Here is a 72,089-nt window from a genome sequence, read left to right on the forward strand (position 1 = left end):
TTTCCTGGCAAGAAACCAGTTCCTCCCTCAACCTACAGGAAGCATCAGAAGAGCCTCAAGACAGAAATGTTCTAAAGAACAGCCAGAGACAAACAGGAGAGAGGAGACTACCATCCCCAGCCCTGGAAACTCTTCTCTATAACTTAGCCAAAGGAGATATCAAATCAGAGTAGCTGTTCAGTAGTACCATACTATAGAAGGTATGTTCCACAGATCCTCCTCATATGAATCCTTAACCAGCCTTCACACAATATTTGGATATCCACAAAAGGACCTCTCTCATTCATGACAAGCAGTACTCTGATCATTTACTAGAGCTGAGACAAACCTGGGCTTAAGGCAGCATTGAGTGCCAAAAAGAAGGTGACAACCTGGCAGAAAAATAAAAACGAATTCAAAAGGTAAATTACAAAGACTCTCTAAGCAAATATATTTGATAAAAACCTAAACAATCTGGACAGAGAACACCTGTAATCCCAGCACTTCGGGAGGCCAAGGCAGGCGGATCACAAGGTCAGGAGATCGAGACAATCCTGGCTAACACAGTGAAACCCCGTCTCTACTAAAAATACAAAAAATTAGCCGGGTGTGGTGGCAGGTGCCTGTGGTCCCAGCTACTCGGGAGGCTGAGGCAGGAGAATGACATGAACCTGGGAGGCGGAGCTGGCAGAAAGCTGAGATTGTGCCACTGCTCTAGCCTGGGCAACAGAGGGAGACTCTGTCTCAAAAAAAAAAAAAAAAAAAAATCTGGACAGAGAAGACTGGAATAAATAACTCATCATTCAATGCAATGATATAAACATATGTTCACAAGAAACAACAACAAATAGGGAACCACAACTTCCCCAGACAGACAAATAGAGAACCAATGGCTGGCCTTGAGATAGTGATAGGTGAGCTCTCGGATCAAGATTTTAAAATAGCAGTTTTAAGAAAACTCAGTGATATCCAAGACAACACAGAAAACCAATTCAGAAATTTATTGGAGGAACTTAACGAAGAGACTGAAATGATTTAAAAAATCAAACAGAAATCTTGGACCTAAGAAATACATTTGCTGTTGGCCAGGCACGGTGGCTCATGCCTGTAATCCCAGCACTTTGGGAGGCTGAGGCAGGTGGAATCATCTGAGGTTAGGAGTTCGAGACCAGCCTGGCCAACATGGCGAAATCTCCGTCTCTACTAAAAATACAAAAATTAGACAGACATGGTGGCACGTGCCTGTAATCCCAGATACTAGGGGACGCTGAGGCAGGAGGATCACTTGAACCTGAGAGGCAGAGATGCAGTCAGTTGAGATTGTGCCACTGCTCTACAGCCTGGGCAACAGTGCAAGACTCTGTCTCAAAGAAAAAAAAAAAAAAAAGAAAGAAATATATTTGTTAAACTAAAAAAAGTGTTAATTGTTCTCCATAGCAGAAAGCATGGAGCAGAGTAAACCAGAGAACTTAGAGACAATTTGAAAATACACTGTGTCAGAGGAGAAAAAAAAATACAAAAAAAAGAAGGTACAAGATCATCTACAAGATATAGAAAATTACCTCCAAAGACCACACCTAAGAATTATTGGGGTTCAAGAGGGTGTTGAGCAAGAACAAGAGGTAGAAAGTTTATTCAAAGAAATAATAACAGAAACATGCCAAAACTTTAGAGATAAATATTTAGGTGCAGGAAGGTCAGAGAACACTGAACAGATTTGAACCCAAATAAAACTGCCCAAGGCATATAATAATCAAAATTTCAAAGGTCAAGGACCAAGAGAGGATTCTGAAAGCAACAAGAAAAAAGAAGCAAATAATATAAAGGAACTCTAATTCATCTGGCAACAGACTTCTCAATGGAAACAATACAGGCCAGGAAGGAATGAGATGACATATTCAAAGTGCTGAAAGAAATAAACTGTCATCCAAGAACACCGTAACTAGAAAAGCTATTCTTTAAATATGAAGGATACATAAAGTCTTTCCCAGACATATAAAAGCTGAGAAAATTCACTGCCATCAGACTTTCTTACAAGAAACATTAAAGAGAGTTCTTTAATCTGAAAGAAAAGAAAGTCCCCCTAATGTGCAAAAAAGAAAACACTTGAAGGTATAAAACCCACTGGTAAAAGTAAATACACAGACAAACCCGGAATATTCTAACATTGCAACTGTGGTATGACTCCAGTATGAGGTGTACCAGACAAAGCCATAAAAAACAGTAAAAGCTACAGAAAACTGTCAAGAGATAGGTAATTTAAAGATATATAAATTGAGATAACAAAAAGTCAAAATGCAGGAAGAACAAAGTTAAAGTGTAGGTGATTTTTTTTCATTTTTTCTTTGTTTATATTATTTTATTTTTAACTTATGGTAAGTGATCATCACTTATAAATAACTTGTAATATCTGTAAGATGTTTTGTCTCATTGTAACCACAATGCAAAAATCTATACTAGATTCACTAAAAATAAAAAGCAATAAATGAAAACATACTACCAGAGAAAATCACAAAGAAATATAATAAAAAAGGAAGAAAGGAAGAGAAGAGTTATAAAACAACAAGAAAATAAGCAAGATAATGGCATTGCTCAGTCCTTACTAATCGATAACAATAAATGTAAATAGACTGAATTTGGTAATAAAAAGACTGGAAGGATGAATGGACAAAAATAATACCCTGTTGTATCCTGCCTATAAGAAACTGACTTCACCTATAAAAACACATAGACTGAAATGGATGAAGAAAGAGATTTAATGCAACTGGCAACCGAAAAAGAGCAAAAGTAGCTATAATTGTATTAGACCGTAAAAGGAGACAAAGGAAGGTTACTACATAATGATAAATGGGTAAATTCAGCAAGAGGACTTAACAATGATAAATATATATGCACCCTACACCAAGCCACCCAAGTATTTACAGCAAAATTAATTGATCTAAAGGGATAGAAAGACTGCAATACAATCATACTAGGGACTTCCACACCCTGCTCTCAGTAGTGGACAGATCATTCAGATGATCAACAAAGAAACATCCAAGTTAAACTATTAATACACACTAGACCAATCAGGCCTAACTGATATTTACAGAACATTTCACCCAACTGCTGCAGAATACACATTATTTTCATCAGTACATGGAACATTCTCCAACATAGACCATACGTTAAACCACAAAACGAGTCTCAAAAAATTCAAAAAGTAGACATTATATCAAATATCTTATCTTACCAAAATGGAATAAAATTAGAAATAAAACTAGAAAGAAGAACCTTGGAAACTATGCAAACACATGGAAATTAAACAACATTCTCCTGAATGACCAATGGGTCAATGAAGAAATTAAGAAGGAAATTTAAAAATTTCTTAAAACAAATGAAAATGGAAATGCAACATATTAAAATTTATGCAATACAACAAAAGCAACAGTAAGACAGAAGTTTGTAGCAATAAATTCCCACATTAAAAAATTGAAATATGTTAATTAAACAACCTAATAACGCACCTCAAGAAATGAGGTCAGCAAAAACCGAAGAAACCAAAAATTAGTAGAAGAAAAAATACATTATACTAAAGATCAGAACAGAAGTAAATAAAATTGAGACCAAAAATCTATACAGAAGAGCAACATAATTACAAGTTGGTTTTTAAAAAGATAAACAAAATTGACAAGCCATTAGCTATACTTAGAAAAAGAGAGAGAGGACCCAGACAAAATCAGAAATGAAAAATGAGACATAACAAATGAGACCATAGAAACACATGAAATCTGGGCTGGGTGCAGTGGCTCACACCTGTAATCCCAGCACTCTGGGAGGCCAAGATGGGTGGATAACAAGGTCAGGAGATTGAGATCATCCTAGCCAACATGGTGAAACCCCATCTCTACGAAAAATACAAAAATTAGCTGGGTGTGGTGGCACATGCCTGTAATCCCAGCTACTAGGGAGTCTGAGGCAGAAGAATGGCTTGAGCCTGGGAGGCAGAGATTGCAATGAGCCAAGATCATACCACTGCACTCCAGCCTGGCAACAGAGTGAGACTCCATCTCAAAAAAAAAAAAAAAAAAAAAAAAAAACAAGAAATCTTTAGAGACTGTTATGAACAGCTACATGCCAACAAATTGGAAAATCTAGAAGAAACTGATAAATTCATAGACACACAAAAACTACCTACATTGAAGTATGAGGAAATAGATAATCTGGACAAACCGATAATGAGTAATGAAACTAAAAATGTAATAAATATTTTCTCTACTTCTGTAGGTTGTCTGTTTTGCTCTGTTGATAGTACTTCCTGTGTGTCATAAAATGTTTGCCAAGGCTGATATCTGGAAGAGTACTTGGTAGGTTTTCTTCTATGACTTTTATAGGTTGAGAAGAAAATATTTGCAAATTATGCACTAAACAAAGTTCTGATATGCAGATTCTATAAGGAATTCTAAAAAATCAACAAGCAAAGGTCAAATAACTCCATGAAAATGAGAGCAAAGAAAATGGGCAGAGGCTTCTCAAAAGAAGACATATAAGTGGTCAAAAACATTTGAAAAATTAATCACATCATTAATTATCAGAGAAATGCAAATCACAACCACAATAAGATATTATCTCACACCAGTCAGAATGGCTGTTATCAAAAAGTCAGGAAATAGATGTTGGTGAGGCAGCAGAGAAAGGGAATATGTCTACATTGTTGGTGGGAATGTAAACTAATTCAGCTACTGTGGAAAGCAGTTTGGAGATTTCACAAAAAACTAATAGAATTACCATTCAACTCAGCAATCCCATTAATGCATATACACCCAAAGGAAAATAAATCATTCTACCAAAACTACACATGCATTGATTTATTCACTGCAGCACTATTCACAATAGCAAAGACACAGAATCAACCTAAGTACCCATTAATGGTGAATTGAATAATGAATATAAGGTACATTATGATAGGGAGGCAACAGAGGAATGACCCCTGCTGGCTGATGACTGCAAATTTGGCAAGGCTCATCTGAATCCATGCATCCCTTGAGACACCTTTTTGTCCCAAACTCAATTCCAAACTTTGGGTTGCAGCCCTAGAAAGGAAAAAAAAACACATCTGAGAGATCCAAAGCCATGATCCTCTAGGTGACTTTAGCACTTGTTAACTGTTAGATTTGGACTGAACAGGGCTATCTCGCATGTGAGAGCAGGGCAGTCTGTTTTGAGGGTCCCCCTGTCTGTTGGCCTCTTCCAGGGTCCTTGCCATGCCACACCCACCTGCAGTACAGGCTTAGATGCCCAGCTGGAGAGCTTCCCAGTGTACATCACCATAGTTCTTTTACCAGCAAATCCCACCTAACTGTTAGAGAGCTTTTGCAGATGAGACTCCACCAATCTGCAGCCACCCAAAGCCTCCTCGCACCACTTTGCTAGCGTGCACTCAACCACAGTCTCCTCCAACCACTTTGTAAGTGTGAACAAATCCTGCTGTCCCACCACCACCCTGTTGCCACTGGAACATATGCACGAGTACAGAACCTGCTGACACTGCCCCAATGAAGTGCTTTTGTCAGCACCCCAGTCAAAGTGTTGCCAGCAGACCAGGAACACCTTGGTTCCTCCAGCACAGCACTGCTTGAGGTAAAGGGGCTAGAGAAGAAAGTCATAGGCCTAATCTCAGGCACCCAGCATTAGAGGAAGCAACACAGGAGTGCTGAGCTGAGCCTTGGCCCCTGAAATCATTCAGAAAGGAAGCCAATTGACTATATCCAACTTATACCACAGTGAAAACCTCAGGACCATCAAACAATATAAAAGCAAAGAGCCCCATAAAAAGGACAGCAACTTTAAAGATTAAAGGAAAATATCAGCCTATACAGAAGAGAAAGAACTACTGCAAGAATTCTGGCAACTCTAAAAGCCAAAGTGTCTTTCTACCTCCAAATGACTGCAGTGACTTTCCAGAATGATTCTTAATCAGGCTGAAATGGCTAAAATGACAGACATTGTACTCAGAATCTAGATGGCAACAAAGATTGAGTTTCAGAAGAACATTAAGAACCCAATCCGAGGAATCCAGTAAAACAATTCAAGAGCTGAGAGATTAAATAGTCACGTTAAGACTATGAACACCATTTACGTTCAGAGGTAATATTGATTTGTATGGATTTGATCCTGACAGCATGTTGTTAATTGGATGTTATGTAGATTTGACTGTGAGGTTGCTTTAGTGCCAGTGGTCTATGTATTTAAGTGTGTTTTTGTGGTGGCTGGTAACAACCTTTCATTTCCACTTTTAGCGTGCCCTTGAGGACCTCCTGTAAGGCTGTTCTGGTGGTTATAAATTCCCTTAGTATTTGCTTCTAAATGCTGCATTTAAAAGATGCAGCATGGCAAATTGGATAAACATGCAACTCCCAACTATATGCTGTCGTCAAGAAACCCGTCTCACATGCAATGTCATCCACAGGCTCAAAGTAAAGGAATGGAGAAAGAGCTATCAAGCAAACAGAAAACACAAAAGAGTAGAGGTTGCTATTCTTATTTCAGACAAAACAGCCTTTAAAGCAATGATCAAAAAGGACAAAAAAGGCAATACATAATGATAAATGTATTAGTTCAACAAGCAGATTGCAACAAAAACAAAAATTGATAAACAGGACCCAATTAAATGAAAAAGTTTCTTTACAGCAAAATAAGTCATCAACAGATTAAACACAAAACCTACAGAATGGGAGAAAATATTTGTAAACTCTGCATTCAATGAGTTCTAATATCCATAATCTATGGGAAACAAATTAACAAGCAAAAAACAAACAGCCTCACTAAAAAATGAGCAAAGGACATGAACAGACACTTCTCAAAAGAAGACATACAAATGGCCAACAAGCATATGAAAAAATGCTAAACATCACTAATCATTAAACATCAAAATCCATAATTTGAGCAAGGAGCTCAAAGTCTTTGTTGCTATGTCTTCAGCAGCTTAATATAGATCTGGCACTTAGTTAATATCATTTGAATGGAATTAAATTAACTATAATAAATTGATTTATTAAAATGTTTAAGTGTAATTAGCCCCTTAATGGGTCACTTCACGTATAATTTTATACCTTGAAGGGCCCACTACAACTCCTATAGCTCTGCAGGAGTTGAAGAAGGTGACTTTGCCCAAAACCTGATACTAATTTTCAAAGGAATGTATGCAGCAAAGTCTGCAAGTGGCATGGGCAAACTGTATAACTGGAAACTCTCCAAATGACCTTAAATGTATAACAAAATGTTTATTAAAGGACAGCATTAAAGGATAACAAATATGCAAATTTGACAAAAATGTGTGTGTATGTGTATGTACTGTGTGCTTATACATACACAACAACTAAAATTGTTTAGAATTGAGGCCCAGAACATTTTTTGGAGGAAAGACTATCTTATTCTTACCAAGAGAAGTGCACATCAAAACCACAGTGAGATACCATCTCATGCCAGTTAGAATGGCAATCATTAAAAAGTCAGGAAACAACAGATGCTGGAGAGGATGTGGAGAAATAGGAACACTTTTACACTGCTGGTGGGAGTGTAAATTAGTTCAACCATTGTGGAAGACAGTGTGGTGATTCCTCAAGGATCTAGAACTAGAAATACCATTTGACCCAGCAATCCCATTACTGGTTATATACCCAAAGTATTATAAATCATTCTACTATAAACGCACAGGCACATGTATATTCATTGTAGCACTATTCGCACTAGCAAAGACTTGGAACTAACCAAAATGCCCATCAATGATAGACTGGATAAAGAAAATGTGGCACTTATACACTATGGAATACTGCGCAACCATAAGAAAGGATGAGTTCATGTCATTTGCAGGTACATGGGTGAAGCTGGAAACCATCATTCTAAGCAAACTAACACAAAAACAGAAAACCAAACCCTGCATGTTCTCATTTATAAGTGGGAGTTGAAAAATGAGAACACATGGACACAGGGAAGGGAACATTACACACCATGGCCTGTTGGGGTGTGGGGGACATGGGGAGGGATAGCATTAGGAGAAATACCTAATACAGATGATGGGTTGATAGGTACAGCAAAACACCATGGCACATGTATAACTATGTAACAGACCTGCACATTCTGCACATGTGCCCCAGAACTTAAAGTATATATAAAAAAGATAGGCTTACAGTGACAGAAAACTGACCAATCTTCATCAGTTTAATTGTTATTGTCTTCACGTTTGAATTATTGCCTGCACCCTGGAAGGGTCACTCCTACTGCCCTGACCTTGGATCACTACAAGTCTAAGCCTTTCTGTACATACTATTTTTACTACCTAGCAATATTACTGGTGAGTTATTGAGGACCTGAATACAACACTTTAAGTGACATTTGGGAAATAAGTGTACTCATTTCTCTCTGATATGTTTACAAAACTGATATATCCCAAAGTTATCTGTGGCATCATTTCAGAGCTAAGGACAGATGTGCAAATCTGTAGCTTAAGAATGGAATCATGTATGCTTGTATCGAAATATCACATGTAACCTCAAAAATGTATAACTATTATGTATCCACAACAATTAAAAATAATACAATTGAATCTACATAACTGTATGTGGAACAATAAGAAAATAGGTGAGTAAACATAAAAAACCCTACTTAAATAGAAAGTGATGTAAAACAACAGCAATTTGTTGAAAAGATGTCAGAATGAGAAAGCAAGCAGTTAGAAAGAAGAATTTCTTTATCAATCTAACAAATCACCATATCATAGGACTCTAGGTAAAATAAAGAATAATAATTGAATGGTTAAATCATGGGCAAAGACATAATTCTTTATTTTTGTCTATTGTTACTGAAAAATGGCAGTAGTACTAAATTTTTAAAATAGTAACCGTTTCTAAGAAAATAGCATTTCTTTGAAACTTTTCTTTGTAGTGTCTAGAATACTGTTTGGGATGTCATTGGTGTTTAAAAATTTATAGACTGATAAAAATAACACTGAAAATATCCTTGCTTGGATATTTCACATGGAAAAACAAAGCTAGCCATAAGTAAGTGAAATGGCACTAGCAGAAAATAGACAGGTATCACTTATTTTGTGAAACAGAATGCTTCTTGAAATTCTCTGTATAAAAACAAATATGTAAGCAAATGTTTTGGCTTCTCAGTTTAATTTTGACATCCACATTCATTGTAGAGATGATTTGCTTTATCTTAATTTCTTATTACTGTTGATTGCCAGACACACTTTAGTATTTACATAATGGAAAATTTCTCCACTGCCCTCTCTTAGAGTTTCTTATTAGTTAATAATTATGTCATTAAAATTTCTATTTTAAAAAATTATTAATCTGATTTCTGTAAGAGTTTCTCAGAGGTGTGTATGAAATATTTAATTACATTTCTTATCACAATTTCTGTCAATTGGTATGTGTTTGGAGTCCATTTCTAGGAAAGCATATGTTCTTAATTATCATTCTTACATATTTATATTCCTTCACTCATGTATAAAATCTTAATTTGTCACTTAATGCTTATTTTATCATTTATCACAATTTTAATCTTTTTTCTACAATTTACAATATAATTTCCTTTCCAAACTGATATTTTTAAACTTTCTGTACTATTTTTATTTAAATTGGTTTCTCATAGAAAATGTACTGTGATATTTTTGGTTTTGTTTTGTTTTTCATCCAATATTAATCTATCATTTTCTGAGTAAGGTAAATGAAAGCACCCCACTATGTTCTGGCATTTTCTATTTCTTCTAGAATACTAGAAATGTCTGCTTTATGTATTTTAGGTTATGTAGTTTGCTTACAAAATTCATCATGAATTTGATCTTGTTTTTGTTATCACTGCTTTTTTTCCTTTTTGTCCTACGTTTATAGAATTCCTGATAATATCAAGGGACCTCAGGAAAGTCAGTCCCTTTTTCACTTGCAAAATAAAAACAAATAACCATTAACATTTTTCTGTATCTGTTAGAATCCTCTGGAGAGTATTACTTCCTTTTCATAATATTTTGAGTTATAAATAAACTAAGATTTGAAGTCCAACTGAGCATTGGTTTAAGAACAATCTAAAATGGGGTAGCATTTTGCAGTATTCGTCAATATTAAGTAGTGCATTAAATATTTGGACTATCATTCTACTTCAAGGAACCTCTCTTCAGAGACAAATACATATGTACACCATTTGCAAATGTCATAATAATTAGGGATAACATGATATCTCTTAACAGAAGACTGGATATATAAAAATTACATACTCAAAGCAAGAACAAAATAAAGCCATTAAAAATAGAGTAACAAACCTAGATACATTCACAGGAAAGATAAATCAGAAATTGTGCTAAATAAAAAGAAAAGTTTCAAAATGTAATATTTTTATAAAAAAGTAAACAGTTTTGAGTATTTTAAGTATGATAGATGCATATAAATGAATATATACAGGTCTCGAAGAATGCATATCTTATTAATGGCATTTTATTATTGTTTCTGTGGAAAGTAAACAGAATGACATAGAATGAAGAACTTTCATACTGTATGAATTTTTGTGTTCTCTGACTTACTTAACAAAAATAATGTTTTAAATTTTATAAGTATATAAAAAGAAGGCAAGAAAGGGGAAAAGGAAATTTTTGTTTAAGAAAAAAAAACTCTCTTAAAAGATATTTTTAGCAAAGAATGAAAGAAAAAGAGAGAAGGAAAAAAAAATACAACATACTCTGGTGCTAGATCCAGAGAAGAAATGTAAGAAATATTTAAATTTTACACAGCTGGAAATGTATAAAGGACATGGTAACTCAGGCAGCCATAACAAAATAATATAGACTGGTGGCTTAAACAAAAGAAATTTACATTCTCTATACTGAAAGCTGTTAAGTTAAAGTCAAGCTTCCAGCAGAGTCCACTTTTTGATGAGGGCCACCCTCCTGGCTTGCACGTGGCTTGTTTTGTCCTCAAGCAACCCTTCTTTTAAGTATTCTCAGACAGATAGGTCTCTGAAGTCTCTTCTTATAAGGACAATTGACCTTTCCAATTAGGATCCCACCTATATGATCTCCTTTATTACTTCCACAGAGGCCCTATCTGCAAATAAAATCACATTGAGGGTAAAGGCTTTAACATATGAGCATTAGGGGGACACAAAAAATCAGTCCATAACAAATAATGACAGATGAATTACTGCCACTACTTTAAGGTCAATCTTTGTTACTACTAACATGTTTACCAGTTGGAAACCAAAAAAATTGTCTATGGACATTTCATATAGGAATCCACAAATACTGGCTGGGCCTAGTCTTAACCTGGGCCAAGGTAGGGTTTGGATAATAAATATTGATACCACATTAAAGATGGTCTTAATTCAATGCTTTAGTTTGCACATTGGTTCTAATTGTCAGTTGAATAAGGGAAGATACAGAGCATTGTTATATTAAGCAATAAGAAAGTCAGCTATTACAAATAGAGGTATATTCTATTTTTTTTTCTTTCATAGATAGATTCTTGCTCTGTCACCCAGGCTGGGGATGGAGTGCAATGACAGGATCATAACTCACTACAGCCTTGAACTCCTGGACTCTAATGATCCTCTAACCTCAACCTCCCAAGGAGCTGGGACTAGAGGAGCACACCAGCACACTAAGCTGATTTTTTTTTAAATTTTTATTTTGTACTGATGGGGTCTCACTATGTTGCCCAAGCTGATCATGAACTGCTGGTCTCAAGCAATCCTCCCACATTAGCCTTCCAAATTGCTGAGATGACAGTCATGAGCCAATGAAGTTGGCCAAGAGGTATATTCTTAACACCTCTCTGATGCTGTACTGTATGAACAGAAGATTGGCCTTGACTCATACCAAAAGTGACCGCTATTGCAGAAGAGTCAGAAGTGTAAAAAAGGCATGGGTGTTTTTTGTTTTGTGTTTTTATTTCCCCAAGATTGCAGATTAGATGCTTTCAGCATGCCTCAGCCATTTGGAAATAGCAAAATATATAAAGTTCAACTCTGTGAGCTTTAATTCAAGAAGGAAATTGGGAATCAACTGGAATCATTAAGGACACACTAGATCCCAGAGAGGAGAACATCACCAAACAGTCTCCATGATGGTGACCAGCTGATGAAAAGGAGTGAAGCCCTAATATATAAGAGAAACAGAGAGCCTCCTGCTGTGAATCACCTTTTCAATGTGGACCCAAGCAACCCAGGCTGATAGAGAGAACACTGTTTCTCTCAAACCCGGAAGCTAACTAGGGGAAAGGCTTGGAGAAGCCATGTGGGAAAAACACTGGAAAAACTGCACACACTTTCCCAGAGCTGGGACTGAGAGCAGAACACCATTTTTATTCCTGCACATACAAAGCCACCTTCATTGGTGACTGAGCTGCATGGATGTGCAGGCATTTTAGCCTCAAGCCAGAGATGAGCACCTGTTCTGGATCAAGATAGGGGCCTCTACAGACAGAGAACTGTGGAAAGTGCTTCAGCAGTTGGCACTGGAATTGTGCTCTTCTGCATCACATACCTGGAGCAGGAGGAGAGCTACTACAGCTGCAGTTTCTCCTGGGCAGTGAGACTTGCAGCCAAAGCCAGCTTGTTGACCTGGAACTAATTTTCATGTGCCATTGTTGTGTGCCCTACCCTGCTCCTCTGAGACTGCAATGAAGTGAGTCTATCTCTGCTCCACCACCAGGCAGAAATCCAGGCATTCAGAGACCTGGTTCAGCAGCCTGAGGTGTGCTACCCTTCCTGGACATAGATCATGGTTCAGTAGGGCCTTCTCTGCTTCATACCCAGGCAGATCTCCAGGCATTCAGAACATCAGTTCACCTGGCTCAGCAGCTAGAGCTGCAATGGCCTTCCTGGACATAGATGGTGGTGCAGTAAGGTTCTCTCTACCCCACACCCAGGCAGATCTCCAGGCATTCAAAATACCTTCTCATCTGGTTCATCAGCCTGAGCCACCCCATTTTTCCTTGACATAGATCATGATGGAGGGAGGCCCTCTTTGCTCCATGACCAGACATCTGCAGCACCCACTTTCCTGGATTAGGAGTTTAGTCTAACTCCCATCTCTGTGCAAAGAATTTGGGGTCAAGGAGGTTTTCCATCTCCATGCCTGAGCACACCTCTACAAGGATTATGGCTGCCCACTGGATTCTCCCTTGGTGCTGGGTTTTATACCTGCCATCAGGGGACCTGCAGGTAGAACTTGTCATTCCAGCCCTGCCCTTTGTGGCTGCCACCCCTCAAGGACCGAGGAAAAAGCTCAGACCACTGTGTATTTCACAAATCAGCCCATTGCCTGAGGCAACAGGGAGCTTCTACCAGTAATCAAGGATCAAGTATATACACAACCATGTTGGCTGCAGCCAGCTCCTATCTATAAGGGCCATTTATGGGCTTGTAGGTCAAACTGCACAGCCCAATACAAAACCTACCAAAAGAAGTTTATGAGGCTATAGAAACAAAGCCAAAAACTCAACACAGCATTCTCTACAGTCACACTCCCTAGAGAGGGGAAAAAATTGAAAGATAAATTTCAAAAAATTGAAAGAGAAAAATAATACTAATGATAATATTGGGAATAAAGAAAAAAATCCTATCCACTCAAAAATATTTTAAAAAACAAGAAGTGCTGTTGTCTCCAGATGAGAAGGAACCAGCACAGGAACTACGGCACTATGAAAAATCTGAATGTAATGACACAACCATAAGATCACCCTAGCTCTCCAGGAATGGTTCCTAACAAAAATGAAAACTCAGAAATTACAGACAAAGTATTGAAAGCATGGATTGAAAAGAAGTTCAATGAGATTTAAGACAAGATTGAGAATAAATACAAATAAACTTCTGAAGAATCCAGGAAATTAAAGAAGGATTAACATCTGAAAAAAAATCAATCAGGACTCCTGGCATTGAAAAATCTTGCTTAAGGAATTTAAAAATACAATTGAAAGTTTTATCAATAGACTGGATCAAGTAGAAGAAAAAATTTCAGAGCTTAAAGACAGGTCTTTCAAACTAAGCCAGTACAACAAAAATAAAGAAAAGAAGAAATTTTAAAAATGAACAAAGTATTTGAGAAGTATGGAATTATGTAAAGCAACCAAACCTATGATTTATTGGCATTGCTGAGAAAGAAGGAGAAAAAATTATCAATCTGGGAAATATATTTGAAGAAACAATTCAAGAAAATTTCCCAAATCTTGCTAGAAAGGTAGACATCTAGATATAAAAAAATCCAGAAAACATATGCAACATACTCTGCAAAGTGAACATCACTGATATGGTTTGGCTGTGCCTCACCCAAATCTTATCTTGAATTATAGCTTCCACAATTCCCACGTCATGGGAGGGACCCAGTAGAAGGTAATTGAATCATGAGGGTGGGTCTTTCCCATGCTGTTCTTGTGATAGTGAATAAGTCTCATGAGATCTGATGGTTTTATAAGGGGGAGTTTCCCTGTACAAGTTCTCTCTTCCTTGCTGCCATGTAAGACTTGCGTTTTGCTTTTTGCCATAATTGTGAGGCCTCTCCAGCTATGTGGAACTGTGAGTTAACTAAACCCTTTTTTCTTTATAAATTACCCAGTCTCAGGTATGTTCTTACTAGCAGCGTGAAAATGGACTAATATAGTAAATTGGTACTGGTAGAGTGGGGTGCTGCTGTAAAGATACCCAAAAACATGGAGGCAACTTTGGAACTGGTTAACAGGCAGAGGCTGGAACAGTTTGGAGGGCTCAGAAGAAGACATAAAAATGTGGGAAAGTTTGGAACTTCCTTTGAATGGCTTTGAACAAAATGCTCATAGTGATATGGACAATGAAGTCCAGGATGAGGTGGTCTCAGATGGAGAGGAGGAACTTGTTGGGAGCTGGAGTAAAGGTGACTCTTGCTATGTTTTAGCAAACAGACTTGCAGCATTTTGCCTCTGCACTAGAGATTTTTGGAACTTTGAACTTGAGGGAGATGATTTAGGGTATCTGGCAAAAGAAATTTCTAAGTAGGAAGTGTTAAAGAGGTGACTTGGGCGTTGTTGAAAGCATTGAGTTTTAAAAGGGAAACAGCATAAGAGTTCAGAAAATTTGCAGCCTGACAATGCAATAGAAAAGAAAAACCCATTTTCTAAGAAGAATTTCAAGCCAGCTGAAGAAATTTGTCTAAGTAATGAGAAGCCAAATGTTAATCACCAAGACAATGGAGAAAATGTTTTCAGGGCATGTCAGAGACACTTGCTGCAGTCCCTCCCATCACAGGCCCAGAGACCTAGGAGAAAAAAATGTTTTCATGGGCTGGGCCCAGGGCCACTCTGCTATGTGCAGTCTAAGGATTTAGTGTCTTGCATCCCAGATGCTCTAGCCATGGCTAAAAGGGGCCAAGGTGCAGCTCAGGCCATGGCTTCAGAGAGTGTAAGCCCAAATCCTTGTCAGATTCCACATGGTTTTGAGCCTGTGGGTGCACAGAAGTCAAGAACTGAGGTTTGGGAACCTCTGCCTACATTTCAGAGGACATATGGAAATGTCGGGATGTCCAGGCAGACATTTGCTGCAGGGGCAGGGTTCTCATGGAGAACCTCTGCTAGGGCAGTGCAGAAGGCAAATATAGGGTTGAAGCCCACACACAGAGTCCCCACTGGGGCACTGCCTAGTGGAGCTGTGAGAAGAGGGCCACCATCCTTCAGACCGCAGAATGGTAGATCCACTGACGGCTTGCACAGCACACCTGGAAATGCTGCTGACACTCAATGCCAGTCCATGAAAGCAGCCAGGAGGGGGACTACATCCTGCAAAGCCACAGGGGCAGAGCTGCCCAAGACCATGGGAACCTACCTCCTGCATCAGCATGACCTAAATGTGAGACATGAAGTCAAAGGAGATCATTTTGGTAAGATTTGACTGACCCACCAGATTTCAGACTTGCTTGGGGCCTGTAACCCCTTTATTCTGGCCAACTTCTCCTCTTTGCAATGGCTGTATTTACCCAGTGCCTGTACTCCCATTGTATCTAGGAAGTACCTAATTTGCTTTTGATTTTATAGGCTCGTATGCAGAAGGGACTTGCCTTGTCTCAGATGAAACATTGGAATGTAGACTTTTGAGTTAATGCTGAAATGAGTTAAGACTTTGGGAGACTGTTTGGAAGTCATGATTAGTTTTGAAATGTGAGAACATGAGATTTAGGAGGGGCAAGGGCAGAATGATATGGTTTGGCTGTGTCCCCACCCAAATCCTATCATTAATTTAGCTCCCACAGTTCCTACATGTCATGGGAGGGACCCAGTGGGTGGTAATTGAATCACGGAGGTGGGTCTTTCCTGTGCTGTTATTTTGATACTGAATAAGTCTTATGAGATCTGATGGTTTTATAAGGGGGAGTTTCCCTGCACAAGTTCTCTCTTCCCTGCCACCATGTAAGATGTGTCTTTTGCCTTCTGCCATGATTGTGAGGACTCACCGGCTCCAGGAAACTGAGTCCATTAAAACTTTTTTTCTTTATAAATAACCCAGTCTCTGATATGTTTTACTCAGCAGCATGAAAACAGACTAATACAATCACCAAACCACACAGTCACCTGAATGTTCAAAGTCAATGCTGGAGAAAAAAATCTTAAAGGCACCTAGACAAACAGGGTAGACCACATACAAGGGGAAACCCATCAGACTGACAGTAGACTTCTCAGCAGAAACCTTAAAAGCTAAGAGAAATTAGGAACCTACCTCCAGCATTCTTAAAAGAAATTCAAACCAATAATTTTATATCCCTCCAAAGTAAGCTTTACAAATGAAGAAGAAATAAAACTTTTCCCAGACAAGCAGGCACTAAGGGAATTCATACCACTAGTCCAGTCTTACAAGAGATTATTAAGAAAGTTCTAAACATGGAAACAAAATAACAAGGTCTGCTATTAACAAAACACATATATGTACATACTCCACAGACCCTACAAAAGAATCACACAATAAAAACTACAAAGCAAACAGCTAACAATTTTACAATAGGATCAAAACCTCACACAGCAATATTAACATTGAATGTATATGGTGTAAACACTCTACTTAAAAGGTACACAGTGGCAAGATGGGTTTTTAAAAAAGACTTATTTTTCTGCTGTCTTCAAGAGACTCATCTCATATGTAATGGCACCCATAGGCTCAACAAAATGTGTTGGAGAAAGATCTACCACACAAATGGAAAACAAAAAAGAGCAGGGTCACAATTCTTATGTCAGAGAAAACAAACTTCAAAGTAACAGTAAGAAAGGACAAAAAAGGGCATTGCATAATGATACAGGGCTCAGCTCAAGACTTAATTATGCCAAATGCATTAGCACCCAACTTTGGATCACCCTTCACAAAACAAGTACTTTTAGACCTACTAAAAGACTTAGACAGCCACACAATAATAAGTGGGGGATTTCAACAGCTCACTAACAGCATTAGACAGATGATCGGGGTAGAACACTAACACAGAAATTCTGAACTTAAACTTGATATTTGAGCAATTGGACCTAATAGACATCTACAGAATACTTGACCCATCAATTGCAGAATATGCATTCTTATCATCTGAACATGGAGCTCAATCCTCATCCATAAAATAAGTCTAAATAAATTCAAAACAATTAAAATCACACAAACCATACTCTCAGAACACAGTGGAATAAGAATAGAAATTAATACCAAGAAGACTTCTAAAAGCCACACAGTTAAACAGAAGTTAACTTGCTCCTGAATGACTTTGAGTACGCAGTGAAATACAGGAAGAATTTTTAAAAGTCTTTGAAACAAATGAAAACAGAGGCATGACAAACCAAAATCTCTGGGATGCAGCAAAAGTAGTTTTAAGAGGAAAGTTTATAGCACTAAACACCTATCTCAAAGAAGTTACAAAGATCTCTAATTAACAATATAATTTTCCACCTAGAAGAATTAGAAAAACAAGAGGAAATTAACCCCAAAACTAGTGAAGAAAAGAAATAACTATCATGAGAGCAAAACTGAATAAAATGGGGAAACAAAACCCATATAAAGAATTGATGAACCCAAAAGTTGGTTCTTTTTTGTTGTTTGTTTGTTTGTTTGAGATGGAGTCTCACTCTGTCGCCAGGCTGGAGTGCAGTGATGCAATCTCGGCTCACTGCAACCTCCACCTCCTGGATTCAAGCGATTCTCCTGCCTCAGCCTCCTGAGTAGCTGGTACACAGGCACACGCCACCACACCCAGCTAATTTTTGTATTTTTAGTAGAGACAGGGTTTCACCATGTTGGTCAGGATGGTCTCTATCTCTTCACCTCGTGATCTGCCTGCCCTGGCCTTCAAAAGTGCTTGGATCACAGACATGAGACACTGCGCCCGGCCAAAGTTGGTTCTTTGAAAGGATAAACTATGAGGTGTCAGTCGGCCCAATTGGGAGGTGTCTCCCAGTTAGGCTACACGGGGGTCAGCGACCCACTTGAGGAAGCAGTCTGTCCATTCTCTGAGCTCAAACACCATGCTGGGAGAACAACTGCTCTCTTCAGAGCTGTCAGACAGGGATGCTTAAGTCTGCAGAAGTTTCTTCTGCCTTCTGTTCAGCTATGCCTGCCCCCAGAGGTGGAGTCTACAGAGGAAATAGGCCTTACTGAGCTGCAGTGGGTTCCTCCCCATTGGAGCTTCCTCAGCTGCTTTGTTTACATACTCAAGCCTCAGCTGTAGCAGGACAAGCCCCAGACAAAACTCCTCAGACACCAGATTAAAGAATGAAGAGGTTTTTATTCGGCTGGGAGAGTTGGCAGAGTCGCATCTTAAGAGCCGAGCTTTCCGAAAAAGAAATTCCTAGCCCTTTTAAGGGCTTACAACTCTAAGGGGTCCACGTGAAAGGGTCATAATAGATCAAGCAAGCATGAGGAACGTGACTGGGGGCTACATGCATCACCTAACAGAACAAAAAGTTTTACAGTGCTTTCTCATACAATGTCTGGAATTTACAGATAAAACAAGTAATTTTGGTCAGGGGTTAATATTATTATTATTATTATTATTTTAACCACCAGGGCCAGGTGGTGGCGCCAAGGTCATCTAGCTATTTATCTTACTTCTGTTTCTTTCCAACTTTTTGCTTTCTCCCTTTTCTCCTGTCTTATAAACTAGGGAAAAGAGGAGGTAGGGGAGAAGCTGGGAAGGACAACAGGAGAAGTGGTAGTCTCATTCCATAAGCAATGGCAGACACCCCTCCCCCTGCCAGGCTGCTGCCTCACAGGTCAATCTCAGACTGCTGCTTTAGCAGTGAGCAAGGCTCCGTGGGCATGGGACCCGCGGGATGTAATCTCCTGGTGTGCCATTTGCTAAGACCATTGGAAAAGCGCAGTATTTGCGTGGGAGTGTCCCGTTTTTCCAGGTACCGTCTGTCACGGCTTCCCTTGCCTAGGAGAGGGAAATCCTCCGACCGCTTGCACTTCCCAGGTGGGGCGATGCCCCGCCCTTCTTTGGCTCACCCTCTGTGGGCTGCATCCACTGTCCAACTAGTCCAAGGATGTAGAACTAGAAATAACATTTGACCAGTGATCCCATTACTGGGTATATACCCAAAGGATTATAAATCATGCTACTATAAAGACACATGCACACATATGTTTATTGTGGCACTATTCACAATAGCAAAGACTTGGAACCAACCCAAATGTCCATCAATGACAGACTGGATTAAGAAAATGTGGTACATATAAACCATGGAATACTATGCAGCCATAAAAAGCATGAGTTCATGTCCTTTGCAGGGACATGCAGCTGGAAACCATCATTCTGAGCAAACTATCACAAGGACAGAAAACCAAGCACGGCATGTTTTCACTCAAAGGTGGGAATTGAACAATGAGAGCACTTGGACACAAGGCAGGGAACATCACATCCCGGGGCCTGTCATGGGGTGGGGGGCAGGGGGAGGGATAGCATTAGGAGAAATACCTAATGTAAATGATGAGTTAATGGGTGTGGCAAATCAACATGGCATAGGTATACCTACTTAACAAACCTGCATGTTGTGCACATGTACCCTAGAACTTAAAGTATAATTTAAAAAAATAAAAAAGAAAGGATAAACTAAATCAGTAGACCACTAGCTAGACTAAACAAGGAAAAAAAAAAGATACAAATAAGCACAATCAGAAATGATAAAGGCAATATTACAATCAATCTCAGAGTAAAACCAAAGCTCCTCAGAGACTATTATGAACATTTCTAGGCACACAAACTAGAAAACGAAGAGGAAATGGATAAATTTCTGGAAACACACAACCTTCCCAGATTGAATCAAGAAAAAAAATAAAACACTAAACAGATCAATACAGAGTTCTGAAATTGAATTTGTAAATTGACAACCTAATAAATGGGACAAAATATTGACAACTGTGCATCTGCTATGGGCTCATATCCAGAATCTATAAGGAACTTAAACAATTTGACAAGCAGAAAACAACTCCATTACAAAATGGGAAAATGACATGAATATACACTTCCTAAAAGAAGACATACAAGTGGCCAAGAAACATAAGGAAAAATGTTCACCGTCACTAATCATCAGTGAAATCCAAGTCAAAATCACAGTGAGATAATCTTTCACACCAGTCAGAATAGCTATTACTAAAAAGTAAAAAAAAACAACAGATGTTGGTGAGGCTCCAAGGAAGAGGGAATGCTTATACCCTGTTGTTGGAATTGTAAATTAGTTCAGTCACTGTGGAAAGAAGTTTGTAGATTTCTCAAAGAATTTAGAGATTTATCATTGGACCCAGAAATCCCATTACTGTGTATTTGTGTGTGTGTGTGTGTGTGTGTATATGTGTGTGTGTGTGTGTATCTTCTTGTGAATAACTGTAGAATAATTTATCTTCTTGTGAAGATAAATTATATCTTCAATACACATGCACGTGTGTGTGTAGATAGATAGATAGACAGACAGATAGATAGATAATGCTGCATGTCCATTGCAGCATTATTCACAACAGCAAAGACATGGAATCAACCTAGGTGCCTAGGTGCCCATCAATGGTGGATCGTATAGAGCAAATGTTGTACACGTACACCATGCAATACTATGCCTCTATAAAAATAAACAAAATCATGCCATTTGCAGCAATATAGATGCAGCTCAAGGCCACTGTCATACGTGAATTAACTCATGAACAGAAACTAAATACCAGAATCTCACTTATAAGTGAGAGCTGAACTTTGAGTATGCATAAACATAAAGATGGCAATAGACCTTGGGGACTACTAGAGGAGGGGTATAGGGGAGTAAGTGTTAAAAAGTTAACCTTTGGGTGCTCTGATTGGCACCTGTGTGATGGGATCATTAATAGTGCCAACTTCAGCATCACACAACATATCCAGGTAACAAAACTGCACATATATACTGTGAATCTAAAATAAAAGTTGAAGAAAGAATACATTTTTAAAAAGAAAGCATGAAAGCTGGGTCTAATTTGGTTATTTACCAGTTCATTTGTTTTGTATAAAAAACACCACTATCCTAATTTTTGTTCTGAAAACAGCAATTGAGGATTGACAGTGATGTGCTGTTGACAGACAATGCACTTGTCCTTAAAAGCACCATCTGATCCATGGCAGAAAAAGTTACCTTTTAGTACAATTCATGGTAGATGGTGCCACACACCACCATCTACCAGAAACTCTCCCTCCAAAGTCTCAGTGTTGAAAATTACCTGTAGTGTGTCGTTGAAGGTAATTTTTAAATAAATAAATAAAATTTTTATTATTTTTTAAAGGGAAGTAGAGTATTGATTCAAAATTAAGATGTTAGTGAATACTATTTTCAAAAGCACTTTGAGAATATTTCGAGTGGGACAATTTGACTTCCTTTTTTCCTAACTGAATACCCTTTATTTCCTTCTCCTGCCTAATTGTCCTGGCTAGAACTTCCAACACTATGTTGAATAGGAGTGGTGAGAGAAGGCATCCCTGTCTTGTGCCAGTTCTCAAAGGGAATGCTTCCAGTTTTTGCCCATACAGTATGATATTGGCTGTGGCTTTGTCATAGATAGCTCTTATTATTTTGAGATACGTCCCATCAATACCTAATTTATTGAGAGTTTTTAGCATGAAGGGTTGTTGAATTTTGTCAAAGGCCTTTTCTGCATTTATTGAGATAATCATGTGGTTTTTGTCTTTGGTTCTGTTTATATGCTGGATTACATTTATTGATTTGTGTATGTTGAACCAGCCTTGCATCCCAGGGATGAAGCCCACTTGATCATGGTGGATAAGCTTTTTGATGTGCTGCTGGATTCGGTTTGCCAGTATATTATTGAGGATTTTTGCATCAATGTTCACCAAGGATATTGGTCTAAAATTCTCTTTTTTTGTTGTGTCTCTGCCCGGCTTTGGTATCAGGATGATGCTGGCCTCATAAAATGAGTTAGGGAGGATTCCCTCTTTTTCTATTGATTGGAATAGTTTCAGAAGGAATGGTACCAGTTCCTCCTTGTACCTCTGGTAGAATTCGGCTGTGAATCCATCTGGTCCTGGACTCTTTTTGGTTGGTAAGCTATTGATTATTGCCACAATTTCAGAGCCTCTTATTGGTCTATTCAGAGATTCAACTTCTTCCTGGTTTAGTTTTGGGAGGGTGTATGTGTCGAGGAATTTATCCATTTCTTCTAGATTTTCTAGTTTATTTGCGTAGAGGTGTTTGTAGTATTCTCTGATAGTAGTTTGTATTTCTGTGGGATCGGTGGTGATATCCCCTTTATCATTTTTTATTCCGTCTATTTGATTCTTCTCTCTTTTCTTCTTTATTAGTCTTGCTAGCGGTCTATCAATTTTGTTGATCCTTTCAAAAAACCAGCTCCTGGATTCATTAATTGTCCCTGTTTGCAGATGACATGATTGTATATCTAGAAAACCCCATTGTCTCAGCCCAAAATCTCCTCAAGCTGATAAGCAACTTCAGCAAAGTCTCAGAAAACAAAATCAATGTATAAAAATCACAAGCATTCTTATACACCAATAACAGACAAACAGAGAGCCAAATCATGAGTGAACTCCCATTCACAATTGCTTCAAAGAGAATAAAATACCTAGGAATCCACCTTACAAGGGATGTGAAGGACCTCTTCAAGGAAAACTACAAACCACTGCTCAAGGAAATAAAAGAGGATACAAACAAATGGAAGAACATTCCATGCTCATGGGTAGGAAGAATCAATATCGTGAAAATGGCCATACTGCCATACTGCCCAAGGTAATTTATAGATTCAATGCCATCCCCATCAAGCTACCAATGACTTTCTTCACAGAATTGGAAAAAACTACTTTAAAGTTCATATGGAACCAAAAAAGAGCCCGCATCGCCAAGTCAATCCTAAGCCAAACGAACAAAGCTGGAGGCATCACACTACCTGACTTCAAACTATACTACAAGGCTACAGTAACCAAAACAGCATGGTACTCGTACCAAAACAGAGATATAGATCAATGGAACAGAACAGAGCCCTCAGAAATAATGCCGCATATCTACAACTATCTGATCTTTGACAAACCTGACAAAAACAAGAAATGGGGAAAGGATTCCCTATTTAATAAATGGTGCTGGGAAAGCTGGTTAGCCATAAGTAGAAAGCTGAAACTGGATCCCTTCCTTATACCTTATACAAAAATTAATTCAAGATGGATTAAAGACTTAAACGTTAGACTTAAAACCATAAAAACCCTAGAAGAAAACCTAGGCATTACCATTCAGGACATAGGCATGGGCAAGGACTTCATGTCTAAAACACCAAAAGCAATGGCAGCAAAAGCCAAAATTGACAAATGGGATCTAATTAAACTAAAGAGCTTCTGCACAGCAAAAGAAACTACCATCAGAGTGAACAGGCAACCTACAAAATGGGAGAAAATTTTCACAACCTACTCATCTGACAAAGGGCTAATATCCAGAATCTTCAATAAACTCAAACAAATTGACAAGAAAAAAACAAACAACCCCATCAAAAAGTGGGCGAAGGACATGAACAGACACTTCTCAAAAGGAGACATTTATGCAGCCAAAAAACACATGAAAAAATGCTCACCATCACTGGCCATCAGAGAAATGCAAATCAAAACCACAATGAGATACCATCTCACACCAGTTAGAATGGCAATCATTAAATGTCAGGAAACAACAGGTGCTGGAGAGGATGTGGAGAAATAGGAACACTTTTACACTGTTGGTGGGACTGTAAAGTAGTTCAGCCATTGTGGAAGTCAGTGTGGCGATTCCTCAGGGATCTAGAACTAGAAATACCATTTGACCCAGCCATCCCATTACTGGGTATATACCCAAAGGACTATAAATCATGCTGCTATAAAGACACATGCACAGGTATGTTTATTGCAGCATTATTCACAATAGCAAAGACTTGGAACCAACCCAAATGTCCAACAATGACAGACTGGATTAAGAAAATGTGGCACATATACACCATGGAATACTATGCAGCCATAAAAAATGATGAGTTCATGTCCTTTGTAGGGACATGGATGAAATTGGAAATCATCATTCTCAGTAAAATATCGCAAGGACAAAAAACCAAACACTGCATGTTCTCACTCACAGGTGGGAATTGAACAATGTGAACACATGGACACAGGAAGGGGAACATCACACTCTGGGGACTGTTTTGGGGTGGAGGGAGGGAGTAGGGATAGCATTAGGTGATATACCTAATGCTAAATGACGAGTTAATGGGTGCAGCACACCAGCATGGCACATGTATACATATGTAACTAACCTGCACATTGTGCACATGTACCCTAAAACTTAAAGTATAATAATAATAAAATTAAAAAAAAGAAAATATTTTGAGTGGTCTCTGCATATATGCCTTGTGCTTCATCTTTACTAGCTAAAATACTTCTGATTTTGTGTAGACTATATGATAATTTCCTGAGAGTATGTTTTGACTTGAAAAGATACATACTATCATAGCTAAAATTTAATTTAAAATTTCATAATTATTTAGAATTTAAATAATGTGGTAAATAACTGTACATTTTAAAACATAATTGAATGCAGGCATTATGAATTATGGTTGAAGCCATACATTAAGGAATCTGAGAGAAAATTATGAAAGGACAGGTGCAGAGGGACAATGTTGACACAGTAAATCAATTAAGAAAATGTATATTTTTGTGATTCATAAGTATAATGAGGGAGTTTTCATATTCATGTGTGTGATGTGCCCCCCTCAAACCTCTTTATGATGTCAGCACATTGCTCATGTGACATAAAAAAATTACAAAAAAAATATAGAGAATAAATAATATAGAGGAACACATCACTTTAGCTGTTTTATATGTAGCCACAGTCACAAGATAAGTTAGTCAAATCAACAAAAAATCTATTAAGATAGTGCACAGTAATAATTGTTATATCTATTTTTATGAATACCTTATTTTTAGAGCAGTTTCAGGTTCACACCAATATTGAGAGAACGGTCCAGAGATTTCTCATATACCCCCTTTCCCCAAATATGTGAATCCTCCCCCATTATTGACATCTCCCATCAGATTGATACATTTGTTACACTTGAAGTACCAACATTGAAACATCATAATAACCCCAAGTCCATAGTTTACATTAGAGTTCACTCTTGGTGTTGCACATTCTATGAATTTGGATAAGTGAATAATGACATGCATCCACCATCAGAGTATCATATAGAGTAGTTTCACTGCCCTAAAAGTCCTGTGTTCTCTGCCTATTCATCCTCCTCCTCCCAATCCTAACCTTCACTGTCTCCATAGTTTTATCTTTTACAAAATTTTATATAGTTGAAATAGTAACATATGCAGCCTTTTCAAAATGGCTTGTTTCACTTATTAATAAGCATTTAAATTTTCTCCATTTATTTCCATGGCTTAATAACTCATTCTTTTTTTTTTTTTTTTTTTTTGAGACAGAGTCTTGCTTTGTCACCCAGGCTGGAATGCAGTGGCACAATCTCAGCTCACTGCAACCTCTGCCTCCCGAGTTCAAGCCATTCTCCTGTCTCAGCCTCCCAAGCAGCTGGGATTACAGACACACACCACCACACCCAGCTAATTTTTGTATTTTTAGTAGATACAAGGTTTCACCATGTTGGCCAGGCTGGTCTTGAACTTCTGACCTCGTGATCCACCCTCCGTGGCTTCTCCAAGTGCTAGGATTACAGGCGTGAGCCACCGTGCCCGGCCTAATAACTCATTCTGTTAAGCACAGAGTAATATCCCATTCTCTGGATGTACCACAGTTTATTTATTCATTTACATACTGAAGGAAATCTTGGTTGCTTCCAAGTCTTGACAATTATGAATAAAGCTGCTATAAACATCTGAGTGCAGGTTTTTGCACTGATGTAAGTTTTAAATCATTTGCGTAAGTATTAAGAAGCGTGACTACTGGATCATTTGGTAAGAGTATGTTTATTCTGGAAAGAAACTGCCAAACTGCCTTCCAAAGTGACTGTGCAATTTTGCAGTCCCAACCGAAATTAATGAAAGTTCCTCTTGTTCCACATCCTCACCAGCTTTAGGTATTGACAGTGCTCTGGATTTTGCCCATTCTAGTAGGTATGTAGTGGGATCTTATATTAGTTCATTCTCACATTGCTATGAAGAAGTAGCTGAAACTGGGTAATTTTCAAATAAAAGAGGTTTAATTGGCTCATGGTTCTGCAGGCTGTACAGGAAGCATAGTGGCTTCTGGGAAGGCCTCAGGAACTTTCATTCATGGCAGAAAGATAAAGGGGAAGCAGGCATGTCTTACAAGACTGAAGTAGGAGGAAGGGAGAGGGGAGTGCCACAAACTTTTAAACAATCAGATCTCATGAGAACTCTACCATGAGAACAGTAGCAGGGGGGTGGTACTAAACCATTAGAAACCATCTCCATGACCCAATCACCTCTTACCAGGCCCCACCTCAAACACTGAGGATTATAATTGAACATAAGATTTGGGTGGGGACACATATCCAAAACATATCATGTCCCCATCCCCCGGCCCCTTTAAATCTCATATCCTTCTCACATTGCAAATTACAATCATGTTGTCCCAATAGTCCCTCAAAGTCTTAACTCATTCCAGCATTAACTCAAAAGTCCAAAGTTGAAATTCTCATCTGACTTTGAACTTTGATGAGACTTTGATTCTCAGGAAAACAAGTTAGTTATTTCCTAGATACAATGGAGGTATAAGCATTGCATAAATATTCCTGTTGCAAAAGGGAGAAATTGGCCAAAAGAAAGGGACTATAGGCCCCACCACAAGTCTGAAACCCAGCAGGGCAGTCGTTAAATCTTAAAGCTCCAAAGTAACCTCTTTTAACTTCATGCCTCATATCCAGGGAACATTGATGCAAGAGGTAGCCTCCCAAGGCTTTGGACAGCTCTGCCCTGAGGATTTGCAAGGCACAAGGCCTGCATCTGCTTTCACAGGCTAGTGTGGAGCACCTCTGACTTTTCCAGGTGTGGATTGCAAGCTGTTGATGGATCTACAATTCTGTAAGATAGTGACCCTCTTCTCACAGCTCCACTAGGCAGTGCTCCAGTGGGGACCCTGTGTGGAGGCTCCAACCCCACATTTCCCCTTCATACTTCTTGAGTAGAGGTCCTTCATGAGGGCTTCACCCCTGTAATAGGCTTCTGCCTGGACATTCAGGTTTTTCCTTACATACTCTGAAATCTAGGTGGAGGCTCCCAAGCCTCAACTCTTGCACTCTGTACACTCACAGGCTTAACACCACATGGAAGCAGCCAAGGCTTATGACTTGCACCCTCAGAAGCGGAGGCACGAGCTGTTTCTGGGGCCATTTTAGCCATGGCTGGAGATAGAGCGTCTAGGACTAAGATGCAGGGATCAGTGTCCCCAGGTTGTGCAGGGTGGTGGGGCCCTGGACCTGGCCCACAAAACCATTCTTTCCTTCTAGGCCTCTGGGCTTGTGATGGGAGTGGCTGCAGCAGAGGTCTCTGAAATGCTTTTGAGGCTTTTTTCTGGTTTTGACTATCAGAATTTGCCTTCCTTTTAGTTACGCAAATTTGTGCAGCCCACTTGAAGTCCTCCCCCAAAAAAGGGCTTTTCTTTTATACCACAAAACTAGGCTGCAAATTTTCTAAACATTTGTGCTCTGCTTTCCTTTTAAATATAAATTCCAATTTCAAGTTATTTCTTTTTCATGCCTATGAGCATAGGCTTTCAAAAGCACACAGGTGAACTCCTGAACACTTTGCCACTCAGAAATTTCTTCCATCAGATTCTCTAAATCATTACTTACAAGTTCAATGTTCCACATATTCCTACAGCAGGGATACAATGCAGTCAGTCTCTTTGCTAACACATAACAAAAGTGACCTTTACTCTAGCTTCCAATAAGGTCCTTATTTCCCCATATGAGACCTAATCAGCCCGTACTTTATTGTCCATATCACAATCAGCATTTTAGTGACAACTATTTAAGCAGTCTAGGGGGTTCCAAAGTTTTCTCATCCTCCTGTCTTACTCTGAGTGTTCCATACTCTTTTAATCTCTGCCCATTAAACGTTCCTAAGTTGCTTTTGCATTTTCAAGTATCTTTCTAGCAATGTCCCACTCTTCGGTACCAATTTTCTGTATTATTCCATTCTTGCATTGCTACAAAGAAATACCTGAGACTGAGTAATTTATAAAAAATAAAAGGTTTAATTGGCTTGCAGTTCTGCAGGCTATGCAGGAAGCATAGCAGCTTCTGGGGGTCATCAGTAAACTCTGAAGCATGGCGGAAGACAAAGGGGAAGCACCCATGTCTTACATGACTGGAGCAGGAGGAAGAGTTGGGAGGGGCTGCCACACACTTAAATAATCATATCTCACGAGAACTGTATTATGAGAACAGCACTAGGATAATGATACTAGACTATTAAAAGCCACCCCTATGATCCCATCACCTTCCACCAGGCCCCACTTCCAACACTGAACATGAAATTTGGTTGGAGACACAGATCGAAACCATATCATATCTCATTGTTTTAATTTACATTTTGCTGATGACATAGGTTCACTTTTCATATGCCTATATGTCATCTGTATGTTTTCTTAATGAAGTGTATGTTAAGGTTTTAGGTCGAATTTTCATTAGGATTTTTGTTTTCATATTGTTGAGGTGTTACTAGTTTTGGTACTTTTTGGATAACAGTTTTTTATCAGATGTGTCCTTTGGAAATATTTTCTCCCATTCTGTGGCTTGTCTTTTCATTCTCTTAGCATTGTTTACCATAGAGCATGAGTTTGCTTTTAAATTCTTAATAAAGTTCAGGTTATCTATTATTTCTTTCATAGATCATGCCCTTGGTGTTGTATCTAAAATGTCATCACTATATCCAAGGTTATCTAGATTTTCTCCAATAATTTTCTTAGAGTGGTACAACTTGTGTTTTACACTTAGGCCTATGATCCATTTTGAATTAAGTTTTGTGGAAGATATCAGGTCTGTGTCTAGATTTTTTTTTTTTTGGCTTGTGGATTTCCAATTGTTTTAGAGCCATGTCTTGAAAAGGTTATCTTTGTTTCATTGTATTAACTTTGTTCCTTTGTCAACTATCAGTGACTGTATTTATGTAGGTTTTTCTCTGGGCTCTCTATTCTCCTCCATTTTTTTTTTCCCATTCTTCACCAATATCACACTATCTCAACTACTGTAGCTTCATCATAAGTGTTGAAATTTGGTAGTCTTACTCCTTCAACTTTGTTCTTCAATAATGAGTTCACTATTCCAGGTCTTTGGTTTCTCCATATAACCTGTAAAATCAATTTGTTGATATCTACAAAATAACTTCCTGGTATTTTGAGTGGCATTGCATTGAATCTACAGATCAAGTTGTGAAGAATTGACAACTTATCAATATTGAGTCTTCCTATTCATGAATATAAAATACTTCTCCATTTATTTAGTTTTTAAATTTATTTCATCAGAGTTTTATAGTTTTTTATATATAATTTATATGTATTTTGCTAGATTTATACCTAATTATTTCATTTTTGTGGTGCTAATATAAATGATATATATTTTTAATTTCAATTCCTATTTGTTCATCTGGTTGTGGTGGTCAATTATATGTGTCAATCTTACTAGGTCAAAGGATGTTCAGATAGCTGCTAAAACAGGTGTTTCTGTAATGGTGTTTTCAGAATAAATTAGCACTTGAGTCAGTAACTACATTATGAAGATCCACCCTCACCAATGTGGGCAGGTATCACACGATCTGTTGAAGGCCTGGATATAACAAAAAGTGAGAGGAAGAGTGAAATCTCTTTCTCATTCTCTTTGAGCTGAGACATTCATCTTCTCCTGTCCTTGGGCAATAACACTCTTCATTCTCAGACCTTTCAACTCCAGGGCTTACACCAGTGCCCCTCTGGTTCTCAGGCCTTTGGTCTTGGACTGGGAACTACACCACTGGGCTCCCCTGGTTCTCAGTCCCTTTGGTTCAGAAAGAATTACAACCCTGGCTTTCCTGGCTAGCCAGTTTACCAATGGTATATTGTAGGATTTCTCAGTCTTCATAATCATGCAAGCTAATTCCCATTATAAGTCTCCTCTTCACCTCTTCATGTATATTTATATCTATCTCTCTTTCTCTCTGTATGTGTGTGTGTGCATGTGTGTGTGTGTGTGTGTGTATGTGTATCTTCTGTTGCATCTGTTTCTCTGGAGGACCCTATTACAATGATATAAAGTGATTAAATTGTGTATATTAACTTTGTATTCTTCAACCTTGCTATAATCACTTATCAGTTCCAAGAGTCTTTTTGCTGCTGTTCATGCTTTTGGATTTCCTACATATATAATCATGGAAGTATGAGCAGAGTTTTATTTATTCTTTCCATATATATATATATATATATATATATATATATATATATATATACACACACACATAAATAATATATATATGATATATATATATCTTTTATTTCCCTTTCTTGTCTTACTACAGTAGATAGGAATATAACCTATATTTTATTCTCATATTATTAACATCAAATACCTAAATTGACTGAGACACAATATTCCAGGACAGAAAAGTCTAGTTATTGTCTAGACATATGCATAAACATAAGCAAAATCAATGCAAATTATTTAGAGTCCATATTTGAGGATTCTATATTTGCAAATTCACCTTTGTTAAATTTATTGGTAATTCCCAAATCAACATTCCTGACAAACTTTTGCAGCTATTTGGGAACTTGCACAGGGCAGTGAAAAATTTGAGTTACCTAATGATCACCTTCCCAGCTGAAGTCCAAGAAGGCAATGTTCGTCAACTTTCATACAAACATGGTAGAGGATGGAGATCACAGGGGACAATGCAGTGTCATGCAAGAAGTTCCAACTCTGGAGCCACTTAGAATGTATTTATCTATTTAGTTAGTTAGTTTTATTTTTTTTAACTGACAGATAACAATTGTATATATTCATGGGGTATAAAGTCATATTCCAATACATGTATACAGTGTACACTGATCAAATAAGAGTAATTAGCATATTTATCACCTCATTTCTTTTGTGGTGAGAACATTTAAAATCCTTTCTTTTTGCTATTTTGAAATATACAGTACATCGCTATTAAGTATAGTCATCTGGCTGTGCAATAAAACACCAGAACTTACCCCTCCTGTCTGTGACTTTGTACCCTGTTCACCACCCCTCCAATCCTCTAGTAACTACCATTCTACTCTCTACTTCTATGAGCCTGACTTTTTAAAATTCCACATGTAAGTGAGATTACATGGTATTATTCTCTCTGTGCCTGACTTATTTCACTTAACATAATGTCCTCTAAATTTATCCATGATATTGCAAATGACAGAATTTCTTTTTTTTGTTATGCTGCATAGTGTTCTATTGTGTATATATAGCACAATTTTCAATCAATTTATCTGTTGATAGACAATTAGGTTGTTTTTAACGTCTTCGCTATCATAAATAATGCTGCCAAGATCATGGGAATACACATGTACATACAGCATACTGATTTCATTTCCTTTGGGCATATACCCAATGGTGGGATTGCTGAATCATATGGTCATACTATTTTTAGATTTTTGAAAAATTTCCATACTGTTTTCCAAACTGACAGTAATTATTCACGTTATCACCACCATATACAAGAGTTCTCCTTTCTCCACATCCTTACCAATATTTGTTACCTTTCACATATTTGATAGTAGCCATTATAACATGGTGAGGGCCTATCTCATTAGTTTTAATATAAATTTCCCTGATGACTAGAGATAGTGAGCATTTTTTCATATATTTGTTGGCCATTGATATATCTTCTTTTCAGAAATTTTTATTCAAGTCCTTTGCCCATTTTCAGTAGGGCTATTGGTTTTCTTGTTATAGAGTAGTTTGAGTTCTTTGCATATTTTGGACATAGTCCCTTATCCAATGTATGACTTGCAAATATTTGGTCCCAATTCATGGGTTTTCTCTTCATCCTATTTTTTTTGTGGTGTAAATGTTTTTTCGTTTGATGTAATCCCATTTGTCTATTTTAGCTTTCAATGTATGTTCTTTCTGAGTCATTTCTAAGAAATCTCTACCCAAACCAATGTCACAGAGCTTTTTCCTTATCTCTTCTTCTAGTAGTTTTATAGTTTGAGGTTTTACATTCAAGTCTTTAATTCATTTTGAATTGATTCCTATACAAGGGTTGGGATAAGGGTTCATTTTCATTCTTCTGTATGTGAATATCTAGTTTTGCCAGCTCCATTCATTGAAAAGGATGTCCTTTCCCCAATGTGTGTTCTTGTCGCCTTTGTCAAAAATTGATGAACTGTAACTGTGTAGGTTGATTTCTGGACTTCATATTCTTTTCGATTCGATTGGTCAATGTGGCTGTTTTTAATGCCAGTATCATACTGTTTTGTTTGTCATAGCTTTGTAATATATTTTGAAATCTGGTAGTGTGATGCCTCCAGCTTTGTTCTTTTTGGTCAAATTGTTTTGGCTATTCAGGGTCTTGTATGGTTCCTTACAAATTTTAGGATTTTGTATTACATTTCTTTAAAGAAGGACATTGGAATTTTGATAGGAATTGCTTTAAATTTTTATATAGCTTTGGATAATGTTGACATTTTTGCAATATTAATTCTTCAGTCCATAAACACTGAATATTTCTCCATTTATTTGTGTAATTTCTTCTCTCATCAATGTTCTATCAGTTTCAGTATAGACATCTATCAATTCCTTGTTCAAATTTACTCCTAAGTATTTTATATTTTATATGCTATTGCAATGGAATTGTTCTGTTAGTTTCACTTAGTTAATTTTTAGTGTACGGAATTGCTAGTAATTCTGTGAGCTGATTTTGCATTCTATAACTTTAACAAATTCTTTAATTAGTTCAAATTTTACTGGTGAAGTCTTCAGGGTTTATATCGTATCATCAACAAACAGATAACTTCACCTCATTTTTTCCTGTTTGAGTGCCTTTTATTTTTTCCTCGTGCTTAATTGCTCTAGTTAGAACTTCCAGTACTATGTTTAACAGAAGTGTTAAAAGTGGGCATCCTTGACTTGTTTATGATCTTGAGAAATAGTTTTCAAATTTAAATATTGAGTATGATGTTAGCTGTGGATTTTTCACGTATGGCCTCTATTGTGCTGAGGCACATACCTTCTATATCTAAGTTTTGAGAGTTTTATTTTTGAAAGGATGTTACATTTTTTCAAATACTTTTTCTGAATCAATTGAAATTATCATGTGGTTTTTATTCTTCTTTCTGTTAATATGGTGAACCACGCTTATTGATTTACATATTTTAAACCATCCTTACATCCCAGGAATAAATCTTACTTGATCATTTATTGCTTTAAATATTTCTCTTGGAATTGCTTTTGCTACATCCTGTAAGTTTTAGTATGTTGTGTTTCCATTTTCATTTGTCTGAAAACGGTTTTTTAAATTTATATTTTAATTTCTTCTTTGACTCAATAGTCATTTAGGAGCATCTTATTGAATTTACACATATTTGTTACTTTTTCATGATTCATGATGTTGATTTTTTATGATTCTTTCTGTAATTGATTTCTAGTTTCTAGCATTGTGGTTGGAAAGATATTTGATGTGATTTTGATCTTAAATTTTTAAGACTTGTTTTATGGGCTAACATATGATCTATCCTGGAAAATATTCCATGTTTACTTGAGAAGAATGTGTATTCTGTTGCCGTTGGGTGGTATGTTCTATATATATATGTAACATTGGTTTTATATATATATATATGTTTTATATATATAACATAGGTTTATATAGAGAGAGATATAGATAACATACCATCCAATGACAACAGAATACATGTATATACACAGATACCGTATATACAGACACATATATATACACACACCATATATATGTATACACACACACATATATATACACATACACACACACACCATGCATATATATGCCATATATATGGTATACACATAACATATATATATGTCATATATATGGTATACACATAACATATATATGTCATATATATATGGTATACACATAACATATATATATATGCCATATATATATGGTATACACATAACATATATATACACACACGTATATGGTATATATACCATAAAATACATACCACCCAATGGCAACAGAATGCACATTGTATAATTTTCCCACTTAGTATCAAAGTAAAGCTATGTTTCCCAGTTTTTTGTTCGATCTACTTGGACCAGGTTGACTTGTTTGAACCTGATGATGCTGTCAAACTCAAATGTTCATCGACGCTATACGTGCCCTGAACTTTTTCATCGGCCACCCAGCTTTTAGAGGGCGAGACTTCTATCTTAGTAAAATAAAAATCTATCATGTCACTCTCATTTGCAAGATATTCCATTAGCTGAAATTTAAAGAGCTGACTACATAATGGGATATGAAATCTCATTTCCTGCCATACCCTCAATTTATGTTTTTGCATTCATATTAAACTGTTTTTCTCTACTTGTAGTGGCCAACACCTCTAGTCTCCTAATAAACAGCTTATCTTTCAGAATCAACTTCAGCTCTATTTCTTCTACCTGATCCTATCCCTGCCAGATATCAGGTGCTCATTTAATAATTTGAGTGCATCCCTTGTACTCAACAGATGAGTTATTACACACAAATGCTTTCTATTATTTTTATTTCGTTTCTCCTCTGTAATTTACAAGCTTCAAATCTTCATTTCTTGTGTATCCCCTGGTATATAGTAGGTATTACATAAACCTTTGCTGCCTCTAACATAAAATATTTCCAAAAAATAGATGTTGTATGCATATCTGTTAGCTTAATACCTAGAAGCAGAAGTTCTTAGAGAGAGAACATCATATTATGAAAAGACAGATTATAAAATAACTGAAACAGAAGAAGGAATTCTTGAAGGATGTGATAATCAGTTATTTCTAATCATTTTAGAAACAAACACAAATCCTCTAGAGGGTCTAAAGGAGAATATGCTAAAAGCCTAGGAGAATATATCAAAAGCCTAGGTAGAAGTGGACACATAACACAGGGACATATTTATAAGCCTCTCTATTTCTATTCCATTGAACCTGCTTGGAGCTGGCCCAGTTGTTAGGCTACACCTATAGAAAACTAATTCTTCTTTATGCCCACGTGATTCACTTTCTATCTTTGCTGCGCACATACATGTGGGGATGGGGTATGTGTTTAAGTGTGTTGGGGGTGGATTGCCTATTAGTTTGCTTTTAATGATTAGATAGAGGAAATATGTTTATAATACAACCTCCAAGCTGCCTCTGAAAGTCCTGGGGAGAAGCACTAACTGAAAATTACAATCTTTATGTCAGAAAATGCTTTCCTTCTCAGCAGAGATGTATTTTTTTACAAGGAATAGTTGGAGATCAGTGCTGCTAAATAGCTTTGTTCATTTAACACCAGATTCTACACTTCATCTGTAATTTCTTAGGTAATTTTGGTAAATTTCTACTCTCTTCAATTAGTCAAAAAATTACAAAAAACAGGGTTTATTTATCTTATTTTTCCCTGTAGGACTTAGGTCATTCATAGTTATTTAATTAAATTCATCTAACATGACTCAGTTTATTTAGATGTGAAGTCAGGTTTAATTCTATGGTTTTACTTTAATAGTGCTTCCAAAACTCGGTAAAAAATAACTAATGATATATTTGAAATAGAAGAAACACTATGTTAATTGATTAATTACCTAAAATGCAATATGGGGTAACAAGAAGTATAAATAAGGAGCTTATAATTTAATTAGAAGTAAGCTACTCTGTTGGATGAAACTTCAGAGCATGTCACACCGATTTGTAGCGCTGCTCATATTCACAAAGTGAATCCACAAGATTGCTGCATATAGTTATGGGAAGCATGCAGCTAAAATGACTTATATTCATATTTTAAATAGCAAGTAATAATTAATATAATTTTGTTGCTAAAATAAACTATATATATATATTTCTTTTCAGCTTCTAACATTTGCATAAACATAAAAACTAAAATGAGTAAAATGCATTAATGACATAATATTTTAATTCCTGCCCAGAATCTTTAATTCTCTAAAGCCTGTATAACTCTGTACTGACATGGAATTAAGGCTTATTTTTGTAGCCAATACATGACAGCAAAAAAAAAAAAAAAAAAAAAAAAAGAAAGCTTGTAATTGATAACATATTAGGTTTTGTTTTATGGTAGTCCTGGAGAAGACAATTTTCTGTGAGGTAAAGATAAGGAAGAGGTTTCACTATAAGAGAAGAATAATCTAATTTTAAAAGCAAAGCAGGCTGGGCGTGGTGGCTTACGCCTGTAATCCCAGCACTTTGGGAGGCCGAGGCAGGCAGATCACTCGAGGTCAGGAGTTCGAGACCAGCCTAAAGAATATGATGAAACCCCCATCTCTACTAAAAATACAAAAATTAGCCATGCATGGTAGCGCGTGCCTGTAATCCCAGATACTTAGGAGGCTGAGGCAGGAGAATCCCTTAAACCTGGGAGGAGGAGATTGCAGTGAGCCAAGACCGCGCCATTGCACTCCAGCCTGGGCAACAAGAGTGAAACTATCTCAAAAGAAAAAAACAAAAACAAGAGCAACAACAACAACAACAACAAAAAAGCAAACAAACAGCTTCTTAATTCTTCACTCACTTTTTATTTGATTGTTATTATCCTGACAATTAGCTCAATACATCAGCCTCTATTTGGCAAAGATATATTTTAGGTAGTAAATGAACTGTGCTTGAGCTTCATGATTGGGCATGAATCACTGCCTTTGCAATAGCCAAATCTGTGAAGACAGCTGTTGAGACAGTTTCAACTAATGATAATTAAAAAATCATAAACAGCAATTTACAGTGTGTCTCAAAGAGACAATTGAACTACTTATTATTTTCAGTAACTTTCCCTTTAGGAGAGGAAGAAACAACAATTCTTTCTAGTGAAAGTTATGGTGAATACTTTCTTTTATAAAACATTAAAAAAATCATATGCTGTTCTTCTCTTTATTCCCTTAAATATTGTGTATAAAGCTCATTAGGGTCACTCTTCCTGGAGATTATCATCAATGGTACACAAGTTTTGACAAATAACCACCATTTAATATTATTTTTCGGCCAGGCGCGGTGGCTCACGCCGGTAATCCCAGCACTTTGGGAGGCCGAGGCGGGCGGATCACGAGGTCAGGAGATAGAGACCATCCTGGCTAACACGGTGAAACCCCGTCTCCACTAAAAATACAAAAAATTAGCCGGGCATGGCGGCAGGCACCTGTAGTCCCAGCTACTTGGGAGGCTGAGGCAGGAGAATGGAATGAACCTGGGAGGCGAAGCTTGCAGTGAGCCGAGATCGCGCCACTGCACTCCAGCCTGGGAGACAGCAAGACTCCGTCTCAAAAAAAAAAAAAAAAAAAAAAAAAAAAAAAATATATATATATATATATATATACACACACACACATATATATACATATATATATACACATATATACATATATATATTTCACTCATATTTTATTAGAAAGCAAAACAGTTAAAATGTAAACTTTTTCACTTATATTTTATCCTATCACCATTCACCATTATGCCAGCACTTCTGTTTATATAAATTACTCAATACATCTTATATTACTTTTGAATCAAGCAAGTTTTAAATTGTATATACTCAATGTTTGCTTAGCAAATCAAGAAAATCACATAGGCACTTTAAATAATGGTTATATTTAATATAAACATTATATAGAGCTAAATAAATTTTAGTATTTCTTAATACATATATGTAAAAATTTATGTATCACCAAAATATTTCTAAAATATTTTATGAATGTCTTGTGAAATATTAAATTGTGTATATATATTTGTGCCATCTATATAGGATCAATATGGTTCAAAATAAGTGCTTTAATATAGGAATTTTAACTACCTCTGTTAAGATGGCCATTTGAAAATATACACACAGGCATAGTAGAGATACAGACATATAGACACATAATAGATAATCCATATTGGTAGCTTATCCCAAAAAATAAACAAAATTAAAACTTTGGAACAGAATAATCTGAAACATCCAAATATGTATAACTGAAAAAAAAGTATGGAACACAGCAAGAAGTTAGAGAAGGCTGTCATACATATTGCATGGAAAGGGCACAGTTGGGAGTAAAGGGACAACCATAACAAACACCAACTATAGCTAACTAAATGAAAAAGATGGTTGGTTAGTTGGCATAGGATGTTAGAAATGATTTTACTGGTGGAAATTAAAAATGTTTAAATATGACGATTTTCTAGAAATACAGAGGCACAAAAAAGCAAGTATCTCAATTCCAACAGGATGACACACTTCAAAGTAGAGCTGGAAATTTAGCAAATTTATAAGAAATCATTTAATGCCTATTCACTAGTAAATGATTATGAGTGGTAGAATTCAGCCTAAGAGATAATTTCATTGTTGCATACTGCTACATTGTGGACAAGGGGTTCTATCTCAAATGTGTTCACTGGGCTAACAACGAATACAAAGACAGATGAAATTTCAAGTCTGCAAAACATGAGTTCGTTTTCTAGGCCAGGGTTTGGGAAACATTTTTCATGAAGGAGCAGGGATAAGGTTTGGCTCTGTGTCCCCACCCAAATCTCACCTTAAATTGTAATAATACTCACATATCAAGGGTGGGACCGTGGGCAGATAATTAAATCATGGGGGCAGTCACCCTCATGCTGTTCTCATGATAGTGAGTGAATTCTCATGAGATCTGATGATTTTATAAGGGGCTTTCCCCCCTTTTAGCTCAGCACCTCTCTCTCCTGCTGCCCTGTGGAAAGGTTTCTTCTGCCATGATTGTAGGTTTCCTGAGGCCTCCCTAGCAATGCAGAACCATGAGTCAATTAAACTTTTTTCCTTTATAAATTAGCAGTGTGAGAACTTGCTAATATAACCAGAGAGTAAATATTTTAGATATTAGGAGCCATATAGTCCCTGTTGCAACTATATATGGCTGTAAATATAATCAGCCATAGATAAGAAGTATCTATGAGTATGGCTTATGTTTCAGTAAAGATGTATACCAAATTAGACGATTGCCCCAACTTGACCTTGCAGCAGTACTTTGTCAAGCCCTGATTTCACTATGCAGCTGAAGAAAATAGATTATCTAAGGAGAGATTACTAATTATCCAGAGCTACCCAAGGCAAACCACTGAAAGACATTGAAAAGGAGTTCTGTGATTAACTAGACAATGTAGACAGTAGATACCAAAGGTAATAAATTCTCTATAAGATTTGACTGAATTGAACACTTCAGAAACACTCTCATAGAACACAGAAATTGAATTTAGTTATGTGAAAAAATCTCTTCAATAACTATCTGCAATTGATTTTCCATATTTCTCCCATAAAGATAATCACTAATACATCACTTGGTGGAGGTGTGGCCAAGATGGCCAACTATAAGCAGCTAGTGCATGCTGCTGTCATGGAGAGGATCAGAAGGCGTGAGTAAATACACACCTTCAACTGAAACATCCAGATACATGCACTGGGAACAATCGAGGAAACAACGTGACCCATAAAGAATGGAGAAATGCAAGATTGCATGACAGCCCACCTGGATAGAAACACAGAGCCAGGGCAACCTCCCCCACCCAGGGAAATGGTGAGTGAATGTGCAGCCCTGGGAACCCATGCTTCTCCCACAGATCTTTGCAAACCTCAGATCAGAAGATCCCCTCATGATCCCACTCCACTGGGGCCTAACACAGTCTACCACAAAGAGCAACACAGTCTAACACAGAAAGCAAGATGGAATGTTGGCAGAGCAGTCATTCAGGCAGACATGAGACCCAGGAGCCTTAGATACCCAGGCTTCTTGGTCTTTCTTAGAAAAGCAGCTGCAACTCTGGCAAAGTAGAAGGTTAGATCCCCATATATACCCCTATGAAAGGGGCTGAATCCAGGGGGTTGAGCAACCAGTGTCTGCAGGCCCTGCTTCCATGGTGCCTTGCAGGATAAGACCCATTGGTTTTGCACTCCAGCCAGCCACTGATGGCAGCATTGCACCACCCTAAGATGGAGCTCCCAGGGAGAGAGGTGGGCCGCCATGTTTGCTGTTTGGCTGACTTAGCTGTTTGATATGGTTTGGCTGTGACCCGACCCAAATCTCACCTTGAATTGTAGTTCCCATAATTCCCACATGTCATGAGAGACACCTGGTGAGAGGTAATTGAATCATGGGGGTGGATTCCCCCATGCTATTCTTGTAATAGTAAGTTCTAATGAGATCTGATGGTTTTATAAGGGACTTTCCCCTTCATGCTGTTCCCATTCTTCTCCTTCTTGCCACCCTGTGAAGAAGAACATGTTTGCTTTTCCTTCTGCCACGATTGTAAGTTTCCTGAGGCCTCCCCAGCCATGCTAAACTGTGAGAATGGATTAATACAGCTAATTGGTACTGCAGAGAGTGGGGTGCTGCTATAAAGATACCCAGAAATGTGGAAGCAACTTTGGAACTGTGTAAGAGGCAGAGATTGGAAGAGATTGGAGGTCTCAGAAGAAGACAGGAAAATGTGGGAAAGTTTGGAACTTACTAGAGATTTGTTTAATGGTTTTGACCAAAATGCTGATAGTGATATGGACAACGAAGTTCAGGCTGAGGTGGAATCAGATGGCAATGAGGAACTTATTGAAAACTGGAGCAAAGGTGACTCTTGCTATGCTTTAGCAAAGAGACTGGTGACATTTTGCCCCTGTCCTAGAGATCTGTGGAACTTTGAACTTAAGAGAGATAATTTAGGATATCTACTGGAAGAAATTTCTAAGTCAAAAGCATTCAAGAAGAAGCAGAGCATAAAAGTTTAGAAAATTTGCAGCCTGACATGAGGTGGAAAAGAAAAATCCATTTTCTTTTTCTCTCTATTTTTTTATTTTTTGAGACAGAGTCTCGCTCTGTCACCCAGGCTGAAGTGCCATGGCATGATCTTGGCTCATTGGAACCTCTGCCTCCTGGGTTAAAGTGATTCTTGTGCCTCAGCCTCCCAAGTGGCTGGGATTGCAGGTATATGCCACCAAACTCAGCTAATTTTTGTATTTTAATAGAGATGGGGTTTCACCATGTTGGCCAGGTTGGCCTCAAACTCCTGACCTCAGGTGATTTGCCCACCTCAGCCTCCCAAAGTGCTGGGATAACAAGCATAAGCTACCACACCCAGCATAAAAACCCATTTTCTGGGGAGAAATTTAATCTGGCTGCAGAAATTTGCATAAGTAATGAGGAGCTGAATGTTACTCACCAAGTCAGTGGGGAAAATGTTTCCAGGTCATGTCAGAGATCTTCACAGTAGCCCCTCCTAACACAGGCCCAGAGGCCTAGGAGGGAAAAATGGTTTCATGGGTCTGGCCTAGTGCCCCCCTGGTCTGTGTAGCCTTGGGACATAGTGACCAGCCTCCCAGATGCTTCAGCTCCAGATGTGGGTAAAACAGTTCAACATACAGCTCAGGCTGCTGCTTCAGGGGGTGCAGGCCCAAGCCTTGACAGCTTACACATGGTGTTGGGCCTGCAAGTGCACAAAAGTCAAGAACTGAGGTTTGGGAACCTCTGCCTAGATTTCAGAGAATGTACGGAAATGCTTGGATGTCCAGGCAGAAGCTTGCTGCAGGGGCGAAACCCTCATGGAGAACCTGTGCTAGGGCAGTGCAGAAGAGAAATGTGGGGTTGGAGCCCCCACAGAGAGTCCCCACTAGGGCACTGCCTAGTGGAGGTATGAGAAGGAGGCCACCATCCTCCAGACCCCAGAATGATAGCTCTACCAACAGCTTGTACCATGCACCTGGAAAAGATGCAGATACTCAATTGTAGGAGCCCATGAGAGCAGCTGGGAGGGGGACCGTACCCTGCAAAGCCACAGAGGTGGAGCTGCCCAAGGCCACGGGAGCCCACCTCTTGCATCAGCATCACTGGGATATGAGATATGGAGTCAAAGGAGATCATTTTGGAACTTTAAGCTTTAATGACCGCCCTACTGGATTTCGGATTTGTGTGGAGCCTGGAGCCCCTTTGTTTTGGCCAATTTCTCCCATTCGTAACAGTTGTATTTACCCAATGTCTGTACCCCCATTGTATCTAGGAAGTAACTAACTTGCTTTTGATTTTACAAGCTCATAGGCAAAAGGTACTTGCCTTGTATGAGATGAGATTTTGAATTCAGACTTTTCAGTGAATGCTGGAATGGGTTAAGACTTTGGGGAACTGTTGGAAGAGCATGATTATGTTTTAAAATATGAGGATATGAGATTTGGGAGGGGCCAGGGAAGGAATGATATGCTTTGACTGTGTCCCCACCCAAATCTCATCCTGAATTGTAGTTCCTATAATCCCCATGTGTTTTGGGAGGAACCCAGAGGGAGGTCATTAATAATGGAGGTGGTTTCCCACATGCTATTCTTGTGATAGTAAGTTCTCACAAGATCTGATGGTTTTATTAGGGGCTTCACCATTCTCTTGGCTCTTATTCTTCTCCTTCCTGCTGCCCTGTGAAAAAGGACTTGTTTGCTTTCCTTTCTGCCATGATTGTTAAGTTTCCTGGGCCCTCACCAACAATGTTGAACTGTGAGAATTGACTAATGCACTGTGCCAGCCTTTAGGCTTTGGGGAGCCCAAACCAACTGAGGACTGAAGTGGTTTTCCAGCACAGCACAGATGTCCTATGAAAACGTAACAGGCTGCTTTTTAAAGTGGGTCCCCAATCCCATTCCTCTTCACTGGGTAGAAACTCCCAAGTGGGGTCTCCAGCCACTTCTTACAGGTGCACTCAGGCAGGCAACAGGTGTGTGCCACCCTAGGACAAAGCCCCCAAAGCAGGGGCAGGCTGCTGTCTTTCCTGTTTTGCAGCCTTCACTTTTGATACCTTCAGGTACTGGAAAATCCATGGTGAATAAGGACTGAAGTGGACCCCCAGCATATTGTAATAGCCCTGTGAAAAGTGGCCAGACTGTTATGTGGGGGCCTGTTCCCATATCTACTCACTAGGCAGTTCCTCCAGGCCTGGGCCTCCAGTCATCCCTTGCCAGAGCTATCAAGCCAGTGGCAGCTCTGCAACTCCCTGGACAGAGCCTCTAGGGGCAACTGAAAGCCTCTTTGCCACTACCTCTTCAGTGGAACTGTCCTTTCTAGCCCCAGACTAATGAAGGAGCAGAGACCCTAAGTGCTTTATTTACACTTCCAACAACCTGCAGTCAACCCAAGGAGAAAAGGCCAGTCCATCCCCTGTTCCATCCCTCACTTTTGGCAGCAGACAGGAACCCCCAGCTTTGACCCACAGCATAGACCCTCCATCCTGGGTTGATTGCACTGAGCGATTTGACCTGCATCTCTCTGGGGTGGAGCCCCCAGAAGATAAGCAAAAGACCCTTGGCCACAACCACTATGAAGATCCCTTCCTCTGCTGCCTCCAAGTTGGGTAAGGAACAGTAACCCTGAGATTACACCGGAGTTGCAGTGGGCAGCCAAGGAGTTGAGTATCTGCATCTACTGCCATTGCTCAAGGGGGAAAGGAACTTGCACTTTCAGAACACTGAGAGGGAACACAGCTGCAACTATGAGGTAACATAGGGGAGCCACACAATCAAGCAAGAGTCTACCAACAAACCAATATGCCTAAGTGCCACCTACAGGATCACATTCCCCAGAGTTTTAACACCAAAAATATCTCACTAATATACTCTACTTTGACACAAAAGACAAGAAGTCAACTTCAAATAAAGACCTTGCACAAAGCTTCATCCCTGTGGAAACATCCAGAAAAGAAGTCTATTGACTAAACTCAATCTACACTGTAGTTTCAGGAACAACCACACAAAAAGAAGAGAACAAAATGCAAGAACTCTGGTAACTCAAATGGCAAGAGTGTTATAAGCACTCCAAACCACTGCAACAGTTCTTCAACAAGAGTTCTTACCCAGGCTGAGCTGGCTAAAATGACAGAAATAGAATTCAGAATCTGAATAGGAATGAAGATCATCGAGATTCAGGAGAACAGCAAAACCCAATCTAAGGAAACTAAGAATCACAATGAGATAATGCAGGAACTGAAGGGTGAAATAGCTGGTATAAAAAAGAACCTAGCAGGTCTCACAGAGCTGAAAAACACAATAGGAGATTTTCACAATGCAATCACAAGTATTAACAGCAGAATAGACCAAGCGGGGGAAAGACTCTCAGAACTTGAATACTGGATCTCTTAAATAAGCCAGTCACACAAAAATAAAGAATAAAAAGAATAAAAGCCCAAATAAAAACCCAAAACTTCTGAGAAGTAGGGTTTCTGTAAAGAGGGCAAATCTTCAAATCATTGGTATTCCTGAAAGGGAAGGGGAATGTATTGTTAGTCTATTCTCACACTGCTAATAAAGACATACCTGACATTTGATATTTTATAAAGGAAAGAAGTTTAACTACAGTCCCACATGGCTCCAGAAGCCTCACAATCATGCTGGAAGGTGAATGAGGAGCAAACTCATGTCTTACATGGCGTCAGGCAGTAGCTTGTGCCAGAAAACTCCCATTATAAAACCATCAGATCTCATGAAATTTATTCACTCCCATGAGAACAGTATGGGGGAAACTGCCCTAGGATTCATTTACCTTTACCTGACCCTGCCCTTGACACATGGAGATTACTACAGTTCAAGGTGAGATTTGGGTGAGGACACAGCCAAACCATATCGGGGAGAAAGCAAACAACTTGGAAAATATATTTCAGGATATTGCCCATGAAATTTCCCCAACCTTGCTAGAGAGGCCAACAGCCAAATTCAGGAAATACAGAGAACTCCTGCAAGATTCTACAAAAAGAAAAAAAAAAGATAATCCCCATGACACATAATTATCTGATTTTCCAAGGTCAAAATGAAAAAAAGAAAGTTAAAAGCAGCTAGAGAGAAAGGGTAGGTAACCTACAAAGTGAACCCCATCAGGCTAAGAGTGGACCTTTCAGCTGAAACCCTACCAGCCAAAAGAGATTGGGGGCCTATATTCAACATTCTTAAAGAAAAACAAAATCTTCAACCAAGAATTTCATATCCAGCCAAACTAAACTTCCTAAGAAAAGGAAAAAGAAGACTATTTTCAGTTAAGCAAATGTTGCAGGAGTTTGTTACTAACAGACCTTCTTTATAAAAGACCTTGAGAGGAGCACTAAATATAGAAAGGAAAGATCGCTACCAGTTGATACAAAAACAAATACACAGACCAGTGACACTATCAGCCAACCACACAAACAAGCCAGCATAATAACCAGCTAAAAACACAATGACAGAATCAACTCTACACATATCAATACTAACCTTGAATGTAAAATTTACATTCAATTTAAATGGGACTAAATGCCCCACTTAAAAGGCACAGAATGTTAAGTTGGATAAAAAAGCAAGACCCAATGGTATGCTGTCTTCTAGAGACCCATTTCATACATAATGACACCCATAGGCTCAAAACAGAGATGGAGTAAAATCTACCAAGCAAATAGAAAACAGAAAAAAGCAGGGGTTGTAATCTTAATTTCAGACAAAACTGACTTTAAACCAACAAAGATTTAAAAAGACAAATAAGGGCATTACATATTCGTAAAGGATTTAATTCAACAAGAAGACCTAACTATCTTAAATATATATATATACCCAATGCGGGAGCACCCAGACTCATAAAGCAAGTTCTTAGAGAACTATGTCTACAAAGAGACATAGATTCCCATATAGTAATAGAGACTTCAACACTCCTCTATACAGTATTAGACAGATCACCAAGGCAGAAAATTGACAAAGATATTCAGGACCTGAACTCGTCATTGGACCAAATGGATGTAATAGACCTCTACAGAACTCTCCACTCAAAAACAACAGAATATACATTCTCATCACCACATGGAACATACTCTAAAACTGACCACATAATTGAACATAAAACCATCCTCAGCAAATGCACAAGAACCAGAATCATACTAAGCACATTCTCAGTCCACAGCACAATAAAAATAGAAGTCAAGACTAAGAAAATAGCCCAAAACCATCAATTACATGAAAATTACACAACATGTTCCTAAATAACTTAAGGGTAAATAATGAAATTGTGGCAGAAATCAAGAAGTTCTTTGAAACTAATGAGAACAAAGATACAACATACCAGAATCTCTTGTCCCCCATGACATGAGTTTACCTATATAACAAACCTTCACATGTACCACTAATCTAAAATAAAAGTTATAAAACTAAATATTTGTTGGTGTATATGTTATTTATATATAATATTCATTTTATTCATATATATTTATAAGATATATTTATATATACCTTTTATGTCCATGAAAGTTTGGTTCATGCTTTATAGGAACTAATTTGATGACACACATCAAGGACCCACTGTGTATTAGAACCCACACTTAGATCCATTTCTCAAAGCTTATTCTCCTTGTCTCATAAAGCAAAATCTGACAGAAGTGTAAGGAGAAATAGAAGAGTCGAAAATAACACAGACTTTAATATCCTACTTTAAATAATTGAATAACTGGAAACAATATAAACAAAGAAATAAAAGACTGCAATAACACTGAGAACCAAAGAAATCTAACAGAGATATATGAAATACTCCACCTAACAACAATATAACATACATTATTCTCAAATGCACATGAAACATACCCCAGGATGTACAACAGGCTAGGCCATAAAGCACACATAAATAATTTAAAAGGAATGAGATAGTACATAAATTCTATGAATACAATGGAATACAATTGTGAATCAATAACTAGGCAATATTAAGGTAACTCACAAATACGTGGAAATTAAACAACACATTATAAAGCAACTAAGATATCAATGAAGAAATCAAAAGATACATCAGAAAATACTTAGAAATGAATGAAAATTAAGACATAATGTAACAAAACTTCTAAGATGAAGCTAAACAGTGCTTAGGGAAAAATGTATTGCTGTATGTCTATATTAGAAAAGAAGAAAGATATAAAATCAATAGTCAAATTTATACCTTCATATACTAGAAAAGCCTAAAACAATTAAAATGAAGGAAATGATACAAGTTAGAGTTAAATTAATGAAATTGAAAATAGGTAACAATAGAGAAAACAATGAACACACATCTTTATTCTTTGAAAAGATCAACAAAATGTGCAAACCTTCAGCTAGATTGATAAGGAAAAGACTCAGATAACATTACAAACCAAAGAGGAGGCATTGTTATTTCATTTATGGAAATAAAAAGGATTATAATGAAATATTGTGAAAAATTGCCAACAAACAAATTAGATAACTTACATGAAATGAACATCTCTTAGACTTACACACTCTACTGTAGTTGACTCAAGAAGAAATAGATAATTGGAATAGACCTGTAGCAAGTGAAGAAGTTCCATCAGTCTTTAATAAATTAGCCACAGAGAAAAAACACTTAAGAAAGTCCAGAATAAGGAAATCCATAAAGACAGAAAGTATTTGCTTAGGCTGAGGTGATGATGATGATGTGGAGAATAGGAAGTTAATAGCTAAAGTGTGCAGAGATTTTTTTGAGGTGATAAAAATTTCTCCAATATTGACTGGGATGATTGTTGCGCATATCTGAATGTATCAAAAATGATTAGCTTCAACTAAATGGGTTAATTATATACTATGTAAATTATATATAAATAAATTTGTATAAAAATATAAATGAAACTATTACCTGCAAGTAGTTCCAGAAAGAAGTTGACACATCTCAAGAATAACAAATGTTATTAAACATGTGAAATTGATGAACAAGAAAATATACTATTTCCATACTCTTCCTTAAAGATGTATCAGTCCCTAATGTACATTCCTATTATGGTGATATTATTTATGCTCAGTCAATCATTAACATATGCTTATGAAAATCTTATATTATTTTACTTAAAGAGGAATACTTTAAATAAATTTTATTCAATTGCCTTAGAATTTAGGCCTACTCCTAGACAGGAAGAAAGATTTCCAAGAATTCACAATCCTCTATAACAATTACCTATATTTATTATTTATGCTCTTACATAACCCTCAGTAGCACATTATTTTTCTTGTACAATCGATCAGATATTATTTGAAATTAAAGTGTCTGTCCCTTTCAGTCAGCGTGTTTCTAAAATATGACAACTAATAAAATCGCATAGTAAATGCTACAAACTGAAGGCTTGAATAAGTTGTAACACTTTTTCAGAATCACAATAAAATTTTTCTGGATATGCTGTTGTGTAAGGAATTCCTCAGTGATAGGTGCATTTGAACTTCAGCTAATATTTCTATTCTCTCTGAGTTTGGGAAGTTATTTGAATTCCCCTACTCCTAGGTTTTTTATTTATACACTTAATATTCATTGTTTTTGCCCTTCCTATGTTATATTTTAACGATTTATTCACTCATTGTTGTGTTTCTATTCCAAACGTTTCCTAGCTTGGTGAAAGAGTTGATAACTGTCAAAAAAATAAGCCTGCAATTGGAATATGGAAAGAGCAACGGTCAAGACAACATTTTGGCAAGTGCACATAGAACTAATGAGTAACTGTTCCTGGGGCTCTAGGACTATTAGCGCAGATTCTAGACTGAGATGGGATCTGTGTGAAGAGTTAACATTTCTAGTAGGCAATGAATCCCAGCAAGGTCATTAAAGGACCTTGTCTATTTCTTTGTTTTTATTTAATAAAAATGCTCTTCTTTGGATACTTCCTGCCCATTAATGAAGCGATAAGGTGGGCTTGTGAACATATGTATCTTGTATGCACGCTCAGCAATGTGCCTTCATTATCTAAAAAGGACCAAAATCTATTAACTTATACTATTATTCAGCATATGGTTTTATAAGAGACAGGAGAGACTACCCTCAGCATTTCCCTGTTTGAACATAAAATATTAATTCAGTTTTCTTTACAGAAAATTTAAGAGTGAGTTTCAAACATAAATTTATTGAAAGGGTTAGTCTTCTTTGTGAAATATAATCTGTGTTGCCAAAAGGAAAATTCAGACATTACATCCAAAATGTATAGTTCTCAGTTCTGGCTGTCTCTAATACATATACATTTATCAAAATCAGTGATAATCAGTCTGCTTTAAAGGGTATTTTTTGAAATTTCTGATATATCATGAAGACAAATATGATGGTTATCACAACTTAAAACTAAAACCTGTCTATCTCAGGAGAAGATAAAAAATGTATGCAAAATGTAAAAAGACTGGCACTCCTGGATGAATTACATTATTGTACCTTAGAGAAATTGTGATACTGATGTGGTTATGCATTTCAGTAAGAGAAAATGGCAAATTGAAATTACCAAATATTCAAGACAGTTCTTGGAAATCTAAATTATATTATAGAATATTAATGTCACACAGAGCACTATTTCTAGAATTAGTCTGTGAAAATGTCTTCATTTAAATTCTTAAACCAGATATAAATATTTCAAAGTAAGGTTAAAATTCAGTTGAAGAGTACTAGTATGATCCCAAAATAAAAAACAGTAAACTGACCACATCTAATTTAGAAGGAGGCAGAGCTGGATGGGCAGGTGGCTCACGCCTGTAATCCCAGCACTTTGGGAGGCCAAGGCAGGTGGATCACCTGAGGTCAGGAGTTCGAGACCAGCCTGGCCAACATAGTGAAACCCCATCTCTACTAAAAATAAAAAAAATTAGCCAGGCATGGTGGTGCATGCCTGTAGTCCCAGCTATTTAGGAGGCTGAGGCAGGAGAATCACTGGAACCTGGGAGGTGGAAGGTTGCAGTTAGCCGAGATCGTGCCACTGCACTCCAGCCTGGGTGACAGAGTAAGACTCTGTCTGAAAAAAAAAAAAAAAAAGAAAGAAAAAGAAAAAAAAAAAAAGAAGGAGGCAGAGCTGACTCAGTAGCAGAGGAGACTTTACAAGCTACATAATGGAATATTTGGAATAAATTACTTAAACATTCAAATAAAGAGACATAATTAGAACTATTGAGTTGCCCCTGTAAAAGAAATCTGGAATAATTTTACTTTTATTGATGTATTTTATTATGTCAGTATTTAGTTATCATCTGAAAAAGAGATCTGCCTCCCTATTCTAAAGGGAATCTTTGTTTCAATTCTGCTCTTATAATTTTTAGATTATAATTTTTTTTCTCTGATACACATCTGTGTTTTTTCTCCTCCACAATATAAAATGAAAAAAATAATTTGTGTGTGAAAAATGTAACATGACAACCAAAATTGACTCAGAAGTCATACAGCAGTGATGGGTGACTACAATAAAATGAATGTACCTGTTATAAGTAATATTTTCTTTCCAAAAGTCTAAGATTGTATAGCTTCTTCACATTACAGTGAGTGTGCTATAATTAAGAAGCTCAAGGAAAATGTAACTTAGTATAGCTATTATGAAAAACAGTACAGAAGTTCCTCACAAACTAAAAATAGAACTACCATATGATCCAGGCCATCTCACTGCCCAGTGCCAAAATAAGGAAATCTATATATTGAAAAGATATCTGCCCTCCATGTTTATTTTAACACTATTCACAGTAATAAAGATGTTAAATCAATCTAGGTGTTCATCAATGGATAAATGATAGAGAAAACATGGCTTATATACACAATGGAATATCATTCAGTCATAAAAATAAAATCCTGTCATTATCTGGCAACATTAATAGAACTGAAGGACATTATTTTAAATGAAATAAGCCAGCTACAGAAAGAAAAATACTGCATGTTTTCACTCATATGCAGTAGCTACAAAAATGTATTTCTTTCATGGAGCTAGAGAGTAGAATGGTGTTACCAGAAGCTTGGATGGGTAGGGGCCAGGGGGTTTAAAGGGAGGTTGGTTAATGGGCACAAAAATGCAGTCATATAGAAGAAATATGTTCCAGTGTTCCATAGCACAGTAGGGTGATTATAGGTAACAGTAATTTATTGTATATTTCAAAATAACTATTAGAAAAGTTTTAGAATGCATTCAGCACACACAAAAAATGATAAACGTTTGAGGTGATGAATATCCAAGTTACCTTGATTTGATTATTACACGTTGTATGCATGTAACAAAATATTCCATGAACTCGATAAATATGTACAAATATTGTATATCAATGAACATAATTTTTTGAAATGACAGTACAGTGGCATTATAAAGGAATGTCTTGAGTTGTGAAAATTTAAATATGGAGTTGTAAAAATCACCTATAGTAAATTCAAATCTAAACAAAATAATAGTGGACTGACCACTGACGTCTAGATTTATAAGTGTTTTACACTTTGCCTCCCAAAAAGGAAATTTTTGAATATGCATTAAAATTTTCTTTCCCAGGCCGGGCGTAGTGGCTCACAGCACTTTGGAAGGTTGAGGTGGGTAAATCACAAGGTCAGGAGTTCAAGACCAGCCTGGCCAATATGGTGAAACCCTGTCTCTCCTGCACATTGTGCACATGTACCCTAAAACTTAAAGTATAATAATAATAAAATAAAATTAAAAATACAAAAATTAGCTGGGGGTGGTGGCGGGTGCCTGTAATCCCAGCTACTCAGGAGGCAGAGGCAGGGAAATCACTTGAACCCAGGAGGCGGAGGTTGCAGTGAGCCAAGATCTCACCGTGAGGCAGGGAAATCGCTTGAACCCAGAAGGCGGAGGTTGCAGTGAGCCGAGATCACGCCACTGCATTCCAGCCTGAGCGACAGAGCAAGACTCCGTCTCAAAAAAAAAAAAAAACCAAAAAACTCTTTCCCAGTTAGTTTTTTATTTTATATCATTGAGTATAGGCCACAGAAATTTGATCTTTATGACTTTTTAATTTGGTTTCCAAATTCCTAATGGAGCCTTCATTTGTCATGTGATAAAATATTAGAACTTAGAATTAACTCCATTAATAACACAGAACTTCTAGAATAAGGACTGAAATAAATTTACTTCAATATAATTTTTGTAGAAACTCGTAATTTTTAAATAGTTCAGCTTGTAATCTTTATAAAGCCACTTTCAAAATCATGGACTAAATGTACAATTTTTTAAAAAAGCAAAAAAAAGCTGGACTTTGTGGTATTATTTTTTGTCTGAAGACTGAAAGAACTCAACACAGCAAGCACAGAATTTAGTGTTTGCATGAGGATAGACACAGGAAAGGCAAAGGGGCATTTGGTACATATGATTAAACCTATGTGGCAATGTTAGCGATGGGGAATATGGTGGGAAAGGCCAGGGTAGCTCTCTTCCAATTAATGACATAATTTGTGAAGCAGCAGGTGACTTTTCCAGTGAACTAATATCACCACTCCAACTAGTCGGTTAAGAAATTACAGCTACTTTTTTCACACATATTTGAAGGGAGAAAAATAGTATGTTTGTATTATTTTCACAAGGTCTTAGAGAGATGAAGAAAAGCTCAGTATGTTCCACCAAAATGTTGAGGAAGTAGAAGACTGCTATGTTTCTTTCTAGGTAGGAAGATGAGGAGGACCACACAAGAAAATCAAAATAGAAAACCACAAAAGAAATAGTTTGCACAGTTGAAGAATTTTAATACTGTTTTACAGTGAATAAATATTAGCAAGTGTCTTATATTTATGCTAAAAAAGGGCACAATTCATCCCTTACCAATTTAAAAAAGGGCACAAAGTCTTAAATGATCCATAAAATAAAACAAATACATAAGTTCAACAATAAAAAAAGTAAAACTTGTGAAATTTTCCGCGAGTTTCATTGATCTTATCAGTCTTACTCCTTCATACCCCTCCAAGTATTCCCTTCTCATTCCTAACCAGGAACCTGGGTCCTGCCTGAGGGTTCCAACAATAGCTTTCCAACAATAGCTAACAGAGGTTTGGAATGAGGCATTTGTATTCTAGAACATGGATGTTTTCTCCATCCCATGGGATTTGTCTTTTCAACTTTCTTTGTCCTCACAGGCTTTGCTTCCAGGGAGAAATTTCAAGGGTGGAAGACCTTAGCAGAGCCCAGACACCACAAGAGTAGCCATGATGTTTACTCATTGCTCAAGGCCAGCCCTTTCCACAAGAATATACGTAAATCACAGAATAGCCCACTGGTAGCCTACCCTCCCATACATCTTATACTGCTTCTTCTAGCTTCATTTTACTGAAATACTTGTGAAGTTATCATATATGCAGAATTAAATATTTCCACATGCTGGAATTTAAATTTCTAAATTTCTCAAGTGATTCATGAAATGAGCCAAAATGAATATCTGAGTTATCTTGCTGTAGTAGAAGTAGGATTATATTTATGGTCACAAGAGTTAAACACAGCTTAGAATCAAATACTGGTTTGGTTGGTGACAATCCATACAATATTTTACAAGTAACTTGACTCTCTTAATTTCCTCATCTATAAAGTGGGCATAATAACATTACCTACTTCACACAAATATCACAAGGATTTAACTACGTATGTAAAATACTTGGTACATTTCGAAGCACACATGCCAGTAAATAGTATTATCATTAGGACTACCACCATCATCTTCATCATCATAATCATCACTTCACAGAAAGTGTGGGGATGAAATGAAAAAAATGAATAAAACTCAGTGTCTAGCATATGGAATGTGCCAATAAATGATTTAGTATATTGGGAGGAAAAACCTGTCTGACTGAGTTGGTGAGAGTTGGTTCTATCATTACTCTGTGCAAGTTTGATTCTTGTCTCCAGCACTGGACATATAAAGGCTTAGCATAGTTTAATGTATATATACATGAATCTTGTTATGATATTTAATAATTGCATATGCAATTTCTTAACTAAATGTAAGCACCATATTATACATATCTTTTGTAGTCAGCAGGGAAAGCAAAATAACATTTGTGTTGCCTATGTGCTCAGTCCTGCCCTAGGTGATTTACTTATATTAGGCCACCTCAAACCTTTCTTGTGAGGGATATTATCATCTACATTTGACAGAGAAGAATGCTGAAGGTCAATAACACCTTCAAAGCCAAAACTAGAAAGAACTAGGTATATAAATATTCACATTCAGGACAGTGTGACTGCACACCATGTGATACCTCTCCTTTTCTATTAAAGTCCTTGATATGAATTAACTAATGAATTAATTTTTATTTGAACTCACTAGACTAAAAATAGCCCCAAAATAAAAAAGACTACTCTTTATCACATATTAGTAATTTATCACATACCTAGTGTTGAGACACAGGAATCTGTTAGTAATTAGATTGTTTGTTGAAGATGTTGAAGAAGTAGAATTGAACTTCAAAATCTGTTTCAGATATTAAGGATGATGACACCACACACATACCAAAAGAGTAGTAAAAGGATTTAATACTCACTAATGAAGTTTTCTGGGGAAAGCAAGGCAAGATCCCCAAGCTGGTCAGCAAATGGCTTCAGAGATCAGGGGAAAAAATTAAAAAAAAAAAAACAAAAAAAAACTGACTTTTTTTTTGCTTTTTGTTCTTTTTTTTTTTTTTTTTTTTTTTTTTTTTAAAATGATGGAAAGGGAGTGACACCTAGCTGCAGGTTGCTACAAGCTGTTTGAACTTGCTACCAGCACCAAATGTGAAACCACTCTAGCTTTCATATGTCCTTGCTCAGGTGTGGAGTAGAAGGGGAAGAGAAAGGGATAATGCTGAAAGCTGTCATCAGTAAAAGTAAACAAAAAATGGAGTAATATTTATTATTACTGTTTAATTAAAAATAATATTGTTCCAAATATATTATTATGGGAAGATAAAACAAGAAACATTTACAATAAATTTAAAATAGATATAAAGAAAAAGTCGTTGATCTTGAACAACTAAGGAGTTAAGAATGCCAACTCCCATGCAGTAAAAAATCTGCTTATAATTTTGACTCCCCCAAACTTAAATATACTAATAGTCTATTGCTGATTGGAGACTTAACAATCATATAAACAGTAGTTTAACACATATTTTGCATGTTATATGCATTATATACTCTATCTTTACAGTGTAGGAAATCAGTCAGGGTGGTGGGAAAAATTATAGGAAAGGTGCAAACCTTCTTGGAAGGCTGGAAGGTTTTGCAAAAGCTTTGGGAAAGGGTTATGGCTGAAGGCAGCCTAATCCTCTTACCTTGAGCTAATAGCAAGGAGCAGATAACAAGGGAATGTAGAAGAGTTTATCTAAATAGCTTCTTTACTCATGTTGTCCTAAAACCAACCTTTTATCATATGTGCACAGGACTGCTCTCTACTTGGGGATTCGGCAATATTTATTACCTACAAATTGTGTTTGCTCTAAGCCTTTGTCATTAAATCTGTACTAAATAAAAGTGAGTGTTGCCTGCTTAGGGGTGCTGCTAACTGTCTTCGGCCCCTAGTGCCGGCAGTCCCCTATACCCCTCTTTCACTGGATATCTGTGTCTGAGAATTTATTTCATTCAACACTAATCCAGAGTCTGCAGGACAGACTTGGCAGGTGGTGTCCCCACATGAGGAATGCTGCAAAGGATCATGACAGAACCCTGGAAAATGAAGGTGAAGGGACTGCGCAGTCAGTAAGTCATTGGTGAATGCTTGGGATTTCCAAGTTCAAGGGAATTGTTCAGCCTAGGGTTTCATCATGGGACAACAGTTATCAGCTCAATAGCAACAGTATATAAAAATATTGAAACAGCGGCTTAAAGCTAGTGGAGACTCGGTTTCACAGGCTCAATTAAGGGACCTAATGCAAACTGTTGTTTCCCATAACCCATGGTTCCTGGAAGAAGGTATGCTAGACATAGAGCTCCGGGAACAAGTTGGGAGAAATCTTAAATAACATCATGCACGAGGGCAATGGGTCCCAGTAACATCTCTAACATTATGGGCTTTAGTTAGGGCTGCTTTGGTCCCACTCTACACTGAAGAGCCTAAAAAGGGAAGAGAGGAGAAACCGTCACCTACCTTACTGCCTGCTTCTCCCTCAGCCCAGCCATTAATGAGCAAAAATACCAAAGAGAAAACAGAGGTTTTGCCTGAGCCCCTTCCTCCAATAAACTGGAAAAAAGACAAGGGATATGCTACAGTTACAGGACCCTGTTATAGGCAAGTGGCATTAGAAGGGGAAGTCTTGGCCTGCCCAGGATGCAAGATCAATGAGGCAATCAGGTACATAAGGAAAAAAGAAAAAGTATTAGAGGAAACAGAGTTGCTAGCCCATTTATGAAAGGGTTAATTGAGGTCACTCTGCAGACCACTTTCTAATAATGGCCACTGTTATTATCCCTCACTTACCCCTAACGTGGCTCTCTTAAAATCCTCTTTGGGTAGAACAGTAGCCTTTAAAGGGAGAGAAATTACAATGAGCCGATCAATTAGTTGAGGAGCAATTAAAAGCCAGCCATATAGAACCATCAAACAGCCCTTGGAATTCGCCCATTTTCGTCATTCCCAAAAAGTCTGGCAAATGGAGACTTTTGCATGACTTACAGCTATCAATGCTAATTTGCAACCTACAGGGCCCCTTCAACAGGGCCTCCCTTCCCCAGCAGCGATTCCTCAAGGTTGGCCTATAATCATCATTGACTTAAAAGATTGCTTTTATACTGTTCCCCTTGCAGAACAGGACAGAGAAAAATTTGCATTTACCATACCAGCCATCAACAGTGAAAGGCCAGGTAGTCAATTTCACTGGAAAGTGCTTCCTCAAGGAATGCTAAACAGTCCTACCATGTGTCAGTATCATGTAAATCAGGCTTTGCTCCCCAATAGAAAATAATTTCCTAATTGCAAGATTGTTCATTTTATGAATGATATTTTACTAGCAGCCCCAACGGAGTCAGTATTTTTAAGTTTATATGCCTCTGTGGTAAAGAATACACAGTTAAGAGGTTTAGTCATAGCACCTGAAAAAGTACAATTGTCCTCTCCTTGGAAATATCTTGGATACATATTAACTTCCCGGTCAGTAAGACCTCAAAAGATTAAATTAAATATTAGCAATTTACACACATTAAATGATTATCAAAAATTACTGGGCGATATTAACTGGCTTCACTCCACCTTGGGCATAACTACTGATAAGTTGCAAAACCTGTTTTCTATCCTAAAGGTCAATACAGCTTTAGACTCTCCCAGGTATTTAACTCCTGCAGGAAAAAGGGAAATTGAAGAAATAGAGTAAGCTATTTCCCAGAGGCAACTAAATTGCATAAACCCAAAATATTCAGTCAGTCCAATTGTTTGTTTTTCCTAATAAACATTCCCCAACAGGATTAATAGGACAGATAGCCCCAGAGCTACACTTCCTAGAATGGGTTTTTTGCTCACATACCAGGACTAAAACTCTGTCTCCCTATATCCAGCTAGTTAGTAAAGTCATCTATTCAGGCCACAGATGATGCAATCAGTTTCTAGGTTATGATCCTGATGTCATCAGAATTTCTTGGAGTAAAAAGCAAGTTGAAGCAGTATTGCCCCTATCTCTAGACCTTCAGGCAGCACCCTCTGAGTATAGAGCATGCCCTTCATACAGAGCATGCCTTTCCTGCTGACAAACTGCTTTAGTTCTTATCTCATACTCCTGTAGTTTTGCCTACAAAAGTAGTTCACTCCCCTGTACCTAATGCTTTAACAGTTTTTACTGATGGTTCTGGTAAAAATGGAAAAGTGGCTATTTAGTGGAGACTGCATAATACCCTCACTCATTCTGGATTGACTAGCACTCAGAGAGCTGAGGTTGGACCCTTAATATTGCCCCTGGAAACTTTTTCCACTCAGCCCATCAATATTGTTAGTGACTCTGCTTACTCTGTTTATTTATTACAGAACCTAGAAACAGCCTTCATTTAGTCTCCTCTTGAGCCCACCCTATGTGCACTTTTTCCATGACTTCAGCAATTGCTGGGTCGATGTACACATCCTATTTTTACCACACATATTTGAGCCCAAAGCTCACTACCTGGCCCACTGGCTTATGGCAATAATCACGCAGACCTGCAAGTTATAATGTCACTGCTTTACCAAGCCACCCAATTGCACCAATTTTTTCCACCAAAATTGGAGGAGCTTAACTAAACGATTTCAACTTACCCAAAGACTAGCTAAACAAATTATCCTGCAATGCCCAGATTGCCAGCTCACAGGCACATCCCCTGGCTCTATAGGTGTTGACCCTAGAGGACTAGAACCTAATCAGTTATGGTAAACAGATGTTACGCACATCCCTGAATTTGGAAAACTAAGATATGTACATGTATCCGTTGATACCAATTCTAACCTAATTAGCACACATGCTTTTCCTGAAGAGTCCACCCAATATGTTCTCTTAACTTTTGCGTTTATGGGGTGGGCCACAGGGCATAGTAGAACGTGCTCACTCCACCCTTAAAAATATGCTCAGAAAACAAAAAAGGGGGAATATGAGTAAGGACCCTGCAACACTACTAGCACAAGTCTTATTTACCCTTAATTTATTAAATTTAAATAAATTTAAATCAGCTATAGAAAGAAAAGCACTTTGCTAAAACCTCTCAAGACATAAAACCTGCAGTTTTATGGAATGATGTAAATAGTAATGTATGATGTCGTCCAAATGATTTGTTAACATGGGGAAGAGGATATGCTTATGTTCACATTCCCTCAAGTCCTCTTTGGATTCCAGAAGGATGCATCAAACCACATCATGGCGTGGCTGGGACCCAACCCGGTACAAGAAATGAAAGAAATGTCCCTGCAGGACCCACAGTCCTGGACAATGCAGCTTCCTCGGACAACACAAGCCCCGAACATCACCTGGGGGGTGCTGAAAAAGATGACTCAGGAGGCTGAGAAAATCCTGCTCTGGACACAGACACCATTCATTCCAAATAATTTGTTCCTTGGTATGCTCTCGGTTGTACATTGCAACTTGCATAGGATATTGATCCTTTTTATGCTCTCACTTTGCCTGCAACCTGCACCTGCTACTCTCTATTGGGCCCATCTCCTAGATACACCTTTTTTCTGGCCTTTTCCCTGGGCAGACACCCCTTTCCCAGCCTGTAATAACGTAACTACTTGGCTAGGAGGGACTGACTTACCCCCAGTGGGGTCCCTTATTAATGGCACACATTGGACTAAGGTGCCAGGTAACACTACATATCACTCCACTATCCTCCCACTGTGTGTAAGTTATAAAAGTTATAACCCTAACCATGTTCCTGCCCAAACTTAAGTATGGCTACATAATGGCAAAGGTAATGCCTTAACATTCTTGGTTGCAGGTAGCCTCAAACCGGGCAATGCAACCAATGCCACTTCCCCCAACATTCCTTCCTGTGCTAAAGAACATAGTCAGTAAAGTTATTGATTTCACTTGGTTGGGAGGTCTGTCACAGGGGACAAGCCCGTAGCCTCCAGTTAGGCAATTATAACATCTTAGACTGGAGCCCCCACTGCCATTTGCAGAGCGACCATACTGATGTCAACATCCATTGTGGCATCAATCACAGTTTCATAGCCAAGTCTAGTTCCCCTATAATTTGGGCTGATGCAGGGATAGGATATCCCAGACCCCAAGTAGAATCCATGCCACCCCAAGACACTTTATGGCACCTGGGACACGGGACATAATTCCAGTAACAACTATACTATGACCTTTACTCGTAATCACACAGATCAATGCCTAATTTGCATTACCCACCCATATGTTTTCCTTATGGCAACCAATATTTCCATTACACCCCAAAACTCCATGTTTGTGACCTAAGTGCAGGGACAAGCTTGGTTTGCCTCATGCACCACTAATTACAATATATCTAATTTAAATATTACTAGTGTCATGGTATTAAGGAGACAATCTTAGGCATTCCTACCAATTTGACACGTGATTGGCAAGGTTCCTCTGCCCTTTCCACCTTAGAAGGTCCCCTATCCCAGTTCAGACCCAAAAGATTCATAGCCTTTATAGTCTCAGCCATAGTCATCTTGGCAACTGCTAGCATTGCTCTGGCCTCTATTACTGAATCAGTACAAACAGCTACCTTTGTAGATAACTTGGCCAAAAATGTGTCTAATAAACTTCTCTTACAGCAAGGTATAGACTGAAAGATTCTTTCATGCCTGCAAGCCCTCAAGGCTGCCTTAGAATATGTAGGGAAGCGGCAAGATGCACTGGCATTCTGACAGCAATTAAACTGTGACTGGGAGCATAAGCATATCTGTGTCACCTCTCTACCTTGGAATCAATCAATACATAGTTGGGGTGAGGTGAAACAACACCTCTGGGGAGTCTTACATGATAATTTAACAGCAGATGTAAGGCAACTTAAAACTAAATTTCTAGAGTCCCTAAATGCCATAGATCTACATGCCCAATAAACAGCCATATGAAAGGATGTGCAAGAAGATCTCTCCTGGATAGACCCCACTCCTGGGGGTCATTCCTTGATTGGAAAGAATTTTATTGATTATACTCATGTTTTTCTTATGTTATTTACTAATTCTAGGATGCAAAGCTGAATACAAGCAGTAACTGCTACACCTAACAAACCTGTTGCCGCACACATCTGTATTCTTCAATCAACAAAACCTGATGCAAAAAAACAGAAAAGGGGGAGATGTAAGAGATCGCTCAGGGTGGTGGGAAAAATTATAGGAAAGGCGCAAACCTTCTTTGAAGGCTGGAAGGTTTTGCAAAAGCTTTGGGAAACGGTTATGGCTGAAGGAAGCCTAATCCTCTTACCTTGAGCTAATAGCAATGAGCAGATAACAAGGCAATGTAGACAAGTTTATCTAAATAGCTTGTTTACTCATGTTGTCCTAAAACCAGCCTTTGATCATTTGCACGCAGGACTGCTCTCTACTTGGGGTGTCAGCAATGTTTATTACCCACAAATTGTCTTTACTCTAAGCCTTTGTCATTAAATCTGTACTAAATAAATGTGAGCATTGCCAGTTTAGGGAGCTGCTAACTGTCTTTGGCCCCTAGTGCTAGCATTCCCCTAGCCTGCTCTTTCACTGGGTTTCTGTGTCTGAGAACTTCTTTCATTCATTGCTTGGCCAGAGTCTGCAGGACAGACTTGGCATTACAGTAAAGTAAGCTAGAAAAAAATATTATTAAGAGAACTATAAGAAGAGAAAATATATTAACAATTCATTAAGTGGAACTGGCTCATCATAAAGGTCTTCATCCTCATCACCTTCACACTGAGTAGGCTAATTAGGAGGAGAAAGAAAAGGGTTAGTCTTACTGTTTCAGAGTTGGCAGAGGCAGAAGAGGTGAAAGAAGTGTAAGAGAAGGCAGAAGAGATACGCACACTCAGTGTAACTTTACAGAAAAACATATTAATTTCTTTCTGACTGTTTCACTTTTTCATTTCTCTAAAAATTATTCTATAAGGCTCCAACACCATTTGCTTCCACCATTTGCTTTAGTTTCAGTGTCCATGTCAGAGATGAGTCCATATCATAAAAGAAGTCAAAAGTAGTCTAAATAATCTGAATCCTTCTGTCAATTGTCTAATGTCAACTTGTTTTCTGACACTGCTTGTTCTATGTTTTATTCCTCATTCTCTTGTACTGGTTCAGAGGCACTCATCTCCATTAAGTCATCTTTCATTAATTCCTCTGGTGTTATGTCTATAATCTCTTGACTTTCTCCAAGATCCATATCTTGAAACCCTTTATCCCTCACCATTTTTGCCATATCTACAATCTCTTTCATTATTTCCTTGATTAACTCTGTCATAAAACTTATGAAGTCACGCACAACATCTGTATATAGTTTTCTCCAGCAAGAATTTATTGTTTCAGGCTCAGTGGCTTTCATGGCTTTTTGTACAACAATGATGCCATCTTCAAAGGGGCAATCCTTCCAGACTTTCATGATATTTTCTCTGTTAGGGTTCTCTTCCATAGCGTTGACAGTCTTTTCCACAGAGTACCTTCTGTAATGAGCCTAAAGGTTTTTATAACTCCTTGATCCGGAGGCTAAATTAGAGACATTGATCTTGGGAGCTAATGGGCCTCCTTGACATCTTCAGCGTGGAGCACATGAGGTTCTCCGTGGCCATGGGAGTTGTCCAATATCAAAAGGATGTTAAAAGGTAGCCCTTTACTGGCAAGGTACTTCCTGACTTCAGTGACAAGGAAGCAATGAAACCAATGCAGAAAAAGCGTTCTCACTGTCTAGGTCTTAATGTACAACCAAAAGACTGGCAGCTGGTATTTATCTTTTTCCTTCATGGCTCAGGGGTTAGAAGCTTTATAGATAGGGCCAGTCTTGATAATGAACCTGATGCATTTGCACAAAACAGTAGAGTTAGCCTATCCTTTTCTGCCTTAAATCTTAGTGCCCACTCCTCTTTCTAACTAATAAATGTCTTTTGTGGCTTCTGTCCCCTTTTATCTGCATTAAAAACTTGTTCAAGCAGATATATTTTTTTCTCAATGATTTTCTTAATGTTGTCTGGGAACTTTGCTGCCTCTTGGTTGGGAGAAGCTGCTTCTATGGTGTTGACATTTTTTTTTAAGCCAAACCTCTTTCTAAAATTATCAAACCATCCTTTGCTGGCATTAAATTCACCTTCTCTTTCTTTAAGTTATCATATAATGACTTCGCTTTTCCTTGAATCATATTAGAGTCTATATGTATGTCTTTCTTATAGCAATCATGCACCCGCATATCAAAAGGCTGCATTTTTGATATGAAATAAAAAGGTATTTTGCAAAAAGTGCAGTGTTTTGTTGCCTGCTGGTATAGCTGCATCAACAGCTCCATTAATTTCCTAACTTTTTTTTTTCTGCTATAGCCCTTACATTAGATTTACTTATCAAAAAATAGCAACTACAGCTATGGACCTCAATCTATGGTACATATCAAGCAATTCAATTTTTACTTCTAATGTCATGACTTTGCCTGTTAGAAGCAATTCCAGAATCACTAGTGGCACTTCATGTGGATCCCCATGTTGCTATTCAAGGTTTATGGCATTGCACTAAACATGATTTAAAAAATCCATGAGTATTACAAGAGATAACTTCTTACTGTGATACACAATTTACTGTAGAGATGAACTCTTCATGCAGAGATTATTAGTATCATGCAGCATTTTAAGTGGCTACTCAACAGATACATCCAGCCTTCCCGTTGGCTTGATAGGGCCCTCTCTTCCATTAGAATGCTGCCCTGACTGCAGGGTTTCTAGAAGAGAATGACATTGAAGTGACGCCACAGTAGGGGCACAGTGCCCATCACCATGCCAAACTCCTGTGACTAAGCCAGATTATCACATTCAGCTTTCGAAAGTAGCAACGGTAGATAGCTATAAAATTATTAGTAATACAGTATTACTACAGTTAATTTTATGCAGTTATGATTTAATACTGCATCTTTATGTTTGTTAATATTTCTTTCCACTGTGAATAGCACCAGGTATGATCTTGAAGGGTGTGTATAAATTTTTTATAAATTTTAACTTTTGTAATAGACTTGTGTGTACTTGATGGTAATAAATGATACAATAAACTAATATCTACATATATTATAGGCATTCATGGCATAACTCTTTTTTCTTTTTTCTTTTTTTGTTATTTCTAGGCTACACAGTTTGTGAGTTTTTAATAATTGTTGCAAATTGCCCCAAATTTTTCCATTACATTTATTGAAAAAAAATTATCTAGAGGTGGACCCTTGTAGTTCAAGCTTGTGTTGTTTAATGGTCAACTGTAAATATCAATCTAGGAAATGGCAAACAGAAAATCAATTTGTTGTAGAGTATAATCTTAATAGTTTGAAAATTTTTAATGACTGAAGTGAATTTCTTTGCTTTTAAAAATGGAATTTGTAAAAGTGATTCAAGAAATAATACTTTTAAACTGACTCACATCTCAAACCGTACTTTAATTATAAAGCTATCTTTTAATTTTAGAAAATGTTAACACTGTAGGGGAAAGATTGGGATTTCAGTGAATCTTCTAAGTGAGTATTTCATTTAGTGAATATCAAGGCTACTTCTATATTTCATGATTACCTACTTTGATTTAAATAAGAAATAATCCACCAAGACAAGTAGAGTTAGACATTTAAAAAAATGGGTAAATATTGAATTTACTCAACACTGTCCTCTAAATTCTGAATGCCACTCCGCACACTGTTGGAAGTGGGAGAAATCAATTGTCTGGTGCTCAGACAATTCATCTGCTGGACTGTGGGTGAAAAGAAGAGAAGCACATATCCATGAAGGTATTACAACGTTTACTCTATGGCACAGGTGAAATAAACTTATGAGGAAAAGATTTGCTTCCCACACATGATGTGTCTGATACCACTCTTTAAGACCACAGAAACTAGAAATAAAATAAATTGTAGGTTTGATGAGGAAACCTTTCTATCTAATTTCTTCTCAGAGAGCCTGGCTAAATGTATGTCCTTTACCATAGCATGATACCTTTCAATGACTAAGTTCCCTAAGCACAGATTCTCTAGTTTTTGGAAAATTGAGCATTCAGTTGAACTGATGGCTACTCAGGCTTATTTTTTCACTTAAAAATATTAAAAGCTAATTCATTAAAATTAAAACAAATTATATGCAGCCATGAAAAAGAATAAATTCAAAGCTTTTGCAGGGACATGGATGAAGCTGGAAACCATCATCCTCAGCAACCTAACACAGGAACAGAAAAACCAGACACCGCATATTCTCACTCATAAGTGTGAGTTGAACAGTGAGAACACATGGACACACGGAGGGGACCATCACACACTGGGGCCTGTCGGGGGTTGGGAGGCAAGGGGAGGGAGGGCATTAGGACAAATACCTAATACATGCGGGGCTTAAAAGCTAGATGACGGGTTAAGTGCAGCAAACCACCATGGCACATTTATACCTATGTAACAAACCTGCACATTCTGAACATGTATCCCAGAACTTAAAGTAAAATAAAAAAAAAACAAACCATAAAGTTTACACAAAACATACACACACACACACACACACACACACAAACGCATTACTGCAGCACCCATATGGTATTCATCTGAAGTAGAAAAAAATCATCTGTAGAAGAATATAAACTCAGCTGATAATATAAACATGCACCTGGATATATTGTGAGAAAAATTATATAACTAGAAACACTACCTTCCAATGCAATTAAAACCTAAATACGTAAAAGATGATGAACTGATATTGTAATAAAAGAGTGACAATTCCAAGCATTTCTGTGTAAATTTATATTTTACCACCACCAAAGTCACTCTATTGCTTGACACTAATTTGTCAAAAAAAAGCACTGAGTGGCTACAGACTTTAAATTTGAAAATTAAAATTATGTTAACAAACATGAAATTTTAAAGCTTCTCATTAATTTTGATTTTCTGTTTGCTTAAAGAGCACATTATGAAATGAATAAAATTAAGAGCTTATAGGTAAGGGCTAGAATCTTTGGAAATATTGTCTTCCCATTTAATGCATTTTAAAACATGGATGAAGATAAAATCACGCAGACATTTATGTCCTACTACAGACAGAGCTAATTAAACAGATTATAAATATAGCAAGGTGTATTTGTCTTTTTGGTATATATGGAAACTCATCATTTCCTAACTTGTGCTTGTTAAACTCAAAGTCTTTTCTTCTAATAATTGACAAGTAAAATCATATATATTTGTGGTGTACAACATGATTTTTTATATATGTATACATTCTGGAATAGTTAAATGAGCTATTTAACATATGCACTAACTTGCATTTTTTTTGTGGTGAGAACACAAAAGTCTACTCTCAGCAATTGTAAAATACACAATATATTGTTATAATAGGCAGCATGATGTACTATAGATCTCTTGAACTTATTCCTCTTATCTAAATAAAATTTTGTGTCCTTTGACCACAACTGTCTACAAAGCCTCACCTCCAGTCTCTGGCAACCACCATTTTACTTTGTTTCTACAGGTTCAACTTTTTTAGATTCCATATATAAATGAGATTATTTGGTATTTATCTTTCTGTGCCTGGCTTATTTCACTGAATATAATGCCCAGGAGGTTCATGCTGTCACAAATGACAAGATTTCCTTTTTTGAAAGGCTTAATAGCATTCCGTTGTGTATATATACCACATTTTCATTATGCATTCATCTGTCAATAGATGCTTAGTTTGTTTCCATATCTTGGCTATTGTGAATAGTGCTACAGTGAATATGGGAGTCCAGATATCTCTACAAAGCCCTGATTTTATTTTCTTTGGGTGTATACCCAAAAGAGGAATGCCTATGTCATATTACATTTCTATTGTTAATAATTTGATAAACTTCCATACTGTTTCCATAATAGCTGTAAAAATTTACATTCCAGCAACAGCATACAAGGGTTCTCTTTTCTATATACCTTCTCCAATACTTGTTTTCTTTTGACATTTTGACAATTGCCCTCCAAACAGGTATGAGATGATATATCATTATGATTTTAATGTAAATTTCCCTGATGATTAGTGCTGTTGAGTACCTTTTCATATATTTGTTCTTTTAATGTGTTCTTTGGAAAAAAAAGTCTACTAAGTTTCTTTGACTAGTTTTCATTCAAGTTGTTGATATGTGGTTTGCAAATGTATTTTCCCTTTCTATAGGTTGTGTCTCCACTCTGTTATTTCACTTGCTATGCAGAAAATTTTTAATGTAATCCAATATGTCTATTTTTGCTTCTGTTGGTTGTGCTTTGGGACTCATACTCCAAACATCATCTAATGTCATAATATTTTCCCCATTTTTCCAAATATCTTTACAGTTTTACTCTAAAGTATTTAATCAATTTTAATCTGATTTTTGTACAAGATGTGAAACGGGGGTCTAACTTTATTCTTCTGACTGTGGATATATAGCTTTCCCAGAACCATTTATTAAAGAGACTCTCCTTTCCCCATTGTGTGTTCTTGACATCTTTGTCAAAAATAAATTGACCATAAATGTGTGAGTTTATGTCTGGGCTCTCTAGTCCATTTCATTGGTCTATGTATATGTTTTTATTCAAGTATCATGCTGTTTCAATTACTACAGCTTTGTAGTAGATTTTGCAGTCAGGTAGTGTGAAGCCTTTGCTTTGTTCTTTTTGCTTAAGATTTCTCTGGTTATTGGAGGTGTCTTTAGGTTCCACATGAATTTTAGAATTCTCTTCTATTCCTGTGAAAAATATTTCACTGGAATTTGATAAGGATTTTATTAAATCTGTACACTGCTGTGGGTAGAATGGAAATTTAATAATAATTCTCCCAGTCCATGAACATGGGATATATTTCCATTTCTTTGTTTTTGTCAGTTTGTCATCAATGTTTTCCAGTTTTCAGTGTGAAGATTTTTATGTCATTTAAATCAATTCCTAAATATTTTATTTTGTGTAGCTATTGTAAATGAGACTGTTTTCTTGCTTAGTTTTTTAAGTGGCTTGTTTCTAGTATATAGAAACACTATTATTTTTGTATGTTGATTTTATATGCTATGGCTTTACAGATTTTGTTTATTTCTAACAGCGTTTTTGGAGAGGCCTTTAGGGTTTTCAATGTATAAGATCATACTGTCAACAAACATACATAATTTAACCTTTTACTTTCTAACTTGGACAACTAAGAAACTTTTTTCTTTTTCTTGTCTAATTTCTTTGGCTAGAACTTCCAGTACTATGTTGAATAGAAGTGTTAAGAGTGGGCATTCTTCTGTTGTTCATAATCTTAGTGAATAAACTTTCCATTTTTTACCATCAAGTGTGATGTTAGCTATGAGTTTCTGTTTTATGGCCTTTATTGTGTTGAGGTATATTCCTTCTGTATCTAATTTATTGAGATTTTTTGTCAAAAACTGTTGTATTTTGTCAAATGTGTTTTTGCATATATTTGGATGACTTTAGGATTTTTGGTTTTTACTCTGTTAATGTGGTGTATCACATTTTTTGATTTGTATATGTTGATCAAGGTTAATGATACTTTTAAGACTCTTTTGAATTTGGTTCACTGGTATTTTGTTGATTGTATTTGCACCTTTATTCATCATGGATACTGATGGATACTTTTCTTGTAGTGCCCTTGTCTGGCTTTGTTACAAGAATAATGTTGGCTTTATAAAATGAGGTTGAATGTATTACCTTATCTTCAATTTTTTGGAAAAGTTTGAGAATGTTTAGTATTAGTTTTTTTTTTTTAACATTTGGTAGAACTTAGCTGTGAATCCATCAGGTTTGAGGCTTTTCTCTCTTGAGATATTATTATTGATTAAATTTCCTTATTCATTATTGTTCAGAAATTGTATTTCTTCTTAATTTGATCTTAGTAGATTATATGTGCCTAGGAGTTTATCTATTTTTTCTTAGGTATCCAATTTGTTGGCCTATAATTTATTAACCATAATGTCTTATGATCTTTTGTATTTCTGTGGTATCAGTTTCACTATCTCCTCTTATATTTCTAATTTTATTCATTTGAGTCCTCTTGCTTTTTCCTGCTTAGTCTAGCTATGGGTTTGTTGATTTTATCTTTTTTTAAAAAAAAAAAAACAAGTCTTAGTTTTGTTTCCTATTCTGTTGCTTTCTAATATCTACTCTAGTTATTTTTGCTGTGATCTTTATTATGTCCTTTATTCTACTAACATTTGGCTTAGTTTGTTCTTCATTTTCCAGTTCCTTGAGATTTAACATAAAGTTATTTGGTATATTTCTTTCCTTTCTATCTACTTTTTAAAAAATGTAGGTATATTGCTCCAAATTTCTATCTTAGAACTGCTTTTGCTGCATCTCATAATTTTTGGCATGTTGTGTTCCTATTTTTATTTGTCCTATTTTTAAAAATTTCACTTTTAATTTATTCTTTGACTTGTCAGTTGTTTAGGAGCATGTCGTGTAATTTCCACACATTAGTGAAATTTCTTGAATTCATTCTATTTTCATTTCTAGTTCACGCCATTGTGGTAGGAAAAAAAATACTTGGTATCATCTCATTCATCTAAATTTAGAAAGGCTTGCTTTGTGGCCTAACATATGATCTATCCTGAATAATGTTCTGTCAGCACTTGCAAAGAGTATTCTACTGCTCTTGAATGGAATGTTCTATGTATGTCTGTTAGGTCTACTTGGGCCAAAGTGTAGCTCAAGTCCACAGTTTCCTTTCTGATTTTCTCTCTCAATAATCTGACTATTGTTGAAAGTGGATTGTTGAAGTTGCCTACTAATATTATACTGCAGTTTAGCTCTTCTTTCAGATCTATTAATATTTGGCTTACGTTGTTAGGTCCTCTGATATCAGGTGCATATAGATTTCCAGTTGTTATATATTCTTGATGGATTGATTTCATTATAATTATATAATTATCCTTTTTATCTAATTTTACAGTTTTTGATGTAAAGTCGATTTTATCTAAGTATTAAACTACCGTTGCTCTCTTCTGGTTTCCATTTACATGAAATGTCTCTGTACAAACCTTTATTTTCAATCTGTGTGTGTCCTTAAAGGTAAATTGAATCACTTATAGGCAGCATATAGTTGGGTCTTGTTTATTTATCTATTCAGCCACTCTATGTCTTTATATTTGATAATTTAATCCATTTACATTCATGGTAATTATTGATAGGAAAGGATTTACTACTGTTGTTTTTTAAATTTGTTTTCTGTTTACTTTGTAGATCCTTTGCTCTTCTTTCCTCTCTTGTCTTCCCTTGTTGTTAGATAATCATCTCTAGTGGTTTGCTGTGGTATTTTCCTTCATTTTAAATATGTCACCTTTTTTCTTGTTGGCCTGTAAGATATCTTCACTGTTATCTTTACCGGAATTTCCTTATATGTGATTTGCTTCATCGTTATATTTATTGGAATTTCCTTATATGAAGTTCACTGTTACCTTTATTGGAATTTCCTCATATGCGATTTGCTTCACTGTTATCTTTACTGGAATTTCCTTGTATGAAGTTCAGTATTATCTCTGTTGGAATTTCCTTGTATGATGTTCACTATTATCTTTGTTGGAATTTCCTTATATGTGATTTCCTTCTTTTCTCTTGCTGCTTCCAAGATTTTCTCTTAGGCTTGGATTTTTGACAGTGTGATGTAATAACCTGTCTAGTAATCCTATTTAGATTAAATTTGATTAACGACCTTTGACCTTCTTGTATCAGGATATTTATATATTCCTCCAGATTTGAAAATTTTATGCTATTGTTTATTTAAATAATCTTTCTGGCCTCTTGCTTTTGTCTTCTTTTTCTTTAACACCTATAATTCGAATATTTGTTCTTTTTATGGTGTTCCATAAACTTTTTTTCATTTCTTTTATTTTTTTCCTCTTTTTGCCTCTGCATTTCAGTGTTTTCACATTAGCAGATTCTTTCTTCTGCTTGATGCATTCTGCTGTTGATACCCTATATTCTGTTTCTAATTTCATTGTATTTTTCAGTTTCAGAATTTTAATTTTATAAAAATGAAGTTTATCAGTCTATTAAATATCTAATGTTGTTTATATATTGTTTTTCTGATTTTGTTGAATTTTGTTTTCTGAAGTTTGCTGAGCTTCCTAAAACAATAATTTTGAATTCTTGACAGTTTGTATATCTCTGTATATTTGGAGTTAGCTCCTGGGAAATCAATGTGTTCTTTTGGTGGTGTTATGTCACTTTTTTTTTTTTCACATTTCTTGTTGCCTTACTTTGAAGCCTGTCCATTTGGTGAAGAAGTCACCTCTCTTTTAGACTTTAAAGACCAGTTTTTCTGTGGAAAGACTTTCTCTATGGGGGCTCTGAGGGCACGTGCTGGCTGGGGTCCAGTGGTTCTGGCACCAGCGAAGATACAGCTCTGTCAGTTGAGGTCAGTGTTGACAAAGATTGCTAGGATCCTCAATGGCCAATGCTGTGGATGTCTATAGTGGTAGTGAATGTTGTTGAGGTCTTTGGTGATGGGTGCTATGGCCCCTCCAATCTCATTGTCTTCCACCATGGAAGTTGTAATTAAGGGGATTCCTCCTGGTGCCGGGTCTCGCTTGTGGACTCACAGTGGTGGTGGCACCAACGTTTGACGAGTGGCACCTGTGAAGCAGCCATGGAGCTGAGGTCTAAAGCACAGGCACCTGTGGAAGGACTTTGGCTCTGGGGTACAGGGTGATAATGACACTGTTGCCCAGAGTACAGGCATCTGGGTAATAGTGCCATTGGTGACAGTATGCAAGGTGCTTGAGGCAGCAAAGGGCCATGAATGGGAGAATAGACATGCAGAGAGTTATAGTGGCTTTAGGCTTTGGGTGGGGCCTAGTCTTCTAAGATGTTGGCTCTGGTATCTTAAACAAAGGCAGGCACAGGGCAGGCCCAGTGCATACACAGTTGTTGGGTCTGGAGTGCAGGCGTTTCTGACACTCTTGGGTCTGGAGTGTAGGCGTCTCAATAGCGGCTGCTTCTTGGGGAGGGAGGACTATTTATCCTTGTCTCTTTCTCTGGGGTTCCTTGGCAGAAACGGCTGTTGATTGCTTCTTGGAAAAGAAAGCTAGTGTCCTCTGTGTCTTCTGTGGTGAAGGCTGCTGGGAATCATAGCTGATATTTTTAGTCCCTGCCTTTCTTCTTTGTTCCTAGCCATCTCTTGGTATCTCAAGTATGTCAGTCTCATCAGTGATTTTTCTATGTTGATATTCTCCATTTTTTTTT

At 37.2% G+C, this 72,089-nt stretch overlaps 1 non-coding gene across 1 annotated transcript; it reads left to right on the top strand.

Annotated features, from left to right (window-relative positions):
* Positions 1-25,136: 25,136 nt before the first annotated feature.
* Positions 25,137-25,240, top strand: LOC112208291 (small nucleolar RNA U13). The gene has a single exon (XR_002942703.2). It is a non-coding gene; the product is annotated as a small nucleolar RNA U13 (small nucleolar RNA).
* Positions 25,241-72,089: the final 46,849 nt, after the last annotated feature.

Source organism: Pan troglodytes, chromosome 12, assembly GCF_028858775.2.
Source record: "Pan troglodytes isolate AG18354 chromosome 12, NHGRI_mPanTro3-v2.0_pri, whole genome shotgun sequence".
Lineage (NCBI taxonomy): Eukaryota > Metazoa > Chordata > Mammalia > Primates > Hominidae > Pan > Pan troglodytes.